Here is a 70,358-nt window from a genome sequence, read left to right as displayed (position 1 = left end):
TTCCAGGTCCAAGAGTATTAATCTGGACTGTTTTGAACTGGCCAAGGTTATCTCAGAGGCCTCCTCTGACCATGATCCATTGAGACATGAGGATGTGGCATTTGTTACAGACCTGGATGCAGGCGGTTCTCAGGTAAGGGCTATGGTCTGTGGTGCTGTGTTAAGAGTCGAGCTGAGCCCAAGAGTATGAGTGCTGAGGGCAGAATGATAAAGGCTTTTTTCTGCACTGATCATCCCATGCCAGGAAGAAACCACGGCGATTTTGCCCCTATTAAATGGAGTGGCTGAGCTAGGTAGGTCAGACGGAGCTGGAGCTGGAATCCAGAGCCATTTCTCACTTGGACACTCATGGTTCAAAGCAACTGGGATCAATAGAGAGGGATAATTTTTGCTATCTGATGAAAGCTGAGTAACTTCAATCCAGTTCCCTTTGGGCAAGTGTCTGACACCACAGCTAACATCTGCAGGTGATCCAGCTGGCTCTCAGCACAGGCTGATTACTTGTAAAGGCTTGCAGGTTGTAGCTCAAGCTTACCTGGGACCCCCTCAGGGCTGGAGCATTTTAGCAAGGACTTACTCTGGTTCACATATCTAAATCTGTCAACAAAGGATGTTTTAGAAGCAGCACAGTGAGATTGCATAAAGGTCATGTGGCATCTCTTGCTCTGCTGAAAGGTTATCTCAGCTGGAAAGCTCTGACTTGGTGCTTTTCCAATGGATATACTTCTGTGCAATAGATATAACATTCCACTAGATATAGGCTTATTTTCAACACGTTGGTGCCTTTTCAAGGAAGTTTGAATGTGGTACTAAGAGAGATCGCTGTCCATCTTTATTGCCACTGCCTTCTGACTATTCAGGCCTGTTAAGTTGACAGAGCACCAAAGAGACATTATGCCCAAATGACCGTGCCAGGGAAAACAAGCCAATCATAATTTAAGGCTATATCAGCTGAATCAAGCAACCTATACAAAACCTGCTCAGCATGTTATCGCTTCTTATCAGACTGGGATTTGCTTTGATGCAACGACTCAGTTCATCACAATAGTCAACGGTGAAGAAAGGTGGGGGAACGTGGGGACCATCACATTAGCCTAGAAAGGTCTTAAAATGAACCAGTGAATCCCGAAAAGGAGAATGAAGAACTAGGGAAGTGCAACGTGGAACATGAACTGTTTGCATAGTCTTTAGGAGAATTATATTTACTGAGTAGTCTTGGTTATCTAATGCATGTGGACAGGGCACGTCTCTTATTATGTGTCTGAACAGCAGCTGGCAAAATGACACATAAATATCATTGATTATAAATTTCTATTAATAACCACAAGTATAAAAGCAATGGAAGATGACGTCTTCATGCAAGAAATCCTTCATAACAGCAACTGGCAAAGTTTTAAGCTTGTTGTCCACAAGGATGTAGACAGCGTTCAGAAGAATATATGGAAACTGTGCAACATTGGTGTTAACTTGCAGCATAACTGCAAAAACCTTAAAATGTGTACCACAAGCTTTCAACTTAAAAAAGAATAGGACCCACCTCTATAATGGAAAGGAAAGGAATCTTTTTCACTGATTTTTGAAAAAGAAAGATTTCTTCTTTTCTAATAAATGGAAGTTTGGTAGTTGTGGATTGTGAATGTTAACACAGAATAATTTAAGCCCAGTAAAGCACTTTGATGACTACAGAAATGCCAGCTATTTTTTATCACATTAGGGTAAAGACAGAAAGTATCAGAAATATTACTGGTTTTGATTATTTTCTTAGTTTTGTACAAGTAATGTCATTTAAAGACAATGGCTATCAGAGGATGTTTCAGAAACATCACAAGGACAATACGTAAACTCATCTGTTGATCTGTAGCAGTGAACAAGTGTGGTTACATTTTTATTATGTAGCTTTCTGAAACTGGGAAAAGCTTTCCTGGGTTTTCAGCAGGTGAAGAATTGTACTTGGTATGCATAGATTTGTCCAATCTCACTGTTTACGACTGAGTTTTCAAGCTTCCAAAGTCATCCTTGCCTAAAAACTTATGGTTGGTACCAAAATGAGGCAAAAACACAATTGAGGGGTTTGAGTCTTTAGGAGTAACTAAGGTGAAAAATAAGAAACTTAACATTTAACATCCCCCTCCTTCCAAAATATGATGTATCCGTCTAACAGTCTGCATCATTCTCAGATCTGCTGCTTTAAAGAGAAAAGCACCAATATGAATGAAAGCAGAGGCATAAAAGCCCTTCTAAACACAGGACTGTGTTTATTAATTTTCCTGTGTGAGAGAAGGAATAAAGTAGTGCTTGGGTGATCCTCTGAAGACAGTCTAGGAAGATGCTTCGTAAGAGAGGGAGCTAGATGATGGAACACCAGGCTATTTGTGTAAGCTTGCTACCAAGCAGATATAGATATGCTGTTTACAGCTAGAAAGAGCCTGCTTTCTCTCTTTTATACAAGAGCTTAAAAAATGTAGGCGCTGGATATTGCCATCTGGACAGTGAATGAGACGGTGGCAGCCTGCAGTGATTGATCGGTGCTGAGAGGCAGTGAAAAAACAGACCAGTGCTCCTGTACTAATGGCATTGATTTCCCTCCACGGAGATCCATTAGACACCCTGGAATCAAACACAGTGCCTTCCCGTACCATTTAAAAATCCAGCTCAGATGATACGCTAGGCATTTAGCAGCATCTGTGTACCTATTCCCAGGCACATGGCAGTCTGTCTGTCCACGGGAGCTGTAGGGAAAGCCCTCCCTCCAGCCCTGCGTGCCCCGCAGAGCAGAGGAGTGTTCATCTGGTGGCACAAGCTCAGGCCATGCGCTGCATGTGGGGCTGAGCAAGTCGCATTGCAGGCACAGCCACCAACGTGCAGCGTGACTTCCCTCCCTGCTTGCACGCCTGGGTTCCTTCGAGAGCAAATCGGAGTGTGCTGGGAACCCACCTTTTGTCCTGACAGCTGGGACATCCCCAGTGTAAAACCAACCCGCAACATGGGAAAGGGAGCTTTGACACAAGGTGGGTAACAGTCAAAGCCTGCCCCAAAGCATGAAAAGGATGTCGTACACTGTGTGATTTTCACAGGAGACACCCTCAGCTTCAGGTCAAGGATAATCCCCAGACTCACAGGGAAGAACCATGGGTGACCGGGGTGGGAGGCAGGAGGAGGGAAGGAAAAAGTCTTTTCATTCAAATATATATATTGCATTAGCTGGAAGGATGATAAAGGCAGGCTGTCACCCTGGGAAGACGTGGCACCAGAAGGGCTTGCACAGGCATCACTCTCCAGCGGCAATCGCTGCATGCACAAGGTATGAGAGGAGAACAAGGCAAAGCAGACCACAGTACCAAGGACCGACATTGAGCATTACAGCATGGGCACCTCAGCTCATCTGAGCTACTTTGGCAGCCCATCGGCAACACAGAGAGAATGGGGCACTTCAGTGAGGCCACTGGTTTCAGGCTCATCACATGGACACAAGGTAAATCAGATGCTGCTTTCACCATCTACAGGGATTGTAGGGGTAGGTCTCCATGCGGCTGATGTTTCAGATCCTGCATCCTTCCACATATCCATGCCTTAGTCACCATGAACAGTTCCATGGCTGATGGCTTTTCCCTGGTAGGTATAGATGACAACCAGGGGCAATGCAGAGAAAGGACTACGCTGCACGGGAGGTGCTGGAGAGAACAACACTCCTTTCCTGGACTGAGGACTGTTACAGTCTCATTTGCACGCCATATAAAGACCCACACAGATCACTGAGTTAACTGGAGCTGAAAAGATAGAAAAGATTCCTTTTTCCTCATCCTGGCTTTGCTTGTGATTCAAAACACTTCAAATATCTCTTTACTCTTCTCGTATTTTTCTTATTCTAGTTTTTCTCATTTTTACTTGAGTGCTGGAAGTGATATGCTCAGGTTTTTCAAATCTTTCCCGGCTAGTTAAGTACATGTCAGCCCAAACACTTAAGTTTGAAATCAAGCTCTTACTTCTAGATACTGCAGAAATGGGACCTCCTTACACGGTCCAAGTGTCTTTCACAGAGCATCAAAGAGCTTCTCTGGGAAGTGAAGGCACATGGCAGCCCAAGGAGCTGGGTCCATGGTGAGTTTTGCCTCTGAAATGCAATGGCTTTGTTCCCTGTCTGCTGTGTCAGGTGCTTGATCCATTGGGGGATCATAAAAGAGATTAGTCACTTGCCCAAGGCACATGAGGCTCTGAAAGGCAACATGTCTTTCATGCAATTCATTTGTTTTCAGACAACTAATAAACACTGGTAAATATTGGCTCAAAGAGAGCAATAAATGAGACATTGTGAATTAAACTTTAAATTTTGGCTACTGTAAGACTGCAGGAAGATCACGGCCTAAACCATTCACCAGCTAACATGCCACGGACAATTTGGGAAGTGCCATATGATTCAGTGTGGAACAGTCTCTTGAAATGTATTGATCCTTCCTTTTTCTTCCTCTCAAATGCATTTTTGTAGCAACTCCAAAAGCAGCTCATCATGTATCATGCAAAGAAGAAAATAAGCACAGCCTGCCCAATTCACTGCTCCTTTTCACTGCAGTATTGCTTTCGCTGTGTAACACCAGCATCACTCTGGGGTAATGTAGTGAGTGAATCAAACCCACAGGGATAACACAGATACACTTCATTTGAAGACTGCAGTGGTAAGTTATGTGAGCTCTGCTCTTTCGTGCATGCCGAGTCTCCCGGTTGAACACAATACAGCCAACAGCTTTGTGGTTTGCTCCGTCCCTCCTGCACACCCACCTCCTGGCTGCAAGCAGAGGCTCTACCACTGCAGGAACCTGGGTCCTATCCCGCAGCCCTGGAAATTAGTTCCCAAAAGTTTCCTGGGTTGCAGCAATACAGGGTGAAGCCTTTTTACTGCAAGGCAATTGTGCTGACGGGCCTAGGATAAACACCTTTACTGTAGCCTGATCTCTCCTATTGACCTCAACAGATGCAGAGTCAAGCCCGTTCATTTTCTGTGCTGGGATACAGCATGGCATCTCTGCTGTCTCACGGTGTCCAGCCCACCACTAGCTTTGTCCCAGCCAAACTGCCCTAGCTCTCACCAGTCTTGGCTATAAGGACTCTAAACATAAAGCTATTATCTTCCAATACAGTAACTGAAACAACTCAGCAGTAAATTCAGCAAACATCTGCAATGTCAGACTTCTGGAGACTTAAGCAGAGCCCAGAAAAACCCCGTCCACATGGAGCGGACCGTGCAGACACATGTCGTTACCCTGGAACAGGTTACAGCAGCATAGGGGTAAATACAGTTGCCTCAAAGAAGCACCCAGCCCTTCTCAATTAGTTTTCATATTAGCCCCAAACCTTGCAAAGCCATTCAAGCCAAAAGACCAGCAGTGTTTCAGACTGGAATGGGACACTTGGGTTGTATTGTGGGACACTTGGTGTATATTTTGTGACACTCAGAGTGTATTGATCTGCCTAGTGAGGCAGGATAAAATGGAGACTTATTGAAGCTGGACAATGTGGCAGATGCCTTCTCCTCACAATACATGGTAGATGCAGTTAAGTGTTTAAAAGTAAGATAGCTGAAAAATAGGAGTCAAGTCTGAAAACACTTACGTTGAGAAGCTGCTCAGGAACCAAGCTGTGTAAACAGGATTTTTATTAGCTCCGATTGCAAATACAAGGAAGAAACTGTTATTTTGATGGAAGTGTGTGTACAGATACAACCAGAAATGCCAAATAAGCTAGAAAAGCATGAACCCGTGAGAAAAGTGTAGATTGAAGGCTAGAGATAGCATAAGGAACACCAACACAGCTGTTGTTCCCTCTGGCACCCCAGTGCCTGTGTTGGTCATAGGTTTTCTTTTTTTTTTCCTCCTTTTTTTTAATTAGTCAAGAGAATTGTATTGCAGAACTGCCTGACTCTTCCCTGTTCTGGTGACTGTGGGAGCATCAGCTGCTCAGGTCAGAAGCGGCAGCCTGTTTCGGGCTGCATTTGACATGCTCATCTGCAAGGTCATGGACAAGCAAAATCCTCTAAGTGATGTACACTGAGGGACATCACTTTATTAGGGACCATGAAGCTTTTGAGCCGATATATTTTAGTTTGGTATGTTGATTAAATAACACCCAATCACTTATATCTCCATTCATACTGGTCTGGATGGGTCCCCATTTCAGCCAGAGCATCACCCTTACCGCTCCCCACTCCCCCCAGTAATGGTGCTCCTGTTTTCATTATCAGGACTCCAAAAATATTCAAAAGCTGGAGGTTGCTGTGGGGTACATCAAATCAACTTGGCCCCACCAAGCCACTTTTTAAGCTGCTCTGGCCTTTCCTTAGGAGAAGTCACAGCTGCCTTTCACAGACTTTCCCACCCAGGGCAACACCTTAGAAAACAGGTTTCCTCTGATACAGACCACTATAGAAAATAAAGTCATTACTGTACATAAAAAGAGGCACATATAAACCACATAGAACTAGGATGAAGGAAATACTCCTATGCATCCAACTTTTTTTTATTTATTTAATTCTTTTCAGACGAGAAAGTCAGTTGGATGAGCTTGCCCAGAGCAACCATCAAGCAAACAGCCCTTGAGTTGCTCCAGCAGACCTCGTCCTGGTCAGCAGCTTCACCGTCAGCCCTGCCAGCCTACCTGCTGCAGCTGCGTGCTGCTTGAGTGCCTGGGCTGATTAAGACCTGGAGGGTAAATAGTTGTCCACAGCTGCTGGAAATGGAGTCCTCACTTAATGATGCTTGAAGCTACTGTCACCTAGAGTGGCCGAAACATGAGTTTTGGGGTTTGGGGTTTTTTTTGTTTGCACTTAGTGTTTGCCAGTTTACAGGTTTATACTGTTCTGGCAGATTGAGCTGTTTGCAAGGGGATTGAGGATGTTGCTTGTGATCTGTGGGGTGCACTGTGGGTCCTTTCCCCTCCCATGCTCCCCGCTGCCTCCTCTGAGCACAGCATGGTTGGAGTTACGGTCCCACACACCTTGGGGAAGGTGGCAAAGGAGCAATGCCAGGAATCGGGCACCACCATGCTGAACACAGCGACATCTGAAGGTTAAACGTTCCTCTTCCTTTGCAGAGGGAAGTCATGCACCATGGTCTCACCCCTCTGGCTGAATTTAGGCCACTCTGCAGAAAAAAACAAAAAGACATTTCAGGAGGCCAAGCAGGGCACCTGGGTAGGAGCCTGTCGTTGTAGCCCAAGGGTGAAGTAATTTCCCCAAGAGAAATGAAGAGTTTCTCATATGACTTGTGTGGATTCGTAATCCTCTGAATATGGTCTGCAGGACCGGGGAAAAAGGAACAGGGACTGGGCCTGCAAGCAGTTACTTTAATATAACTTTTTACTTTAATATAACTTTTTGATCTACAGTTAAAAAAATGAGAGGATACAGCATGTCACCCCAGAAGAGGGCAGATGTTCTGAGCAGCCTTTGCAAGGCTGGAGGCAGCCCTGACGGAGGTCTTGACAAACACTGAGAAGGCTCCTGTTCCACTTTCAGACACTCGTGCACTTGCACAAAACCATGGGACTGAAGCTGAAACTAAGGCTAAGAGGCTCTGGCTGTGCCGCACAGGCCAGGCTGGGTGGTCTGCATCATTTGTCTGGCCTTCAGACTCTGTGAGTGCATCTAAGGAGGAAGGTGGAATTAGGGTTTGTCCAATTCATTGCACAAAAGCAATGATGATGATAATTGTAACACCCCAGTTTGCATTTAGTGAGTGATGCTCGGAGCCGCTCAGCGTTGTTCATTATGAGAACCTGCCTCGGGAGCCAGTTAATGCCGAATTGACGCTCAGCCGGCTTACGTGATGGCAGAGAGTCTGCGAATGGCCTCGTGCCCTGGGTTTCTTCATGACATCTTTCCTTGTATCCACCGGATCAATTTTATCTGAACTGTTTGCTGCCCCTAAGCAGTGGTGAGGAGGCAGGAATGCTAAAGATAACTCTGTAAACAGAGAAGGCGTGGAGGGGTCAGAGCCCAGGGGAGGGATCAATATGTTGGCTTAGCCCAGGAGATGAACAAATTGTATCTGAGGGCCACATAGGCATCCTCAAGAGAAAAAGCAAGGTGTTTTCTGTCTAAGAGAAACCACAGATTATTTTTTTGCCTGTATGAGACAAAGGTCCAGATTCCTGGGAAAATCAGGAAATAATAATAATAGCAGTACTACTAACACAACTAGTAATAATAATAACGTTAATAAAAGTAATGCAGACTGTGCACCTACAGAAGAGGTGAGCGTGGCAAGGACTCGGGCTGCCTATTGCCTTTGGAGGTGAAATGCAGCACCGGGGATATCCCCTACAGCCTGCAAAGGGCTTAGACAGGCATAACCAGCCCAGGCGTAAATGCTGACTTTCTGCAGTACCCAAAGTCCTCATTCCTTCATCTGTTACCTTCTCATCAGAGGCATCATTGGTGAGAAAACAGTCTTTCTCTTCTGCTGTTTTGAGCTTTTCTTTCTCCTCCTTTCAGGCCCCCCTTTGCCCTGTTCCCTGGTGTCTGTAGCTCCCTCCCCTTTATCCCCTTTGCCGCCTTTCCTTCCCCTGGCAGCTCGCAGCTCCCTGCCCTGGGTGGGTCCCAGGCCCTCCCCCAACAGCCACTAGAACCATCTGTGATTAAATGGTCAATGCCAATATCATTTCAGGTGGGAGAGGCTGCAGGAGCCAGGGAAGGTACCCCTAATGACACTCAGTTTGGGGCACAGGGTTGTCCCTGCAGGGAGAGAAGGGGGCAGAAAGAAGAGCGGAGCAGCAGGGTGGGAGGGTCCTGGTTTCACCAATCAACTCCTGGGACTGGGAAACAAAACATCCATCACCTGGGAGAGCAACACATGAATTTCAGGTTCCCCTCTTGGTCAGCCAGCTGTCAAGCGGCTCTGCTCTCTGGTGCTCAGAAATATTAGGTCTACCTGGGCTAGTCTTCATTGCAGGGGTCTCTGCCTTGTGCAGGGTCTGCTCCCCAGGATGGTCTGCTTGGCCCAACAACCCTTCCCAAACATCATTTCAAGCTTCCTTAGAGCTTTTCATCATAGCGTCTCCCCTTCCTGCAGCCAGTCCATCGCTCCCCAGGAGCTAGCCTCCTGCCTGGCACTGGTGGCTCTCCCGGAAAGCCCCAGCCCTGACGGCAAGGGGAGCACAAGTGCCCTTGGAGACTGACAACAGCCACTTCCCAGCTCATTTAGCCACCACCATAATGAAATCGCCATGCTGAAATCATTGGTTTAATGCCAATAGAGTCTGTTTTTCACATTTTGTATTTAAGAACTTGATGGAATATCAAGGCAACAGGTGGCTGATCCCCTCCCTGTCTGGTTGGGGCACGGACTCAGTTATAAAGCCATCACCACTGTCCTTGCTGCCAGATTTCCAGCTGCTTCTTCATTTTCTCCCCCATCCCACCACCCAATGCAATAAGAAATGAGATTTTCCATCAGGGATTTCTCCTGCCTGTCCATTGGGTCCTCCCGCCCCTGCCCCATTTGTTTAATATCTTTGTCAATGATCTGGATGAGGGGATCGAGTTGCACCCTCAGGAAGTTTGTAGACAACACCAAGTTGGGCAGGAGTATTGATCTGCTGGAGGGTAGAAAGGCTGTGCAGAGTGATCTGGACAGGCTGGATCGATGGGCCGAGGCCAGCTGTATGAGACTGAACAAGGCCAAGTGCTGGTCCTACACTTGGGTCACAACAACCCCATGCAACGCTACAGGCTTGGGGAAGAGTGGCTGGAGAGCTGCCTGGCGGAAAAGGACCTGGGGGTGTTGGTTGACAGCCACCTGAACATGAGCCAGCAGTGTGCTCAGGTGGCCAAGAAGGCCAATGGCATCCTGGCTTGCATCAGAAATAGTGTGGCCAGCAGGACCAGAGAGGTGATAGTGCCCCTGTACTGGGCACTGGTGAGGCCGCACCTCGAGTACTGTGTTCAGTTTTGGGCCCCTCACTACAAGAAGGACATCGAGGTGCCAGAGTGTGTCCAGAGAAGGGCAATGAAGCTGGTGAAGGGTCTGGAGCACAAGTCTTATGAGGAGCGGCTGAGGGAGCTGGGGTTGTTTAGTCTGGAGAAAAGGAGGCCGAGGGGAAGCCTTATTGCTCTCTGCAACTACCTGAAAGGAGGTTGTAGCGAGGTGGGGGTTGGTCTCTTCTCCCAAGTAACAAGCGATAGGTCGAGAGGAAATGGTCTCAAGTTGTGCCAGGGGAGGTTTGGGTTGGATATTAGGAAAAACTTCTTCACCGAAAGGGTAGTCAGGCACTGGACCAGGCTGCTGAAGGAAGTGGTTGAGTCCCCATCCCTGGAGGTATTTAAAAGACGTGTGGATGTGGTGCTTAGGGAGATGGTTTAGTGGTGGACTTGGCAGCGCTAGGTTAACAGTTGGACTTGATGATCTTAAAGGTCTTTTCTAACCTAAACGATTCTATGATTCTATGATTAATTGGCGAGGCACCAGTGCGTGCAGCGGCAGACACCCCATCTACTGACGCAAGTGCTTTGTTTTTCCATCCTCAGCACTGTAGTATGACACTGATTAAACAGCCATGGATAGAAAACTGAGTTAAGGCTTCTTTCAGATAACAAGGCGCTGCTTTCCCTTCCAACATTAAACCCTGTGGGAGGGGGCCCACTAAAACAGCTCTGGGAGGTTCACAGCGATGGGTGGTGGGAGGAGGGATGGTCTTGCTCTCAAGGTGCTGGAGAAGTGCTTGGAAAGGCTGTGTCACCTCTCCAGTGCTGGCTTGGAGGTTCACCCTGAGCACACGGTGCTGCCTCTCCAGGCTTTGATTCCCCCAAAGGGAAAAGTTTTTCCCCAAACACGTCTTGCCTGGTTGAACTGGAAGCTCCCTGGTTTGGGTACTGCCTGCCCCGGGCTCTCAGCTGGCTGGAGAGCCTCAGCATTGCACAGCAGCATCCTGCGCACAGCACTGTGTGTGTGGGCTGGTGCACACGTTGGTGCCTACGCTTCAGTGAGCGTCTGGTCAGGAGCACCTCTCCTCCTGCACCCCCTTCCCTTGCCCCATCTCCACCAAATGTGGGAGAAGGGAGTGGGCAGAGGGGACCTTAGCCCTTGGGAAACACCTCTGCATCGTGACTCACAGCATGGCAAGGCTCTGCACCCTGACTAGAGGATGAAATCCTACCATGGGGACTGTCAGAGGCCACGTAGAGATTGCTTGGGTAATCCTTAGCTCCCAGCTTGGGGGGTGCTTTGGACTCCCCGAGTAAGAAAAGCGTGCCACGGCTGCATGGCTGGGATCTGTGCATCATCCTCGCACAGCTGGAGAGCGTAAGACTTCATTCAGGGAGGAGGCGCCTTCAAGCATCTGACATTGCCTCTCTGGGGGAGAATGATTAAACACAGGGGTATTTTAGATTAGGCGCTTGTTTCATCTGTTAAAAATTGTGGGTCTTCCTCTGTTGGAAAAGGATCACATGCAGGGGATTAAAAACATTCCCACTGCTTTTAAAGTCATCTGGAGGCAAGTAAACCTCTCCGTCAGGAAGGATTCAAGGTTGCCTGTGCAGAAACCAAGAGAACATGGCAGGCAAAGAGCCATAAGGAAAACCAGCCCTCAGTAAAAACAAGCAAGATGCGGGACTGTTTGCTTCTACGAGAGCAGCGCCTCTGGGAGAGCATCCAGGTGATTCCAGCCCTGGGAAAATGGGGACGTTACAAGCTGCTGTGTAAAAGTAGCGTCTATCTTTGCTTCCCTTTTAACAAGATTAGTCTTGCTTTTCTCTCCCTCTTTCTTTTGCTGTCTGCCGGCCACCTCCGTGCTCTCCCACTAATGTGATTAGCGGTGCATGGGGACCATACTGGCAGCAACTGTCACAAAGATCTCTGCTTACTTGAGTGCACCTCTTTCCTCAATGAAACATCTTGTGTTTATGGTCACAGGGGGTATTGTTAACTCCTGGATTCGAATAGAAAGGGATATTTACGACCCTCCCATAAAAGTTGATTCAGGGAGACATTTAGGAAAGAAAGGGACAGAAGACAGATGTGTTTCCTACCAGATGCTGAGGAGGTTCAATTGTTCTGCATATGTAATGACTTTTTATGGTTCCTTACAAACACTCTCCACACTGCTAGAAAGGTGCCAAAGTCAAATACGCATAGTCGCTTACAGAAGACAATTTAGTGACCATACAGGACACTACAACTTTATATCTTGTTAAATATGTTGGAGATGGACATTGCTAAATGTACAACATGAAGGGGATTCTCTGCCTGCACCGTCACAGCTGCCTTGCTGCCTTCCCCCCTCTGCAGCTCTGCTTTCATTTAGCGGTCCCTGAGTCTTTCAGAGCATGTTTACTGTCATGCCCATATGCTTAACACTTAAAGCACCTATGGATTTTTTTCCAAGTGAGGCATGTTATCAGTGTTACATTGCCAGCTAAATTGCTTGCAGTTTGTGTCTTCCCAAAATAGCAGAAAAAGAAGTTTAAGTCTTCCTAACTGTGCAAACAAATAAGCACTTGTAGGTGACAGGACTGGAAAGGTTGCTGGATTATAGGTCTGAAGAGAACAGATGACCAGTGACTGAAGCATAATTACAGGCGAGAGAAGAGAAGGAAGATGGCAAATTGCTATGTTATCCTAACAGCAGCCAGAGGATGCTTGGTTACGTGTCGCTTCTGCCCGGGGCTGGCTGGTTATATTCTCTGATGTGAGCTCCTGCAGTATGAGAAGAGGTTTAAGGTGAGTGTACAGGAGGAAATATGTATCTCAGGTGGTGAAATGAGCTTGTGACTATTTACAGCAGTGGAAGATCTGGCCGAAGCCACCAACTGTGGTCCCTCCATGCTCCTGTGACAGAAGCAAAGCCATTTCCCAAGAGTTCTTATGCCAAAAACATTGTGCAAAAAGCTGCTGTGCACTGAGATGCCTGCAGAGAAATGCAGCTCATCCCAGCTGCACCCACCGTCCTCCCACAGTCGTCCAAGAGATCAAAACTCACACTGACCAAGGACAAAGTCCTCCTGTCTTGATGCATACAGAAGAAAGGGAAAAGATGAGGAGCATGAGATCAGCAACGATCTTGTGCAGCTCCCTTTGTGCTCAGACACAAATATTTCCAGCTGGCCTGGGTTTTTGCAGTGTAACAGAGCTAAGGAGGGTTTCATCACGACTGGCTCATGCTTTTACCAAGTTATCTATGAACTTAAAACTCAGGCAGGGCAGACTCAAGTTGGGAGTAGATGGATAATTTTCAAATGTCCAGATTGAGTCAAGCTTGTTATACCAAAGGGCTGAACTACTATTACTTGGGCAGTGCCATCAGGGTGGTTGTAGCTGCCAGGCTGTCTTCCTGCAGTCTGTAATTCTGCACAGGAACAGCACAAAAAGGGTTGTGACTGGGTTCCCTGCATGGACAAGTGATTTCTAATGATTTTGTATCAATGAATGCATCTTTGTCTAACCATCGGGGATACCAGCATCACTCCCACATTCTCATGTCATGAGAATCACCCTGTCTACAAAGAAAAGAAAATGTTCCCAGATGGGGAAGTTTTCTTTCTCTGGTAAATAATTAATAATTAAACTACAAGCTGACGCTTGTCTCGTATGCTCATACAACAAATGGTACTTTCTTTGCCCACGAATGAGCAAGCTAAAAACCTCATGGGATAGACAGCATGTCTGCAAAAGCCAAACTTCACTTGCTAGAAAAATCTGGGCTAAAATAACTGGGGAACGGACAAGTTTAGTAAAGGCTGGAGTCAAAAAGATGTTATGACTCACAGAAATCCCTGCTTGGGGGAAGGTGAGCTCAGCTACAGCAATCTCTGCTCTCAGGAGAGCTCAGGTGTGCTCTGCCCAGATTTCAGCTGGCCTGGGATTTACCCAACCACCCCAACTATTGAGGGCAAGAGCAGAGGTTTGCAGCCTACCTGCCACGTCAAGCTGAAATGACACAGCAGTGAAGCCTGGAAGAAGGGGAAGACCCATTGCAATGAGCGTCAGACCTCCTCCTTCCTGTGACACAGCACTGCTGCTAACGTAGGCTTAGTTAATGTTCAGCCACGTTGGGAGAAAATATGCTCTGATGCGTGTTTCTGGTTTCCGAGGTTCTTGCACTATTCCCAGAACCATAAGGTCTTACGTCATCCTCCAAAATGCTTCATTTTCATTACCAATCGCTCTCACGGCATGCTTTGCAGGCCAGATCCTGCCCTTAGGTCCTGTACCAATCTCACTGACTTTTTAGGAACGAATCCCTTTCTTTGAGAATGTATTTCTGTAATTCCTTTCTTCTGATGTGAGCAGGAGCATTACATTATAAAGTACCTGCTGATAAGGAAAAAATCCCTGGCTACAGTCCCAGGAAACCTGACATTAGTGATAGCAGTGACAGCAGCTTTTCATGTATCTGCAGATTGTGACTTTTGCAATGGCCCCAAGGACAGGACCGCACAGGGCAGTGCTGGGCAGAGATGATCAAGCTGCTCCTGAGCACGTTAGCTCAAGCACTGGAAGCTGTAAGGGCCTGGTTTTTGTCCATGTGTTTGTCCATGGTCCCAGCCCCACACTGACGGAGCCCTTCCCACCAACAACTCACAGTCACTGGTGCCTTGCCCAGGCAATGGGAATGTGCCTCAATGGTGCTGGCTGCAAGAGCAAGCTAGCAGTTGTTACTAGCCCATATTATCCTTGTTTTAATTCAAGTAGGTTTTCAAATCCCAGCTCTCCACTGCCCCAGTCATTTGCTTCGCCACATCTGAGCCCACGATGCTGCCCTGCGCGTCGGGGGGGCACAGCCCTGCCATAAAGGGGGACTGCTGCGAGCGGTGAGGAAATGGAGCCAGGAACGCTGCGAGTTCTTGGCCATAAAAAACATGCTGCAGGCTGTGTCTTGCTGGGCAATGTTAGTTCCCAAAGTTGTTTTCCCTAGTTGTTGTCATAAAACTTCAGTGAAACCACCTACAAGCTTCAGAAGTTGCATGGGGGAGGGGGTATATGTTTAGAGTCCATTGTTAGAGCCTATAGAGTTTCTTCTGCTTAAACTGGCTTGTACTGGTACAGCTTTGCTGGGCTCAGTGGGACGGTCAGCGAGTCAGATCCCAGGAATCAATTAATCATCATTTTCTTCCTTGAAAACAGACGACTCTGCTACGAGAATTTTTGAATATAAGAGTTTGTGCTGGGCTCCGAAACCTTGCTCTTTCGTCCCTCTAATTAGGGACTGGGTGTCTATTTAGCAGGACTGTTTCAAGTGCGAGGCAGAGCTGCAAGCTGCTGGCCAGCCAGCGTACCGAAATGCAGAAAAGGAATAAATGAACTCAACTGACAGGCCGTTTTACAAGGGCGATTGCGAACAGTTGCAACACATCTCTGTGAACATGTACAGCGGCACGGCGCTTTCAGAGTATGGCAAATATGTGAATGTGCCTCTAAATGAATGCTTAATGATTCAACTGACCCTGCTGGATATCATTAGCTAATTGATGCAATCTCTCCTTCTGCCTGCAAACCATCCCCAAGCCGATCGCAGCTCCCCACGCTAACATCCCTGTCCGGATGCCATCCCTCCCTGCCACTCCTGGGCAGCACGTGGCTTGACGAGGGTTTGACACTTTACATGGGAGCTGCAGAGAGCGTTGGTCCATTCTGATGGGCACCCAAGTGGCACAGAGATGTGTGTTTTCGGACGGCACAAGCAACGGCAGTAGGCAGGACTGAGGGGCAGCATGGCCAACAGGAGAGATGCAAGAGAGAAAGGATGTGGTCCAGATGCACTAATTACAATTAAGAGCTATAAAGAGAGTTAGTTTTCTTAATGAGGAAAGAAGACTTCTCCTCAGAGCCTGAGTTGAATGACTCAACCCTATACCCCTCCAAAATTACAGCAGGGAAAAGCAGCGTCCTCTGAGGCAGACAGTGTGTATTTAAGAGAGTTGGCACAACACCCCTGCGGGGCAGAGCAACAGCTTGCAGGTGGGCAGGGAAGATGGAGCAGAGAGGAGAGAGCCAGAGAGCCCGACGAGTAAATCTGGTTGATGACTTATCATCCAAGTCAGTTGTAGTCGTGGATTTCTTAATAGATATGAGGTAGAATTGTGAAAAACATTTGGTTTTGTTAGCTTGATGCAGAGTTGAGGAAGGGCTTCATTTTTTCTCTTTACTGTGCTGGAGAGATGGAAACTTTTCAAATTAAACAGAATGTGGTTTTGCTTGGAGTCCTTTGCAGAAAGCACAGCGTATGTTTGTCCGGCTTCCAGCACTTGGAGGGTCTGGTGGACTAGGTCTTCACAGAGAGCCTTCTGTTTAAATACATTCAGAATTAGGCCTTTAAACTAAAGGTTGACCCTGGCTATGTGTCACAGCCAGCACTGTGAGCCAGCTACAGGCTTTGGACCCGACTCTAAAGTGGTTAAAGCTACTTGAGTGAACTAACTTGTCGCTCCCAGGTTCATGCTCAATTAACCGTGACTGGCGTAACACCTTCAGATGAGAGGGTAAGGGAGAACCATGCGTCATTAAGGCACTTGCACTGTATTTATAACAGCCCAGTGAAAGACTGGAAACCCTACTGTGCCAAGTGCTGGAGGAGCATGTAGCACAGCCTCTTGCCCCAGATTTTAGTATGCAGATTTATGAATAGGCACAAAATGCAGGTGAATTTTTCGCCCGCAAATGGCCAAAGGGAGCCTAGAGGATCTGGGAAGAGGAATGCGTAACAAAATGAACAAAGCTAAGTGTGGTAGAGATCGACCATAATCAGGTAATAGTTGCAGAGAATCCCTGTTTTAAATTATAAGCCTACGCAAAAGCATTTTTGTTCCTTTGATGACTGCATTGTCCTTGTTCTCCTTCCATGCCATTCACTCTGGTAGCTCATTACATCCACTGATTTCACCTTGGCTTAATTAGGGATGTGCGAAACAACCAGGATGCTAGCCCTGAGTTCCTGTCTGGGGCTGCAAGTATGAGCAAATCACTAAGTAGAAAAAGTCTCAAAGAACTATGTCATCTGATAGAAAGAAAACCCTTCTGTGGGAATAACAAAAGGAAAATTTTGGCCTTTATTTTCAAAAGAAAAGCAGAAGGCAGAGGCTAATCCAAACATGTAGGTTGACCCCAAACAGATTGTTTTGCTTTGGGGTGTTTTGTGGTGCAGACAGTGTTGGGTTTGTTTCCATTCTGAGTCAAACCAAACTTTGCAGCTGGGATTTCTCCACAAAACTGAGGTTCAAGTCCTTCCCGCTCCCAGCACAGCTCGGTACGGTTTAGTCTGTCCCTGCTTATGCCGAGCTAGGGTGATGCTGGCAGCAATCAGCCTGCTCGCTGCAGACCTGAGGTGGTGGTCCCAGCCCCATATCTTCAGACAGCCTCATCCCACACTCCCACAGGTACCTTCACCCTTGTGCTATGAAAGCACCACTCCGATGGGCTACCATGCAGCCCGTATCCATTTCAGCTGCTTTGAAGTGGTTTCTGCTCCTGGCACAAGGTAACAAACCTGTCTTTTGCCCACGGGGAAACCTCATGGGGTAAGGAGAAGACCTGGGCTTGACGGCTCTGTAGTGGGGACACAACCGTTTTGCCCTGGGGGTCCATCCCTGAGCAGTGTGGATACAGCCTAAGGCACCCGAATGGTCTGTGTCTCAGCTTTGCTTGCAGCACAGGTAGGGCCAGAGCTGGCTTTGGTCTCTCTCTACCCTGGGGCAAATGGTCTCACCTCTGGGCCTCCAGCAGGAGAATCCCTTCCTTCCCAGAAGTGCTAGGAGACCTGGACGATGCTTGGGAAGGCTAACATAAAAGCTATGGCAGCTACCTTATCTCCCGCTTTATGAACTAAGAAGTGTATGGAAATTACCTGAGGAACAAAACCTGCTAAGTAACCTCATTATCCCTTTCTTTGGGGAGTTTACTGTAAAACGGCAGGCTTTGGATCTTAATTTGCTGGGAAGTGCAGTAATGTAATTAGCTAGGCTGATAACAAGCTGAGCGGTGTGAATTCTTCAGAGGAGAAGAGGAATGTGCTAGACAAAGAAAGAAGGAAAAGGGAGAAGAAAAAATAATGTCTCCCCTGCCAAGAAATCAAAATTTTTTAATATGCTAGTGATAAAAAATTATGAAAGAGTTTTGTTTTGGTCAGAGGGAATGCCACACTCAAATATTTCCTTATTTGAAGAGGACATCATTTCTAGAACCCTTTAATTATTTATTTAAAATAAAATTCATGCATATTTTGAAACAAAGTATTTTGATTTTTTTCTTTTCTAAGAAGCATCTCTCCTGTCCTGAATTTTACCTCCTTTGGCTAAAGCAGCTCAAAAACAGCTTGGGGGAACTCTGTCTCCCAAGAAACACGAGAGCCCAGTCCACCCCATCCACCTGCTGTGTGGCTGGGGCCAAGCTCTGCCTGTGCCTGCCCCCCAACGCTGCCCGCAAGGCCCCACAGGCTCTTCCCAAACCCAAACCTTGTCGATGAGCCAAGCAGCCTTTTTGCTTGGCGCTGCCGTCCCTGCTCCCAAAAGCTTTGCTGAGGACCATGTGAAGCTGCGGCAGTGTGAACTTCATGAGGCTCAGCCATGCGCACCCCTCAAGAGGGGCTGCCCATGCCTTGTGGGCCCACCTGTCCTGGTGGCCAGCACAGGATTTTGGGGGCTCATGAAGATCTTTCACAGCATAAAATGAAGAATGCATTTCTCTTGTCACTAGATGGCTCTATCTGCTTTCACTAAACGTACACGTTTTCCTTTTTACAGTCCCAAATGAGCAGCAGCCCTATAGCTCTGCACTTGTGGGGTCACCAGCCACAGCCGGGAAGGTAAATCTCCTTTTTAGGTGGAAAAATCAACCTGGGTTTTGATGATGATTTTCATTATGTTCTTTCTAACATCCCTGAATAAAATGAACACTGTTGTGAGAAACCTCATGGTTTGAGATTTGTGTGAAACGGTCCCCTCGGGCACAAGTGTTGGGTTTTCCTTATCTCAGACTCCTCCAGCAGCCATTGCACTCCAGCCTCTGTGCAGATTTGAACCAAAAAGGGAGGAATTTGCGTGGCTGCCAGGTGTTTAACTCGGGTGCAGGCTGATGGAGAGCAAGGAATTTCCTTTTCTTTGTCCTTCATTAGGTGGGAGGCAAAGAGGGGCTGGCTCCCAGAACACCCCTGAGACGACTCAAATTGGTGGGATGATGCTTTCTGGGCTACTTGTGCACCACCAGCCACCCCAAGGTCACCTGGCCCCTGCCCAAGGGACGCTGCACCCATGCCAGCAGCTGCCATGCTGTCCCACGTGTGCCTCATGAGACCTGCTTCTGTGCCGCATCTTCTTGGGGGCTGCAGCTTCGAGGCACAAATTTACTTTCTGAAGATGCTCTTCTTCAGGGACGGGGAGCTCGCTGCCACAGCCCATGCACAGCAGCCCGGGGGAAGGTCTGGGGCGATGGGGGCAGCAGGGAACAGGGGGTTTGCAGGCAAGCCATCCCATTGTTTGGCCTACAATGGCAGGGGACACACTCTCCTGGGATTTTGGCTTGCGTGAGGTGGAGCAGGCAGGCAGCCCTGCCCACTGGAGCAGGGTCCGTGGCTCTGTGAGCACTGGTGTTTAAAGGAGGGGATGTTGGTACATGGAAAGGCACAGGGGGAGCGCAGGGGAGGTGGACGGGAGGGCAAACCCTGGCTGTGCAGCGGGCAGAGGGCAGGCGCTGAAGCCCCGTGGAAGTCTGCAGCCTCAAACTCTTACGCTGAAAGCCACATTTTCAGGTTTTGGATGTCTCCGAGTAACTAAAAAGCTACTGCAGGTCTGACTCTGGACAAGAAAGCCTATCAGATTGTTGCTTTCCCCAGGAGAAAAACGGTAAGTTGAAAAAAAATACAATATATTCAGGGTCTCCACTGGCTGTATTGGCTTATGGCTAAGTATTTTATCAGCTGCCAGATCTCTCAAGTGTATTTGAGAGACGTTTGAAGCAAAATTCCTGCCTGGAAAAAGTTACTATCTGAGGATATAATCCAAAACCACGAAAGACTGGGAGCATCTCTCTACTGATTTCAAAAGGATTTGAATCAGGCCCTGGGGAACTAGTCCGGCTTCTCTTCTTCGCATCGGCAGCCTCTGCGCTTTGACGAGACAACCCTTGTAATAACAACTACTTGCAGGGGTATTTGCAAGATCACAGCTTCAGCTGCACAAATGATACAAGAGACTAGTGACCACGGTGAGAAAGGAAGCAAATTTGCTTATTTAGATAATTAACAGGCATTTGAGACAAGTGTTGCTGTCTAACGCATTACTGACAGACTAATAATTCTGTCTGATGAAGCAGCAATTATTACAATAATGTTATGGTCCACTAAAATAACCATCCCTCCTAGCCACTGCTGTCAGGAGAGGATGGGTGAAATTGCATTTCTCCTTCTTCCAAGTGAACAGACTACGTGCCGGAGAAGCGCCCCGCGGGGCTCGGCCAGGAGAGGAAGGACTCGTACAGCTACTGTGCGGCAGCTTCTGTTGCAACCCGCCTTCAGAAGATGCCTTGTTTTTATGGCCCCAGATAGCTGCAGGCATAATTTTGCACCTGCAATTTTGGTCAGCTAGATAACTGCCGTCCTTATTGACCCATGTAATGTGATGCCTTGAGAGGCCAGTGCTGCGAGCACAAATAGTTGTGACTGATTAGGAAAGGCACCATTTGCAGGGCAGACATAATGCTGGGTGTTATGTCCCTTCTGAAAATTGGCTGTGCCGTGAGCCAGGGAGGACCAATAATCCCATCAACATCCTTTGGGCAGGCAGCTCCTTCCTGGCGTTGTGCCGGGGGACTGTGGAGTAACTTTGCTCACTTCAGCGGACTACAATGGTGAAATGGAGAATCGGGGCCATTTTGTTTTAACCCGATCTTGTCTGATCCTCTCTAACCCTCTCTAACAGCTGGGTGAGCTGAATGGTCCAGTAGGTAAAGCCTTCAGGGCGAACATAGCGAGTCAGCGGCAGGAACGAGGGGAGGAGGTGTTTTCCAGGAGAGGGGTCCTCCATCACCCCACAACCCGCGGAGGGGCTGCGCCCAAGCCTTCCTTTCCCCCATTCCGTCCAGAGAGAGCTCACGGGGAGCCAGCTCACACGGGTGCTCACACGGTCAGCTTTCCCTTCTTGCCAGGCAAGCCATGGGAGATAGGTAGAGATACAAGACCCAGGCAGCGATATTAACTGACTGGCCTCAAACTGTGTAAGGAACACCTGGGACCTGGCTCTAATTTGATTTGTATGACATGAAGGAAATTTTATTCAAAACAGGCAGGTGAGGATAGCTGATGGGACGGGTGATGGGGAGCAGAGGGCTCCGGGCGCTGCTCCACACAGCTCTGTTGTGTAATTTCGCCATTGCTTACAGCCCATGCCTCCCGCAGGCAGGAGAGAAAATCGGGTAATGCAGATTTCCTCTATTTCTTCTCTTGGGGGATCAGTCTATTGAGAGATTCATTAAAATCTGCTATGCCAGAGAGAGAAAAACATCACCTGACAAGAAAATGCTCTTATGGAAAACAAGTCTTTGATAGCTTTACATGTTTCTTCAACACAGGGAAAGCCAGTCAGTAAAGTTCCTTGTGGCCTAAAAGCAGAAACATCTGTCAGAGGCGGCTTGCTAGGCTGAATATAGCAGCAGGAAAGCCCAACTGATTAACTCTGTCCTCTTCCTAACATGTTTTTGTGGTTCCCAGAAATCCCTAGAAAGGGCTCCTGAGGACACTGGCACCATTACAAGCCAGCTATAATTCTGTAAACAGAGAGATCAAGGAAACATTATCCTAACTGCAGTTTACCTCTGGCGTTCAGTTTGCATAATTCACACGTGTTTCATCTGCTCTCCCTTAGACGTGGGACAAGCTTGAGATTGACGAAAAGAGGAAGAGCTCATGCTCTGATGAAGGAGAGAATAAAGCCATCGTTGTTGTGACGAGGAAAAAGAGAGCTGGGGGGTTGGGGTCCGCATAACCTTTCAAGTAGGCTGGAGCTGGGGAAAATGGCAGGGAAGATTAGAGCAGCCATACAGCAGACAGTGTGGCTGGGCTGATCCTCCTTGATGTGAACAACCACCATGGCCTTTCTCCCACCCCCTGCTCTTCTCATCCACATTCATCCTAACAAGGAAAGCAGCCAGCTTTCCGGGCCTTTCTCTTGATTGCTTTTCACATTTTGGTCTTCTTTTCTTTCTGTTTATAGCAATCCCAAGGGATGCAAACGCTTAGGAGGAACAGCCTTTTCTATCCCCTCCTCTGCTTCGACTTTTGTCAAAACGCGACTGGACAAGCCGGTAGATAATCTCATCTAGGCTCCGTTTTCCACAACCGGTTGGACCAGATGACCTTTGGAGGTCCCTTCCAACCTGGGCTGTTCTGTGCGCTACAACTCAAGTCTGGCATCGAGTAATAACTCTGTCCCTGGCACGCAGAACAGTGTGAGGGAGACGCCTTCTTGGTGGGAATAAGGGGTGACTACTTGGCAAACAAATGCAATGTGTCATTTTAAGGATCGTGTTAGGGAAATACGCATTTTCCATCATGTATGTAGCGTGCTTTTTTCCCCCTTAGTGGTACATCTCTGCAGTACACAAATGCATAATTCAGTTAGAACGATTTAAAATTTACTATTTAAAAAGGTACTGAGCAATTTGGATGCCTTGTATTGCATTTTAATCAAATAATATGTTTTTTATTTGTAAAATTGAACATAACTTCAGTTTAGAGTTCAGGTTAACATAACATATAATAAGTTTCTTCACTCTTCCCAAAGCTGTTTACCCAAACAAATGTTATTTTCACTGCTGCATTTTGGACAGACAAAAGTACTTAATTCCACAGTTTTTAAGAAATTTCAGGGACTAGAATTTAAGTTGGGCTGTAGATAATTTCCTCATGCCAGGCTCCTGAAGCGTGACCTTTACTGACCACTTACTATACAGTATTCTTCCTTCTAATTACCCATCATAGACGGGTAGATAGATAGTCTATTCCCTTTTCAACTGTGTAAAAATGAACAACTACCAAAAAACCTTTGTTGTTTTCATGCTTTGAGGTATCTCTTGCTGAAAGGGGAAAAAGCCTTTTTCAGTTATGTTTGCTTTCTCTGTGAGAGAGGATCTAATATATTGCTGGCATACACAGACAAATTATCTTACCTGTAGGTGGAAAACTGTGCTATTGCTTTCATAATCACGTCATCCATTGGAGTGATTATGGATCATATTACCATAGGTTTCCAGCATATATCTGCCACAGCGATATTTTCACATGTCTACTAATAAAAAGCTCAAAGTCTCACCTTTATAAGAAATGCTAGAATTACTTCTTTTCTTTATTCCACTTCCATCCTACCTTACATGACAGTTCACCACGCAATGCATAACCGAGGAACTTCTCCACAAACTGCAGGAAGTTTCCTGACAACTATTGCCAACTTTATGGTGCTACTCAACACCATTTCTCCACTTACTCTGGAAAGCCGAAAGCCTTTTTTTTTTTTTTTAAGACATGTGTCTGGACTTGTTGCGGGATTGTTGACACTGCAATTGCAGTTGTGGTCTCAAAACTTGTAGGAACCAGCTAAAAACAGATAATTAGTGCCATTCTTAAGTCACAGTCACTCTGCATCCCACCTCCACTGGACCAGGCCAAGCGATCTTAGATATGGTGCCTCAAATAGCCAATATTTAGCTTGCAATAAATCTACAGGAAAAAAATTATCTTTCAGTTTGCAAACTTTCTCATGCGGGGGAATCATTCCTGCAATTCCACAGCTACTCTGTAAGTACATTTAAAACATATTTATCTGCATTTTAATACACATTGAAATAATTTCTGTGTAATGTTCATAAACATAAGATCTTCAGATGCAATGGTGCTGCATAAAGAGAAATGACTGTTCTTGGAGACGAAGTAAATACAACTTTGCCTACAGCAGAACAATGGGGTGGGAAAATGAAACAGCCTTTGGCAGACAAAGATACGTGACCCATTCACTCAGCAGTTCCTTGGAGGGAAATGAGCATCCACGGCACTATGTGCAGTCTTTCCTGGATTGATATTTAATTCTGGGTAGATCCTGCCAGCTTAAAGGAGTAGTTTTAATCAGAATTGGAGGGATTTACTACCCTCTGGGGTTTTTATGTGTGTGTGAAGGAGTCATGTGTTGTAGTTTTTTCTTGAGGGAATGAACTACCTCAGTTTTCTGTTTTTTTTACTCCTTTTCAGCTTACAGATTATCAAAATTATCAGTAGAAGTGCAGACCTTGTGTTGGAAATGTACACATTCAGACTTATTCTTCTCCATTGCATATGTTTACCTCTCAGAAGGTTTACCTTCCACCTCCCACAGTGGAAAATAATAAGATCAAATCTGAAATGGAACCCACTGCTCTTTCCAGCTCTCCTAGAGGACTCTTCAAAATCCTCCCTCTGTAGTCACCCACAGTACAACACAATGAGAATCCCTCAGTCCTCCTCTATTTACATATTTCCAAAATTGGATTAAAATTGCCAGAGGACTCTGCTGAAATCTCCAACTAGCATTGCATAGAGCAAAAACTTCTGTGATGAATATTTGTTCTCTGTGTAGCCAGTAGCAACATTTCCCAAAGTTTTCTCCCTTGCATGCTATTTTCTCACCTGTATTAGAAAGGCCTGAGGCGATATCATGTTTTCACAGGCAAAGTCTCAAAAAGGAAGATCTAAAACTTCTTTTTTTAAATTTCAGGTTTGTTTTTTATTGCAATTCTGAGACAAAAAAAGTAGCAACTTTTTCTTCTAACTGTTTTGGTTAGTATTTGTTAAAAGCTGAGATTTTTTCAGAGTGACTTCCCTTCCAAAAATAAGGTGATTTCTTGCCATCACTTTGTGAGGGTCTGACTGATTGGTTCAGCCCTCCCCTTAATCCTGCTACAGGTGAGCGAGATAAGAGACATCCCCCAGGGCCATGGGGATCTGCCTCTGGCCCGGCATGAACTCGCTCTGCCGTTAGGTACCCCATGCTCCGGTGCTCCTGCCATCTCACTTCATGTGTCCCTTCTCCCGTCAGGCCCCCATAGGCTTGATTCCTGCTCCTTATTCCCCCCCATCTTTCCTCTCCCATTTCCCTAGCCTGTTCCAAGCACTATGATCTGCTTAGGCTTTCCCAGCTTTCAGGACACATATGGAGAAGAAGGAATGGGATTTTTTCTCCCTGGGATGGTTCCCGTGTCACTGTCCTGTTCCAGCGTTCTCCCTCTGTCCCTCACACTCACTCTGTGGGGAGAATTGCAGCAGATGGGGAATATCTCCTGAAATAAAGCTCAGGTGACAACTCAGACAGTGCAGAGCAGGGCAGATGATGTGATCACGTGATGATCAATGATCTGGATGAGGGGATCGCGTGCACCCTCAGGAAGTTTGCAGACAACACCAGGTTGGCCGGGAGTGTTGATCTGCTGGAGGGTAGGGAAGCCCTGCAGAGGAATCTGGACAGGGTGGATTGATGGGCCAGGGCCAACTGTGTGAGGTTCAACAAGGCCAAGTGCCGGGTCCTGCACTTGGGTCACAACAACCCCATGCAACGCTACAGGCCTGGGGAGGAGTGGCTGGAGAGCTGCCTGGCGGAAAAGGACCTGGGGGTGTTGGTCGACAGCCACCTGAACATGAGCCAGCAGTGTGCCCAGGTGGCCAAGAAGGCCAATGGCATCCTGGCTTGTATCAGAAATAGTGTGGCCAGCAGGACCAGAGAGGTGATAGTGCCCCTGTACTGGGCGCTGGTGAGGCCGCACCTCGAGTACTGTGTTCAGTTTTGGGCCCCTCACTACAAGAAGGACATGGAGGTGCTGGAGCGTGTCCAGAGGAGGGCAACGAAGCTGGTGAAGGGTCTGGAGCACAAGTCTTATGAGGAGCGGCTGAGGGAGCTGGGGTTGTTTAGTCTGCAGAAGAGGAGGCTGAGGGGAGAACTTATTGCTCTCTACAACTGCCTGAAAGGAGGTTGTAGCCAGGTGGGGGTCGGTCTCTTCTCCCTAGTAACAAGCGATAGGACAAGAGAAAACGGCCTCAAGTTGCGCCAGGGGAGGTTTGGGTTGGATATTAGGAAAAACTTCTCCACCAAAAGGCCTGTCAAGCACTGGACCAGGCTGCTGAAGGAAGTGGTTGAGTCCCCATCCCTGGAGGTATTTAAAAGACGTGTGGATGTGGTGCTTAGGGAGATGGTTTAGTGGTGGACTTGGCAGCGCTAGGTTAATGGTTGGACCCGATGATCTTAAAGGTCCTTTCCAACCTAAATGATTCTGTGATACCTCAGCATGGCAAGTCAGGTACCAGGGAGGTGCTGCGCAAGGTACTAGAGCCCCTCAGCTCAGTGCAGTCCCGTGTCCTCTTCCCCTAGCTGTGACCTCAGGCAGCCTGGGGAGACAGCATGACCACAGGCCAGGGTAACAGACCCCCTCTGCCGTGGGATCCTGGGCAGCAGAGACACCCGCTCTGGGCTGCAAATGCCTGAATTTTGGGGCAGGTGGTAGGGAGTGTGCAGCAGAAGCTGATGTCTGGGTCTAACCAGCATGATGCAGACCCATCCTCTCCCCTGGCAGGGCAGGGACTCAAACCAAAACGGCTTGGAAAGACCTTGCCCTGGGATGTGACCTGGCACCTGCAGAACTCATGCAGCGCTTCTCGGGGAAGGTCCTGGTTTCAGCTGGGATAGCGTTCATTTTCTTCCCAGTAGCGGGTACAGTGCTGTGTTTTGGATTTAGGATGAGAATAATGTAGATAACACACTGATGTTGTAGTTGTTGCTAAGCAGTGCTTACACTGCTCAAGGACTTCTCAGCTTCCCATGCTCTGCCCGGTGCACCAGAAGCTGGGAGGGGGCACAGCCAGGACAGCTGACCCAGACTGGCCCCAGGGCTATTCCATACCATATGCCGTCATGCCCAGTATATAAACTGGGGGGAGATGGCTGGGGAGCAGTGATCGCTGCTCAGGGATGGGCTGGGCATCGGTTGGCATGTGGTGAGCAACTGCATAGTGTATCACTTGATTTGTAGATTATTATTGTATTATTATTATTTTATTACTATCATTACGACTACTATTACTAGTATTCTGTTTTATTTTGCGTCAATTATTAAACTGTCTTCATCCCACCCCACGAGTTTTGTCACTTTTACCTTCCGATGCTCCCGCATCCCACCGCGGGGGTGAGCGGGCGGCTGTGCGGGGCTCGGCTGCCGGCTGGGGTTACACCACGACGGGGAGGCAGCAGAGCCCCTGAGTCCCTACAACCCGCAACTCGGTATTTTTGACCTCCTCGTCCTCCGACCTGCCCTGGTGCGCGGGAGGGCTCCGTACCAGGCGGCAGCAGGGGGTCTGCGTCTGGCGCATGAGGTAACGCAGACGGGACCACGGCCCCGGGCCGCTTTCGGGACCCAGCTGCCGGGTGAGGAGGTCGTGGCCCCGTGCGCCGCTCACAGCCCCTCACCCTCGCGCTGAGGCACGGCAGCCGGGCCGCGGCGGGGCAGGCAGGGGCAGGCAGCAGCAGGCAGCAGCAGGCCGCCAGCTGCTGCTGCTGCCGCTGCCGCCGCCGCCGCCGCCGCCCCCGCCCCCGCGCCCGCCGGGCCGCGCATGCGCCCGTTCGGCGCCCCGCCCGCTACGGCCGGCGCGGGGACGGGGGGCGGGAGGGGGCTGGCGGGTCACGTGCCCTCCCGCATGGCGGCGGGGAGCGCGGCGGAGGGCGGGGGGGCGGCGCGCGCGCCCTCGCCCGGTGGCGGCGGCGGGAGCGGCGGCGGCGGCGGCGGGAGCGGGAGGGCGCTCCCCGCCCGCCCTTTCATCTGCTCCTTCCCCGACTGCGACGCCGCCTTCAACAAGGCCTGGAGGCTGGACGCCCACCTCTGCCGGCACACGGGCGAGGTGAGGCGGGCCGGCCGCTGCTGGGCCGCCGGCAGCGCGGCGACGGCCTGACGGAGCGGCGACGCGGGGTCCCCGCTCGGGCCTCCCCGCGGGCGGGGGAGGGAGGTTCTGTGTCACGGAGGCGAGGGGCGGCGTGGCGGGGCCCGGCAGGCGGGTGGCGGCCTGGGCCCGGCAGGCGGGTGGCGGGCTGGGCCCCGGCGGCGTCGCCCCCGCGGGGGTGGGGGCAGCCTGCCTGGGATGCCCCGGGTGCGGCGGGGGCCGCGCCTGACGCGCCGCCGCCGGGGCCGCCTGCGGCGGGCGGCCCGCTGGGAACAGCCGAGCCCCCGAGGTGAGGTTTGTCATCTCTGAGCCACCCCCTCTCCCGGTCTCCCTCTCCCTCGCAGAGGCCGTACGTCTGCGATTACGAAGGCTGCGGTAAAGGTTTCACCAGAGACTTCCACCGCGCTCGACACCTTCTTACGCACACTGGGGAAAAGCCGTTCGAGTAAGGCCGCGCTTTTCACCTCTTAAAATGGATTACGCTTGTCCTTACGGAACCGAAGGGGGGTTAAAACTGATGCGTGGGTGGTACCGAGCGTGATTTGGTACCGTGGGTGCTGCCAGAACAATGTGCGCGCAGGGTGAGATGGGGGGGGAGTCTCCTTAGCCTAAGCCCTCCTATCTGGCAGTGATCCATAACCGATACTTAAAGGAATGGACAGATCTCTCCTAGAATACGGAATTAAAAGAAGGAAGGGCAGTTATCTTCTGTTACTCACGCTTTGATAGATGCATGTCATGGATTAGGAGCTAGGAATTCCTATGTGTTTTATTAAAAATCTCTTCTGATATGTTTTCCTGTGGCTTTTGATTGTAACGTAGCCTCTGGCTTTTTGTGTCTAAAGCAAATTTTTGTATTTGGGTTGTGAGTTTCAGTTATTCTTCATGTATTCCTTTTGTCCAATGATTTCTGTATCTGCCTAGGAAACAAATTGCTGTTTGAGAGTGATATTAAAAAATGCAGTTCGTTTGCAGGTGCACAGCTGATGGATGCAATCAGAAATTTGGAACAAAATCAAATTTAAAGAAGCACATCGAGCGCAAGCATGAAAATCAGCAAAAGCAATATGTGGTGAGTAATTACCTTTGATACTGTAAAGTGGAGGCTAAATAAGCTCTTTTTTGTGCATCTAGTGAAATACTTAAACTTGTTATTATGTGGTACTTGTATGAGTTCAGGTACTGTGACTGGGATTTCAGCAAACACATGTAGACTCGGCTGTCATTATTTGGTTTCTAATGATAACTTAATTTCCTAAATAGTGCGACTTTGAAGGCTGTAACAAGTCTTTCAGGAAACATCAACAACTTAAAGTTCATCAATGTCACCACACCAATGAACCTCCCTTCAAGTAGGTGGATAATTTTAATAATGAACTTTAACAATTCCATTTAAACACTGTGGATGAAAACAGTGCCTTTTTCTCAACCTTTTCATTGATGTGGCATTTAAAAAAAACTGGCTTGAATTTGTAGTCGTGGCTGCAAGTACCTTTCTTGTACTAGTCCTTTGCTCAGTAGTCTGTTTAGAGAAACAGTCTTGGTGCTCTGTAACTTTAGCATTCTAGACATTTTCTTAGGATTTATTACAGGTTCACAGGAAAAATAAACAAAAAAACCCAGTTTTTTGTTCACACAGTCCGAAATACAAGCATAAGAGCTTGCGCGGTAATGAAAAATGCAGCTACCTCTGTTTTCCGGTAAAAAGCAGTGGCTTGGCTAACACTGAAGTGAGTAGTAGCTTAAAAAAGGTGAGAGGCTTGGACACCAGTCTGAGAAGCTGCGCGTTGCAACTCCATTATTTACGTGACACATCAGTATAGATCTGATGAAAGCGAAGTTTGGTCTTCTATTTCTGACAGGTGGGACACACTTTACAGGAATGTTCCACTTAAGTGAAGTGCACTGGTATGGCTGGGTGACAGGCACAAAAATGTTGTCAGTGCTCTGCTACTGCTCTGACTGCTAGATCTGTACAAGCACTTAAACCCTCCACTTTCTCTCTCTCTCTCTCTCTTTTATGTTTGAAGAGCCTGCTGTGTAGGGAGGATATAAGGCTTGATTCTTTTAGCTGAAGCTTAACCTGCTATATACGTGGAAATCATACTATAGTTTTAACTCTCGAGGGGATCAGAGTCCTCTATGAGAAACATATTACGGAATTTACTTTTACAAGGGGTGGGGGGACACAGAACAGATCTCTAAGCAAGGGGAAACTTGGATTATTTTGTCCACTTTAATTGTTCTTCACTTGAAGAAAAAATATGCGGATGCAGTGAAAGAAATTAAACCAGTGTACTTTATACCTAGATGTAATAACGAAGGATGTGGAAAGTACTTTGCTACTCCAAGTCGACTAAAGCGGCACGAGAAGATACATGAAGGTAATACAATTTTTCTTCTTGCCTCAGTTGTGTTTTAGCAAAGGAAAAAGGACTTCTTCCAGTGCAGAGAGTATGCAGGGGTGTATGACAGATATGAAAGTATTCTGGGCCTAGTGATCTGGAGACAAAACAAGAACACCCGTTTTGAATAGTCAAACGGGATACAATTGCAAGGCATTGCAGTGTTCAGTTACAGTGTACCTGTGGCAGGCTGAACAGGGCTCAGGATTCCTTCTGTCATTTCTTCTCCTAATGTGCTTCCCTGTCAATAATCCACCTTCTGGAGATGGGCTAATGGTTCAGGCACTAGCCTAGACCTCCAGAGGTTAGGATCAGTTGCCAGTTCTGCCACAGATTTCCTATGGAGCCTTGGAAAAACCATGTAGGCTTGCATTTTTAAAGTTGGTGGTCATGTATGTTTGAGCTAATCCTGCTATACTCCTATCCATTCTTTCAGTACTGTTGACAGCTAACCCGCTTTCCAGTGCTAGGAAAAAAAAAAAACAACCCAAGGGACTAGGAAGAGTATTCAAAATCGGCAATTCGTACTGCGTTCCTTTCTTAAGACAAGGACTTGTTCATAGTTGTTTGACCTTCCCCGTCCTGGGACTTAAATAGTGCTGACTTCCTGTGGTTTGTTTAAAAACCATCCCGTCTGCTTGATAGAATGGTAGAGTCTCTTTAGACTCAGGAATATTACTGTATGGTCAAGATCTTACGTTTTTAATGTGTAGTACAAATATTTACATAGAAATAATATATATTATTACAGTTATTTTCATCTATTTGAGTGAAAGTGTATGGCTGGTGAGGAAGTAGTTTTACTGAAGCAAGGAGAGACAGAGTTTCATAAAATCCTTCAGGCTGGAAAGGACCTCTGGAGGTCATCTGGCCCAGCTCCCTGCTCAAGGCGGGGTCAGTTAGACCAGGATGCCGAGGGCTGCGTCCAGTTGTTCTCAGTGTTTCCAGGGGAGGGGATTCCACAGCTTCTCTGGACGCCTTGCGTCAGTGATATAAGTTTTCTTCCTTAAATCTGTTAGGATTTTCTCATGTTCTAATTTGTGTTCGTTGCCTCTTGTCCCATACTGTGTAGCATGGGAGGAGAGGAGGAATACCAGCCTTTAATTTTCAAATGCTGAAAGTGGAGTTCCCCCTTGTAAAACTGGACTGTGTTTGCCAGGACCTTTGTGATTGCAAACGTTTGCCTTGTCTAACAGGCTATGCATGCAAGAAAGAAGACTGCTCATATACTGCAAAAACTTGGACAGAGCTTCTGAAACATAACAAAGAAAGTCATACAGGTAAACTCCAAATGCTTTAGTAAATAGAATTTAACTTTTGATGCAAACAGGAAACAAACTGCTGATTTGAAGAGGAGTCCTTGCTGAACTCCTTTCATCAACTTGTCATTGTGTCAATACAAACTTGTTTACTAACACTTTATTGGTAAAATGGTTGTCGCTCTGGCCGGACCTTTAACTGATGAAAATGCTGCTCAGTATACTAACTTTGCTTTGTGATCCAGTTAATGAGAAACTGTATAATGTAGGATTTTGGATCTGGATAATTCATACTGCATTATTCTCTTCCAGTCTCTGAGTTCCTTGCATTTCATGTGGATTTTAGCATTGTTCTAGAGGACTACCAGGGTTTGATTCTGAGCTCCTTGTAAGAAGCTGTTAATTTATACTCTTCCTGTCTCTCTCCCACTCAGAGCCAATAGTTTGCAATGAGTGTTACAAAACTTTTAAACGGAAAGATTACCTCAAGCAGCATCAAAAAACGCATGCTGTGGAGAGGGAAGTCTGCCGATGCCCGAGAGAAGGATGTGGGAGAACTTATACAACTGTATTTAACCTTCAAAGTCATATCCTCTCTTTCCATGAGGAGAAAAAACCATTCTCTTGTGATTACCCAGGCTGTGGAAGAGTGTTTGCAATGAAGGTATGTATTTTTACACTGTCCTAATTTGAATCACATAATCTGAAATGATAAACCTAATACTTTTTTTTCCCCCCTGCTCTTTGTAACTGTAGCAGAGCCTAGCAAGGCACACAGTTGTACATGATCCTGAAAAGAGAAAGCTGAACTTGAAAGTAAGTTACGCTTTTGAAAAAGTCCTCTAAACCATACCCTGTCACTTTAGAGGAGGGTAAATATGATGTGTTTTAGAATGTGACTTCGAGCAGGAAAACAGGCCAGCTATCTACTTCATTTGGGAGAGTCTTAATTTCTGAAGGTCCTTTAAATAAAGCAGTGCTAGCCTAGTAATTAATTTCTTCTTCCTCCCCGCCCCACCCCCACCCCCCTGTAGCAGTCTTTGCTCCACAGATACGTTAAATTGCTAATTCTGGATTTATTTCTGCCAGGCAAAGCGTTCTCGTCCTAAGAGGAGCTTAGCCTCTCGTCTGAGCGGCTACATTCCTCCTAAAACACAGCCAGGAAAGGATGTGGTTGTGACAGAAAGCAAGGCAATGGATAAGCCCATGGAAAATGAAATACCAACTGTTGAAATTCTGACTTTGCAGTAAAGGTTAACTGAGACAACTTTCTTCATGGAATGAGCACTGTAAAGCTCAACAATAACTTTATTAAGTTTATATTCTTTTTTTTTTTTTTTAATAAGAGATTAATACTGTTTACACGTCTTCATAAAGTCACTGATGCAACTCACTTGGCTTCAGCTCTTCATTTTCATCTTTCCTTACTGTACTGTTTTTCTGGTTTTCCATCTTCTGGTATGCTTTCAACTCTTTGTCAGACATGTGTCTCAAAATACAGGTGCTCACTCCTTCTCTAGTAACTTTTGGCTTGGAAAGATAAGTGGCTTTCTCAGAGACAGTCTCCAAAATCTGCTCAAAAAGCACGAGCTGAAAAGAAGCAGCAAAATAGGGACTAAATGTACAAACATAGGTAGAAAAATATTTCGGGCTGTTTTGTAATGACACTGTCTCCTGTTTGTGGTTTATCTATTAGCTGTAACAAGCTAGTTGCTAGTCCTGGTTTGAGCAGTTCAGTTTGTCCTTTCCTAATCATTTGTTCTTTACTCATAAGCAGGTTGAGGAAAGTCACCAGAGGGATTAAGCCATTTCCTAACACTTAGGTTGAATTCCTTAGGTTTAAAGGTGTCTGTGAAAGTGATTACAACTGTGTCTGACTCCTCCCCACCCTCCTCTTCCACTAGATTTGGGCATATTATTTTGGGGTTCTCCTCTTAAGGGGCAGTATTGTTCTAAGGTTAGCAGAAAGTGGTAGTATTGCACTGAGTGATACAGTGCATTCATATAACAAGCTGAACTCTTAAACTCATAATTAAGCTTTTAAATCTGGACTGTGTCATGAAATGTTCTGCTCCCTTGCATATCCAGTTCTTCCTCTTGCTACCTCCTCCCTGTGAATTCAACTTCCTATAAAAAGTTTTGTTCCTTTTAGATGAAGTGCTACCACATTTTTTTCCAGCAATTTAGTAGAGAGACTCATCAAGGAAACCTAATGCACTATACACATTAAAAGAAAAAAAAAAATCTACATGGAATCTTTATAAAAAAAGCCATTTGTGCAAATGACAGTGAAGACAAGTCTCAAGGCCCTACAATTATACCAGTAAGTTGCCGCCAGCTCGCTAACATCTTTAGAGATGTTTACTTTGCCGGTCTCGGAACATCATTCCAGTAGTTTTCCACACAGCAGTGGAAGACTAACTTTGGCCACAAGTTGCACAAATGGATCTTCAGAAGAGCGGTTAGGTTATTGAAATAATCCAGCTAAAATACAGCAGAGTTTTTTTTAAACCTTAGTGTTAAACTTTTCAGTGAGTGGGCTGGCTTAAAGGATAGACAGGAAAATTTCACCAGCCCAGTTAATAAGGTGATGCTGCAAAGGAGTAGGAACTGCTTAGACTCTGCTGTTAAAGCCAGCATTATAACGGCATTCTTAAGAAAGCATGGTATTTGAATTGTCTCCATGGGACTATTTTTCTAGAACTGCAATGTTTGAACAGATGCAGCTTGAGGTGGGGCAACCATTATGTTCGTGGGACCTAGACCTTTGCTTATTTTATCGGTGCATGATATATTAAGTAAAAATGGTAGTACTGAACAGTGGAAGTTAATACAAGTACACCTGCTTCATGAAATTGATTGGTCCAGTTTTCAGGAGCCCACTTACCATGTCTGTATTGCTGTCTTTTGCTTGCCGGATGGTAACTTTAACATGGTATTTCTTTTCAATCCACTGTGCTATCTGTTTAGTCTTGGTCTCTAAGTCGTTCTTGGCAATAGCTGAAGAAAAGGATAACTCCTTCTGAACCACCCCTGTTTAAAACAGAACTAAAACTGTGTTGGCTTAAGATCTGACAAACCTGCGTTAGTTGCTCTTTGTCAACAGCCTGTGGTGCTTTGTCTGCTTAACTCCCTTTCCCCGTGCTGCTTTCCCATACACCGAGCATCCCAATTGCACTGTCTCAGGATGCACCACTCTCACCTTAGGAGGTGGCTACTTGGTATCTCACACTCACTGCCACATTGGGAGACAGAGTGCATGTTTGAGACAGACGGGGAAGTCTCTTCAGGGTCAGAAGGCTTAAAGTATTTTTATTTTAATTAAAATTTTGTTCATACCACCCACAATGCAAGTCTAACAAAGATAAACCGGTAAGCATTGATACACAGTATAGTTGAATGTAAAACTTTGAAGTTAGTCATCTCTTCATCTCAAGCCCATTTTCTTGAATGGTGAAGTGCAATGTTCAACTGGAAGTATGATGTCCTGTAATATATTTGAACAATCTATGGTCTCTTTCTCCTTAAAGATTCTCTAAAGTAGTTAGCATTTGAATAATCTTTGTAGTTTCTTGAACAGAAAAACTCACTACCACAATAGTGCTCTTCTGTAAAATCAGAACTCTACCCAAAGCACACATACCTTCATTAGCCTGAGGGTAAGAAAAGAGGACACAAGGTCAGATACCTTTTCCAACACCTCTTTGCCAAACTCAGTTTGTTAAACTGCCGGAGCAGGCTGACTTAAGAAAAAAGCACTGAAAAGTGTTCAATATTGAAAAAGTTGTTCTCCTTCTCGTTGTACAAGAAAGGGCTCCAGACTTCGTCTTCCTAGCAGCAAGCTAGGAATGACTACTGGTGACAAAATTATATTGGTGTTTCTGGTGCTCTTTTTGTAAAAACTGCCTGTTACTTCACGCCTTAGTAAAAGAACAGAAATTCAGTGAGTCTCATGGAACCAGAGTCTAGTTATATTCACTTAAATAAAAATAGATTAAAAAAAAAAAAAAAGCTAGCAGATGCCAAAATAGTAAATCCTGAGAAGGCAATAGAAGGCTTCTCTGTGGAAGACTAGACTAATCCGAAATTTTATTTTCACCACTGCAAATCCTTAATAGCGTGGACTGCAGTGACATTGCTTTGGATTTACACAAATGCAAGTAAGAGGATTTCATCTCCTGAAACCAATTTTAACGCAGCATTTTGCAAAGTGCTCGGTGTTGTAGTGTCAACAATGTACATACCCGGTTTTGGACTTGCTTTTTTCTTCTCTGCACGTTTAAGCTGTTCTTCATGAATCTGCTGCCCACTCATCAGTCTGTATACAGGAGGTTCTGCATTCTCTTGAAGGAGAACTAGTTTCAGGTCATGCTGATCCATAAGTTTGAGTGCCTCTGCTCGGTGCATATTTCCTAAGCTCTCTCCATCCTGGTTGATTAAGTGCAAAATCCGATAGGGGATTCTTCGCCCAACGCTTCCAAATGCTGCTTTCTTTTTTGGTTGTGTTTGAGATTTTTCAGCTGTACAAAATGGTTGAGTAAGTCCAAACACAGTTGACTTTCTAGGGTCAGGTACCACCATCCAGAATGGAGGAAAGGCCCTCTTTTGTGGCGTTTGTGTCAGAAGAGTACCAAAGAATCTTTCTGCATATCTATTCTCATTTCTGGTTGCTTGACACAAAAGTTTCATCACACAAAAGGTAGTCATTCTGAGGAAACAAGGAAGAAGAAAAAACAAGTTAGCCCCATCAGTCAGATTCTTCCAGTTATATTAGAAAGACTTGACTCCAGTTCAGCAAACCCTAGTCCTCAAAACTACTCTTTCAAAAAGATGCATGGCGTTGCTATACAGAATGAACAATCAACAGTAATTTTACAGTAACAGAGGGCTTTAATCCAGAGAGAAAATCTGGCAAAGGAACAAAATTTATGAAGAGTTAATGTTATCTTCAGTCTTTTAAAATTTGAGCCTAAACTCCTTTAAAGAATCCAAACCTTCTAGTTCATTTCTCCTCACAAGAGTATCCACTCTTACACAGCTTTTTTGTGCATAGAGAGATTAGCCAGTGGTTAAGAGGGAGAATTTGCTGTCAAATAAAAAGGCATGTCACACTTAATATTTTCAGTCCAGATTTTTTTAATGAAGTATCTAGCACTAGGACTTTCTTCCTGGTTCAATACTCTTCTTTGGAAATCGTTTCATTTAAGCCACGTTAATTCAGAACCACCCTAATCACATAGTGAAGAAAGTGGTGATTTGTGCAACGCCCGTCAGCAGCCATCCCAACATCTACAGCCTGGCTTTTTTATGCTTTGTAAGGTTTTGGAATTTAAAAGCCTTGACCGTACAGAGTAGGACTGCCATGCAAAATCTTCACCTTGGCATTAAAACATGACAAAGTGACCATTACTGTACTTGAAAATATGGTTCATCTGAGGGTTGAAAACTCTTCCATAGGTAGCATGCAACTTGCTTCTCACAGCACTGACCCCCACTTGTGTATTTTTCTCAGTTTTCCAAGCATCATTTTGTGGAAGTAATCCAGCTAGTTATTTGGTCTTGTATGGATTAAGCACTAATATCATTTCGGTAACCTTAGGAAAAAAAGAAAGTGTCCTCACTGTCTTTTTTAAGCTCAAGTTCCACAGATTCAGCCATGCTTCAAGTGAAAACAGTGCCTTAATTTTAAACCTATTATATCAGACATTTAAAGTATCGATTGACTTTCCCAGTTTTTCACAAACATTAAATTTAGGGTGGCACATTCCTATTTATAGGGAGCTGATTTTTTCCAGTTATCAAAACTATTTAGATTTCTTACATACAGAAAGCATGCACCTAAGTAGCATTAATTGTTTGGAAAGTGCAATTTACTGTAGACATTCCACCCCAACCACCTAATAAAACCACCGATAATGATCTTCTTGAATGGTGAAAAAAGCTTGTGGGGAAAAAAAGAGAAAAATAGAGACACGGATAAGACTTGCCTGCAATACATGGACTGGAAAATAAGCAACACATTCATATGCCTAAGATCCCCACTTGCAAATTAAAATTTAAATAAATTGTTACAGACATCTATCCTGCCATGGTACTCATGAAGCTACAGACTTTCAAAACAAGCCTTGAAATACACCAGTGCTTGGAATACGAAGACTAGTGAAACCGATCTTTGGGACATTCCTTCCATTAGAATTTTTTCCCCATTCTTCCCTGGTTCATGGAATCCCCCTGGCAGTTTTGGTGCACCTGACCATTATTTGCATTTTGTTCAACACTTCAGAAATCGGCCATTTTGTAACAGCTGCAAAAACTTTAGAAATAAAGAAACTTTAGAAATAAAGAGCAAACTGTGGAGTATTATCTGCAGTTTTGGTATTCCATGTTCAAAAGGCAGCAAATACAGGAAAAGGCAAAGATGACAGAGGAAACCAAAAACGGGTCATAGCAGAGGAGTTGGCAAGAGTGTGACTTGTTTTGCCTAGGAAGGAATGTGACTCCACTCTATAAATATATACATGCATACATATATGTGTGCATGACATTGTGTAAACGTGTCGCATGTCCATATGTATACAGAGGGAGGATAGAAACAATCAGCAAGGATAAGGAACTATTTACAATTCTATATAAGCAGTCTTAGCCCAGGAACAAGTAAAATGACCGGCCTGTGAATAAATTTAGCCTGAAAATGGGTAAATTTCAAAGCCTAGGACAGATTTCAAATTTTAGCAGTAGGGACAAAGCCGACAGAGACTGCTTGAAGAGGTACCGGACCTGTTGGTAAAGAGGGCAGTCTGACCCGGCTGTGTGCTACAGCAGGACCCTGCGCTCAGCTAGCCACAGGGCACAGCAGAGTCCAAAATCCGCCAGGAGAGCCACCCTGCCTTCTCGGCACGCTGAGTCCGGACCAGAGCCACGGCCCCGGGAAACACAGCTTCTTCGCGGCGGGGGCGATGGCCCTACAACTAAACCCCCGCTGCCAACACGCAAGCGTCTTTGCGCGGCATCAGTGTGGCCACACAAAAGCCCCGAAGTCCTTATTTTTAAAATGGTTTCGTAAACCAGCTGCAGAGTGTGCACTGCAGACTTACAGACTGTAATCTGGGTGTCACTGGCGCATTATAAAATACTGTAATTAAATTTATCTTGCATTCAGAGGAGCCTGGCTCACCTTTGTCAGTTACTGACTTCTGAAACTAAGTAATAGTATCACAGCAACGGAGTAATAGTTTATTTTAAAGAAACGTTAGCCTTGATCTGCTAAATACATGGGTTTGCTTTTCTTCTCCTTCGTTCTCTGTTGCCATTTAAATGTAATAAATCCTGCCTCAGCTGTCTGAGGAAGAAAATGACCTTTTACAGAAGGGCTTTTCTCCATACAACGGCGCGGGAGCGCACTTTGCTTCGTGCGTTCCCGCCCGTGCCGCAGCCGGTGCCCCAGCCGGGCCGGCCGACTTCGCTGGGAGTTCCGCTGCGCAGGCCGGCTGCCCGCAGGCCGGGATCTGCGGGGGAAGCAGCGGCTGCACCGGCAGGACGCGCTCTGCTGCTCCCGTGAGCGCTGCGGCGCCGGCAGCTGCCGCCGGCCGGCCCGGGAGAGGGTCCGCATCTGCGGCAGCTGCTGGCGTGTGCTGTCCTCTGCGTGCCGGGGCGGCCACCGCCTGTCTGTGCGGGGTGGCCGTGACCCGCAGGCGGGGCGCTGTGGCGGTGCGGGCGGGCCCTGCGGCGGCGGCTGCGGGCTCGCTGCACGGGGCTCGCTGCACGGAGCCCGCCGCCGGGCCTCCCGCCGCCGCCCCGCCCGCGGCGCCCTCCCCCCGCGCCGGGCGGCCCTCACCTACCTGCCGGCCACAGCAGCAGCCGAGGGACCGGCCTGGGCCGCCGGGAGGGCGGGGACTGACCCGCCTCTTCCTCTTCCTCTTCCTCCTCCTCCTCCTCCTCTTCCTCTTCCTCTTGCCGCTCCTCCGCGCGTGCGCGTGCCCGCGTGCGCCCGTGCCTCGCGCCGGCGTGGGCCGCGCGCCCTCTGTGCACCCGCGCGCGCGCAGCCCTCCGCAGCCGTACGCCTGCGCTCACCTGCTTGCGCGTGCGACTGCTACACGGGGGCGGCCGGCGGGGTGCGCGTGCGCGTGTCCCTGCGTGTGCGCGCAGCCTGCGTGCGGGCCTGCCTGTCTGCCCACGCGCCTGTTTCTGCAGCCGTCGGCACGTTGTGCACGCCGTGGGCACGCCCAGGCGGGTTTTGCACGTACAGAGGGTGTGTGTGTCTCTCTGTGGATGCATGCGCTGGTCTGTATCTGCGTTCCTCTTGTTGCGTTCACGCGTTTCCATGCCGCTGTGGGTGTGGTGCGTCTGGTTCTGCGTGGGCCCTTGCGGGGTTGGTTTCCTGGGCGTGCCACCACCCAGCTGTGCCCTTCGGTTGATTCTCTGTGCGCTGGGGGAGCTGCGTGGGGGCGTGAGGACAGCTGCCAGGGGATGGCTGAGCTCCTAGGGAGGTGGTTTGTGGCTGTGAGAATCACAGAAGGTCCCGAGTTGGAAGGGGCCCACGGGGGTCGTCGAGGCCAGCTCCTGTCCCTGCATAGGACAGCCCCAAAATTCACACCGTGTGCCTGGGGGCGGCGTCCAAATGCTTCTTGAACGCTGTCAGGCTTGGCGCCGTGGCTGCCTCCCACGGGAGCCTGCAAGCGGGGAGGATGCGCATGCCGCGCGCTTTGCGCCTGTTTTGTGTCACGGCTGCGCGCCCGAGTCGCCGTCGCGCCTGCCTGGGGACCGTAACGCGTCACACCGTGCGGCTGCGCGCCTGCCGCTGCCACCGGCCGTGCCGTGGGCTTGGGTCGCCCGCTGGGCTGGCTCGGAGCCGGCGGCCTGCCGCGGGTGGTGCCGCGGGTCGTGCCGTGGGTCGTGCCGGCCGTGCGTGTGCCTGCGGGGTGCGGGCGGTGCGTGCAGAGACGCGTCTGCAGGGGTCAGCAGCGTGTGCGTTTGCGGCGGCGTGCGGGCCCGTCCGAACGGCTGTCGGGTGTCTGCGTTTGTTGCCGCCTTTGGTAGGCGGCTCTGCCTTCCCTTGCAGGCTCCGTCTTCCCATCTGGAAGTAGAAAACGCTGCCTTTGAACCAGGGAAGCTGAAATCCGCGTACAGACCCTAGGTCCCCAGCTCTAAGCAAACCGCTAAGCGAGTAAAGCACTGAGCAGCGTGAGAGTTTGCTGTTCCTCTCTTGTTCTGGTGGGGCAGCGGCTTTTCAGGAGCTGAGGTGTTTGTGTCTATCGAGGGATGCTGTTTGGCCCGCCGGGCTGGAGCCCAGAACAACGCGGGCTGAAACTCTGCTTGTGTTTAGAATTTGGCACAAAATGGAGCCATAGGAGGCAGCTGGAAGGGAGGCCTTGCCCATTGTCCTTCCTGCTTAAAAAAATCAGGACTTTTTAACTTACTTGCTTTGGGCCGTAACTTAAGTGACCCCTCTTTCCTCTCTCCCCTTCCTGCCTAGGAAAAAGAAATGCAATCAAAATCTGAGCTTCATTTTTTTTTTTTTTTTGTTTGAAAGCTTCCTATTCTTAACTGTGGTCTTAGAATGGTTTAATTGCACGTGCTGGTTGTTTTGGTACAGTCATTTTGGTACGCACTTGCAAAAAAGTCCGTCGGTGCTGTGTGCTCTCCACCTCCACAGAAGACGTCGTGTGGTAATTCTGTGCGAAACCAGAAAACTACTAAATCAATTCACAATCTCAGCTTCATGCATAGCACCTTATTCTCATTAAAACTCCTTGCCTGCCGTAATGAATATGGAAAAATGCCATTAACAGAATTAGCTAAGTAGATGGTGAGCTGTGTTAACAGCCTAGCTGACAACTGTAGCTTCACCTATTCTATGCAAATAGTGCCTGTTTTTCCCATCCGTCTCTTTTGTTCATTTCTCAATTTCGCTCAGGCTTTATGTCTTTACAGTTATAAGCTCTTTGGGAACAGGGATTGCCATCTCTTCTATCAGTAGAGTGCCTAAGAAAACCAGATCTCAGTTTGATGCTCTTGAAACGTAAATTATTGAAATTCTACAGTATCCAGTTGTGGAGAGAAAAATATTCCACAATAAGAAAAGGCGAGACAAAAATGGTTTTTACTGCTCTTTTCAAGGTCTGGAAGTCAAGTGTGGAATTTGAATAACCATGAAGGGAAGTTTTGGCAGAGCTGAAGCCTAGAGAGAGATTTTTTCTTCATCCTCAGCTCTGCAGTATGCATAAGAGGAGAGCTTGTCAGCGGCCCAGCTTGCAGTTAGCTACTGTTGCCTCTCTGAGAACCATCCCCATAAGACAGATGATTTTCAGCAATGTTAGTAGGAGCAATAATAATGCTAATAATCCTCTTCACTGTCATAAAAACTACCTGCATGAAAGAAGGCACTTTGGAGCATACAACTTGCATTCCTTCTATCTTCCCTTTATTTAATTCCGTTAAGTTTAAACCTGATGTTTGTTTTACTTCATGCCTTTCTAATTGAATTTAGTGTGCCAAGAAATAGTGCAGCCTTCTCATGCTGTTTGTCCTCGATGAACTTGATCTTTCTGGGGGTTCATTGTACTCTTTCTCCTTGTCCTTTGTCTCGTGTCTGTTTACACTGTAATTGTCCAGGGGCTGTGTTTTTATATGTGCTTGTCACAGTGGGACTGCAGTCTTAATTATTTGAAAGACACTATCGTAATAAATGCAGTTAATAATAACTTTCTCCCTTCTATTTTGACTGATGCACATCATCCTCTGCCCACCCCTGACAATACTTTCAGTAATTTATTTGTTTTTCAGTTCCTAAATCTGCATCATTTTTTGCACTTGACATTTAGTTTCCCAAGCTGGTTAGCAAAATTGCTTTCACTTTATTATTTTTTGCACCAATGAAGGCCTGTTCTGCTAGACCTCATGCCAAACCGTAGATAATTCATGCCACAAAGAATTTAAAATGCAAATATATGAGAAGGAGAAAGGATGGTGGATGGAGGGATTTCTCGCCCTCATACACGAACCGTGTAGTGATCTGCCAGTGTGGATGTTATTAATATTATTAATTAATGTGAGACTCAAGATGCTACTGGGAAGCTTCCTCCACATTCACAACTGATCTGTGGGGGACGGTTTGATTGATTGTCCCCCGAGGATGATGGAATCTGGTTCCAGTCCTTCTGTGTTTTGGCGTTGATCTCTCCCTAAAGCTATTCGTTCTGGGTACAGTAAGCTGCTTGTCATGCCCAGCAGAGAGCGAGAACGCCCGTAGCTGGATGACGAAGTGCTCACCGAGAGACGCAAGGCCCTAGTTTACTTTCATTCAAACTCCCATCATTCATTTTGTGGGAGGAGGAAGCAAGCTGCTGAAGTGCCTTACACCTGCGAGGAGCTCATACCTGCTGGCTCTGGGTGGAGGACAGGTCTTAACTTTGGTCCACAGTAAACATCTTGCTGCTTTCTAAACTGGAGCTGTAGTTCTCAATATCTGGTCAAAAAAAATTCAATTGCCAAACAAGATCACCAGTAATTTATTATTTATATTGTTGGGTTTATGCAATGCCTGGGGCTCTTGGTCATAGACCAGTGGCAGCGGGTGGGACAGCATTTTTTTTCAGTCTTCTTACTAAGTCTGTGATTAGTCTCCTGCACACTTGTGCTTGCAAAAGTATGAGCATCTGGAGGGCCACTTACCCTGTGCATCTCCTTTTTCCTGTTTTTCTGTATAATTCCCTCCTTCGGAGGGCGTTTTGGCGGGGAAGCTTTGGGGAAGACTTGGAGAGAGGCTCTTTCTCCTCCCCACCCCTGCTCTTTAGCAGCAGCTGGCATGGCTCACCTCCACCTTCTTTGAGTTGTAACCATGGCCGTGTGGTTCTGCAGTCCCCGGGTTCAGAGAGGGGCCGCAGCCTCCCCTGTGCACGCCTTAGTATTCCTTTTCCCGTTAGTGTTTATAAAAGACTGTCGTACATAACTCAGATGAAAAACTCCCTTGTGCTGAGCATTGCCATATGGCAGAGACCATGTCAGGGTAAACACGTATTTAAAGGATGCAGAAATTCTGGGGCTGTAGTAAGTCCAGATTCCTGGATTCTGCAGTAGCTCATTTACTCCCCTTCCATCCCCAGCTTTTGAAAGTTGCTTCCTACACACACTTCTCTATTTTATTCTACCAAGAGACAGCAAAAAATTAAAGCAAACCCAAAAATTCTGTTGAGTGGTAAACGGTCACTGCTAACTGATGCCCTGTGCAGAATATACGAATGAAGTTGAAACAGCTGAAGTTTTGTTTGGTTTCTGAGATCTGCCCCTGTTACAGGAATTAAACCAAATCTTTTGAAGATGCATGCTCTGCCGTTAAATTGCTTGGGCTGATTTACTGAATCCCAGCAAAGAAGTGATTTTGCTCCCTGAAAAGCAGGGCTGACTGAATTTATTAAAATGTTAATCGTAAAGCAAGCCCGTGGGTCCCTGGCGCGAGACACAATTAAAGTTAAAACTTCCCAGTGTAGAAAGTTTTTTAACTGTCTAGTTTTACATCTTGACTGTAGGGAGAGGAGTTTCCACTGTACATCTAAGACATTGTTCTGCAGCCTTTGCAAGTTGCTGGGTTCAGCTGCGAAGACTTTAAAAGCTGCTTTTGTTGGCAGCCTAGGACACATCCATGACCTTATTAAAGTGGAAGTGAAAGCTCCCCCCCCCCCCCCTTTTTTTTTTTTTGCAACAGTAAATCTACTAATTTTACAGTCAGTTGAACAGCAATAGATTAATTTGTTTAAAGTCTGCATTCACAAAGAAAACGTGAACTTCGCTGCCTTGAATACCCGAAACTACAGTGTGATATTTAAAGGGTAGAAACTATTACAACTTGCCCTAGAATGGTCCAAGCAGTTCCCTGTCACCTGCTTCTCAGCACAGGTGCTGACCTCCCCGTCTATTCTATCCCTCCTGACAGACTAGCAGCGAGGCTGGGGCTTTGTGTGCAACAGAGAGCGCTTTTCCAATGACTGGGCCAGTTTTCTTCAGCAACCACAGGAAGCAGAATAAAGAAAAGGTTAAGGGCCACCTCAAGGGTCAGAATGGGTTAAATTTAGTTAACATCAGAGGTTATAGCTTTTAACAAGAGCATGAAGGAAACTTATTCGAAGATGCAATTTGTTTCTTCTTTGTCAACCATTATTTTTTTTTACTCTATTGATAGTGACAGCTTAACAAAGTTTTTATATGGCAGGGTTTTCATCCTTTAGAGGATAAAGAACTGTGATGCAAAAAAGAGATGCAGGTGGAAGACTTTATAAAGCCTCCATGATTTTCAAATTGAGGGTTGAAAGTAGGCTCCCTGCGTGGCTAAGTCAAAAATAATTTGTAAATGTTAAAAAAAATACACATTACGGACAGAGGAGCTGCTTTTTCCCGCCCCCCCCCCCCCCCCGTGTAACTTGCCAAGAGTAGTGTTTTATTGGAGGCTTTACAATCTGACTGGTTTTGTATGTATTTTTTCCCAAGGTAATCTTATTTTCTTTTTTATCTCCCTCTAAAGATGATGAAAGGCAAATGCCCTTAACAACGGTCTTCGCCGTCTCCCTTCAAGATTTTTTAGCGTATAATGCATGATGCTAGTTCTTGGGGGTTTTTTTTCTGCCAATTTAGTGAAGAAGCACAAACTACAAAATGCACTTGGTGGGTAGCTCCACCACGAAGTTCTCATTCAGCTTCTTGGAATGCAAAGATGAAGAATAAATCTTTCTGAAAACTACTGAAGAAAAATAATATTAAGAAAAAAGTTGAGTAGGATTTTTCACATGTTTATACACAATAGCACATCTTCTGCCAATCAGTCTTTTCTTCAAAATGAATTGATAAAATTACTGCTTTTTTTTGTTTTGTTTTATCATGATGCAAAGTAAAGAACTCAGATCTGAAAATAGAATTTAATTACATCTGATAATAATTCGTCAGTACAGACTATGCATTTTGGAAGGTTTGGGTTTTTTTTCTTTTTAGGGTGTTTTCCTAAAGAAAAAAAAGCTTATGTGATCATCCTGTCTTCCTACCCATCTGTCTGTCTTCAAGTTCTCTCAGCACAGTTTTAACGTCTTGGACACTTCAGCCCAATTTGGTAAAAGAGGAGCCTCAAAGATACTGTACATTTATAATAACTATTAATATTTATATATTTCTAACAGGTTTTGTGAAAATTGATGATTAAACAGAGGAGAGACCCTCAAATTACTGTCTTGTTCTGGCACAAGAGTTCATCCAGTTGACCAGACAGCGCGCGTGTGTGCGGACTGCCCCGTTAACACACAGGTACCATCAGATCAGCTATGGTACGTGGGGCTTTGTGCCTCACCAGCCACCCAGGGAGCTGCGTAGGGGATGTGAAAGGATGAGGGAGTGCTGCAGTGGGGGATTTAGAGATGGGAGAACTAGGACATTTTGAGGGGGCATGCTGGGGGAATATTGATATCTTTAGTTTTGGTATTTGATGTTGTAGGGCTGTTGTAGGCGATAGGAAGAATGGCAGAAATTATTACAGTGGGAACTGAGAGACAACACAAACCTTGACCATTCAAGTAGCAGTTATTTCACTGTTCTTGGGACAACTTTTGTTCACTGAGAGGAGAAATTTAATCTGATTTGTGGTGTCTTTGCAGTCTGCATGACCAAGTCTTGAAACTTCAAACAAACTTGCTGTTGTGTTAACTCAGACTTGCACTGGATTCCCGGCTGTGTGACTGAGAGCTGATTTTGCTCTCCAGAGAGCTAAATTAGTCCTTTGAGATGCATGTCACCACTTTGACAGTTCTGGGAGGATTCTTTCTGAAATCAGTTAGTATGAACTTTTTTTGTTGTTGTAGACTAAATTCTTCCCTATGAGATGGCTAGCAGATCTGGAGAAAGTCTGTTCAGCTCACAGATAGAAGTATTTGTACTGGCATGTTGTATAGACATGTATATAGACACTTGACTGGCAAAGGACTAGAGAAGGGGAGTAGGGAGCTGGAGAAATATGGGGCCTTCTCTGTCCCTAAAGATGGGGAAAATGGCACGATCCGGCTCAAATTGCTGAGGGCTGTGTATCCTCTCTGGTCCACACACGCACAGGGGCAGCCTCTGCTCAGCAGGTGACTTCCTATGGCCTGACTGCAGCAAAAAACAAATGAAAAAAAAGTATGGCTGTCCACAGCCCAGACAAACTGGCCTGGGAAAACACAACAAAAACTCCCACTTACTATTCTGCTCATGAGCTGCCACCAAACTCAGCTGTGAGGAGAATAAGAGCATCTTTTTAAAAATGTAAAACTGACATTTTTTTTTCCTTCTGAGCTGCTCTCACAGGCTTTAAAGCATTAATTTCAAAAGCTTCACAAAGGCAGCAGGCATCAAACGGTCCAGGCGGAGTGGAAGCTTGGGGAGGAGAATTGCAAAGTAAGTTGTGCGGGTGATGGCTGCAGACACACCAAAGCAAGGTTATTTGATTGTTACAAGTCACTGATCATGGCTTGCTTTTAATGATAGAGCAGCAGAGAAGAGTTACAGCAGCCCAAGGAGCCCTGGATTCATATAGCCTAAATTTCAGGTACATCTTTTGCCCCGTGCTTGTGTTGGGTGGGTGATTCTTGGCTTGGGAGTCAGGAGATGTGAGTTTTGACTGCAGTGCTGCCACTGACATGCCCTGTGACCTTGGATAAGTCACTTCATCTCTGTGCTTCTCCTCTCATCTTTTTGCCCACTTAGACAGAATCTCTCTCGCTTTTTCTTTGCAGGGTCTTTCCCTAACTATATGTGTGGAGTATGCCAGCACAATGGAGCTGTGCTCTCGGGTTAGGCACTACTATAATCTGAATGAACAATAAAGAAATACCGCACTGACCACTTCACCAGGACTCTCCTGTTATCTCAGGGCTTCACCCGTAACCTTAATAAAATAAAGGTCCTTCAAAAGACTGAGCGTTCCTGCTTACTGCCCAAGTGCTTGCTTTTTGTGTAGCATCTTGAACATGAAAAAACATTAATTATGATCCCTGGGTTGTCAGAAAATTTATAGTATTTCATGCTTCCTGAATTATTGGTAACATATTTTTTCTTCCTGAAATCTCAGCGGTAGCTTCAGTACTTCACTGTGCCTTTTTTTTGTCAAACTGAATTGCAAAACATGCCACTATATATCTTCGTCATTTTTATATTTTTTCCTTAACTTTGCTCCATTGTTCATGTGTCCAAGATTAGGGACAAAGCCTGCTCCAGAGCTGATTAGAGAGTACCGTACCCCTGAAATCTACTCTGTTTTATCCCCATAAGGATGGGGACCACTGTCAGCATTACTGGCTCTGCTCTATGATCTCAGCAAAACTGAGTATGTTCTCTAAGATCAGCTTTCCCTATAGATTCTCCTCTATCCGGTCCAAGATGTCAACATCTTAAAAAAAAAAAAATTACTGTATCGAAAAAAAAAATCTACATCCTTCAGCAACAAAACATTAACACCAATCCATACTTGCCCTTGCAGCTCCTTCTGTTCCAACCAGAATTCAGGCTGGGTTTTCCAGGAGACACATGGAAAACTCATCATCCACAGTTTTGCATTTCACCCTTTCCTACAATGCTCTGTCTTTTGTCTTTATATCAGATATGCTCTCAGAGAGAATCAGAACAAACCTCTCACAGCAAGGCCAGCTTTCAGGGTCCCATGTAAATTGTCTGATCCCAGACTTCGTACATTGGTGATGTTCAGACCCCACAGTGTGTTATCAGCCTCATGTTTAATTCCAATAGCCTCCCTCCCCCTTCCCTTTTGCCCTCCCTGCACATGCTATAGGGTTATACGAACAAGTTTTTGGCTTCAGGAGGAACAGCTCTCAAAGACAATTTACTACTTTGTGATAGAAGTGTAGAATCGGAGAATAATTCACGTCGGAAGGGACCTCAAAGGGTCGTCTACCCCAATGGCATACCCAGAATTTTGGATTATGAACTCAAATTGGGTGAAAAAAAAAGCTTTATTTAGCTGTGAATCACTTCAGGAATCAGCAAGACCTACGTGATTTTCAGGTTCTGCTCTTTTACATGCTAATGAAGGATTGGGGCCTTACGTATACATTTTCTTAGAAGCAATTACAGTTCTACAAGCTCAGTCCATTTGAGACATAATAAACTAATCTGTATTTGGGTAGCAGGTTGAGAATTTATTTGTTAATAATTGTAAACCACTTTCATTATGCTGAGACATCTTTACATTTCAAGCAATTTATGTATTTATTTAGATTCATATGCCAGTGATACTTAGATGGTATCAGACCATAAGTTATTTACATAAATTAAACATGGATGATGGAGCCACAAGAAACGAGTCATATTTTTTTCTATAAAGAGCAGCAGGAGGTAATTGTTTTGATAAGAAATTCAGAAACCAGCTCTGCATTAACACATAGAATTGTACTCAGAAATCAAATTAATTATTCCCATATTCAGCTAAGATCAAGTAACTCGCAGACATAGATGGTGTTAGAAGGGCTGGGCAGATTTTATTCATGCTGTAATGCCTCATGTGCATTCATTCTATTTAAATTTGTCAAAGGAAAATAATTCTGCAAAACGTACTAACAAGAATTTCTGCAAGTATTATTGACCATAACAGGATCTTAAAAAAACCTTAATTTACTAATCTGCAGCTTTATAGTGTTTCCCCGTGTTCAAGGTAGTAGAAAATTTGTGCCTGATCCTAACAAGTAAGGGAATTAGCATACGCAGAGGAACTGAAGTTTCTTGTTTGTCTACTTCTTTACAAGGAAATAGAGGAACAGAGCTGGAATTATTTTTTTAACACCCAAATCTCAAACTTCTTCATCTGAACCAACATGTTTCAACATGCCACTGAAAGAGTTATTAGCTATTTCATGTCTGGGTAAAAATAAAGTGGGGAAAATCGCAGTATCTTTTCTTAAATGGCCAAAAAAGGGAAAAAGTTAAAAGCAAGCCTAGAAACTGGGCCAGTTGGTGCTTTATTTAGTGGTTCTTTTTCCATTAGCTCACCCTGCTTTTGTAAACTTTGGAGAGGAATGCCATGTTATAACAGTAACATTTGCTTTCCTTTTACAGTTACATATGTGGGTAATGAAAAACAACTGTACTTTGTGAGCTTGAAATATAATTAACTGATGCTCTAAAAGGTAAATGGTTTCTTCTAATTATGTCTAAAAACCAGTCATGAGCCAAGCGAAGTGATTTATATAGAGTAACTGTAAAAAATGTCTCAGTAAATATATAGAGGTTATCCCTCTGTTTCCTTCTGTTATTTTAAAAGTATTAATTGTAGATTCTTCAGAATATTTTCAATAAAATTAAATTTTGGAAAAAATGTAGCATTTCATTGAAGCCAAAGTCTTTGCCCTGGGATCCTGGCTCAAGAGGAAGGAAAGGCAGGTTCAAGTTTTCACTACATCAGCTTCATATCAAAATTTGTCCTCTCACATCACTCCAGGCTAGATATGGGAACGTAGTTTTCCACATTCCCATCCAATCCTCCCCAGCCATTTACAAACTGACTGCAGGACAAACAGAAAAAACATACGACATTTCCAAATTTGGATATTTTCAATGAAATTCAATTATTAGCTTTTCATTGGCAATCAAGATATTTTTGCACAGTGGACAAAGCTACTGATATTTTCCTTGGCTTTTAGAAAAGATTTTGTCAAATTATAAACCTGAATGCTTTGATATGGAAATGCCTTGAGGTGCTTCGTACCTTCATTGCCCTCTCCAGGCTGGGTTTTCTAGCCAGGCTAAATTTCATAAAAAGTACACCAATGTGCTTTGTCTGGGACAGAAGGGCCAGAATATTCCACAGGCAGAAGACATCCTTTCAGTAAAAATGAAAAGCTGTTCAGTTTTAAATTTAAATTTTCCATGGAAACAGTTTCAGTGGAAAGGTTTTGGACAAGCCCTGAATAATAACCGCTCCCAAAGTTTGCCAGGAAACAGGGCAGAACAACATTGTTTATTGGCCATATAAGCACTTGTCTTTGTTGAAGCCTATATGGGTCGGAAATGTCTGCTGTAGACTGAACAAATGCAGAGGCTTAGGGTAGCGTTAGCTCAGGCGCTCAAGTTGCGTATTGTCCTTTGCGTAATCACTCCTGTACCAGTAACTACTCGATACCGTCGCAGTTGCGGTGGTAGTTTTGTTGCATGCATAAAAGAGGAATTGGAGAACCTGCTTCTCCGCCCTTCTCGGTTCCCTGTCGATAGGGAAAGGGCCCATTATCTGGGGCAGGCACCCAGGGACGCGCACTTCAGCAAAGGGTTATGGTCCGCGTTCATTATATGCAAATTTGCTAGAGCATTAATCTGCAAGGCATTAACATAATATCAATTGGTGCGCTGGGGTAATTCTCATCTGATCCAAACCATTCCTCATGTAAGCAAAACAGTTTAGCTGCATAGAGAAACGGTGAACTAATTGATTTTGGATCTAACCGTATCAAAATCGGGGAATATGAACCAGAGTTGAATATGACCTGATTACATCTGCAAAACCCACTGCCTTACAGGCAGTTTGTTCATTTAAATAATCAAATTAAACAAGACAGTCCTAAATGCATCTTGCTTAACTTGATTACTTAAATAAGCAGGCATCTGGCATGAATGACACAGATGAAGTTCTTCCTTAAATTTTTCTTATTTTCATTTTTCAACACCAGAACAGTTTTGCATCTTGTGCCTGTTTCATGTTATTTCTCTGCTGGAGTATCTTTACATAGAGATTGGGGGCAGAAGTTAATAGAAATTATAATACAAGTACAAGCTGAACTCAGTGTCTCTACAACTTGATACTAATCAGCTGAAGGGAGTACATTAGCATCCCTATTTATACAATTATTTTAGCCACAGGAGAATCCATTTGTTGCTAGAGAAATACAGTTGAAATCTATGAGGATTAGAAGGCAAGGGAGGATATCATAAAAGGGCTGAGTAAAAACCCTAGCAAGTTGAAATAATCCAGTTCTCTATTTGAGGTCACAGTGCTCATTTCATTAAAAATATTCTTGCCTTTTTGCAAAAGAAACCCTTTTTGCTATTCTTTATTAAAAAAAAAAATGCTTTTGGGGTTACAAAGCATTACTTCAGGTCTGATACTGAAGGGGGAGGTGTGTGTGTAAGAGGTGCTTTACACATGGGAACTGTCCTACTGACTTTGAAGGGATAAAAGGCTCGAGAAAAGTTTTATATGCAGGAGAGTGCTTAAGAACTGGGACTGCTGATGGGCTCATTGGTAAGTACCTGCGTGTATCTTTGCTTCGAGCTTTAGATAATTATAGTTACGAGAATTGTACTACAGTAAAATTAGTAAGAGCAAATCATGTTTAATTGGGGTGGAACGTTTTTTACAATGACCTTATGTAGAGTCTCTTGCTTACAAATGTGTCCTGTGTTCTGTAGTATCTTGAGAACAGAGGATGCTTAATTTTGATACTTGTGTAATATATGTAGGAGCAGAATGACCAGAAGTTGATTCCTGTCCGTTGAGGATGCACACCTGTGGAGCGTGATCTAGTTTGCAGCTATTAAAAAGATCAACCCATGTCATGCCTGATTGATAGTTGGGTCTCGAAGATATTCCCAATATTGACTTTCACCACACGCCCTCCGATTCCACCCTCTTTGCTATGTGACTCTGGAAAGCCCACGTGTATGGGTGTTGCGGTGGTATTCGCACGATACGCGCCCTGGCGTTGTCAGCTGGATGATGCGCTCATCTGCCAGCTGTACTGCGCTGCGCATGATCTGACTATTGCTGTTCCCCTCCCTCACTGCTCCCATTTTGCTGGTGGAGGACTGCCCATGTAGAAAGGTATAGTAGCTTATGTGGGAAGTATTGGCTGTAATGACTATATTTGCATTTACGCTACAAGTGTGCGATGAAGGAGGAGAGTTGTTAAAACAATACTTTTTCCTTTGTATCAATGTGCAACATGTGGCAAACTTGTAAGATGCTCGGTGTGGGCAGCTGTGTGTGCTGGCAAGGTGACTCAAGGAGGAGTTAAGATTCTGGATTTAGTATTTGCCTCCTTCTACCCTAAGCCTTTAAAAGTCATTTCATTTCTCTATGCTGCCATTTTCCCTCCCACCTGTTATCTTGTCAGGTTAGTCAGCAGGCTCCCCGAGGTGTTTTTTGCTGCGTTTCACTTGATGTTCGTACAGTGATGTTCATACAGCGATGATGTTCATCATGGGGATACGGTTACTATGACATAAAAAAGGACTGTCCAGCATTTGAGCCATAGTCTCTTGACTGCACAGCCGTTCCTAACCCGTGGGACACATGAGGAAAATGTTTTAACATAAACCTGAGTGAAAAAGATTCAAGTTAACACAGTTGATCGGTTTTGGCTTGCCAAAAGCTTGCCACGTTCACCCTAGCTTACCTCACTGAAGAACCCAGGCAAGTCAGGATAACTCTGTGGTGCATCTGAGTCCTCCTGTCCAGCCAGGGTTTTTAGGTGCTGCTGTCACACAAGCAAGTATGAAACTATTCTGAACAAGAAGAGCTGTAGAAAAGGAGCTGAGTAGTATTGCTACACAAATGCAGTTTCCTTTTCCTAGGTTAAAATACACTGAAGATCAGAGTTATGTAGGAATGGGTAACTAGAAGAATGTCTTGTTCCTTCTGGCTTATCAGCTTCAGAAGATTTCATCATGTTCTGAATATATTTTTCCTCCTGCAGCAAAGATTCCAATATGGAAGGAAAATAAAATGGCAGGTTTATCTCATTCCAAAGTTATTCTGACTTTGTCAATTTGATTTTAATGTAAATGCAAGAATGAGGTATCCTTTCCGTTATTAAGTTAGAATAACCTTCCCTCCTCCCCACCCTGCCCGTACACACACACCCTGGTGCTGCTGGTTGTAGTAATTAGCTCAGTGTGCTAATGAGAGTTTCCAGGAAAAACGCTGACAGCATTAATTAATGGATGAATTTAACTTTAATAAATGTATAGGCAATTTTCTAAATGCAGATGGCACTGTCCACCCTGATAGGGGCTCAGCCCACAGCTACTTAATACAGTAAGTGTCTGGGGAAAGTGGTTAATTTGTAAAATGCTTCATGATACTGATTAGAAAAGAAATAATGCTTATGTTTGCTTCCCAATGCATTATTCATTTCTCAACAATTTGGAAATGTGGCGTCCTTTTATATGTTCAGCGTTTCCAGACCTGTCCATTGAATCGCGAGAAAGGAATGAACGTGCGGTGTCATTAGAGCAGAGCCTCATGTGTTTTTCCTGCAAGGCTGTGCCTCCCCTCAGTCATATAACGTTTATTTTATACCATAAAAGCAAAGCGTAAGCATCAGGACCCTCGCTTTGGTTATAACATGGGCTGAGGAGTGTGACATAGATTAAAACATTTGATTGCAAGCACCAACCCTGCCCTGGCACGTATGCTTGGCAGTGCCTTTCCAAGCAGCGCAGCTGGGTCAGAGAGGGAGGGCTGTGCTGTGCCCACCCGCTCTGGGGCAGTCAGGATCTAGCAGTCCTGGAAAAGAGAGGGAAGTTCCCGCCTGGCACATCCCAGTGGACTTCACTATTTTGCCATTTAATTTCCTTCTGACACAGTCATCAGCAATGTAAACTGTTGATTACCTCTTTTACTGTGCCTTTCTTAGTTACACACAGATGCTGCTCTTTGAACAGAGATGTCACAAACGAATGCACCTTCTCTTTCGGAAAGCTCAAGCCAGATGCCAGCGTCCCAGTGCCAGGTACCGGCTGCATGTGAAGTATCACCTCCAGGCAGAGACCTGAGGGCAGAGAACAGCGCTTGGCATCTGCGACAGTGGTCCTAAAAGGAAAGGAGGGACACGTGCATGGGTCTTGGGAGAGACTGGCAGCTGACAGTGGCTGGTGATGGATGCCTACAGAAGGATGTACAAACAGCAAGTAGAGAGATTCTTCCTTGGTGTACCCTTCTGGCTTGGGAATAGTTGCGTTTGTGTGCATTCATGTACATGTTTATACTTACATATCCGTTCCTGCCTATAAACTTGTGGAAAAATATATTTCCATTTTCTTGAGCTAGAGGTTGCATTGCCATCTTTGTTTGTAATAGCACTTGATTTTTTTTTTTCATGCTATTTGTATCTAATCCCTTTTACAACTCATCCGTGCCTGTGTCTCATATCTTCTGACAACGATTTCCACAATTTAAGTAAAACAGTACTTTTCTGTTTCTTTTAAAACTTACTATTCTTTGAGAAATAGCAAATAGCCATTCTTCTTAGAGAAACAGCAGAGCTGTTCTCTTTTGTTTTCTCGATGTCATTCATAATTTAAAACATCTCACTGTCTTACCCCCGTTCATTCATTCTTTTTGTAAACTTCAGTGTCCTCGTATTTGCGGTCACTTCCCATAAAAGCCATTCTGTACCTTTAGTAGCCTTATCTTGTTGTTTGGGAGCTCTAGCACATGCTTTTAAGGTAGGGAGACCAGAACTGTATACAATATTCAAGGTCTGAGTACATCCATACTGTGGCATAATGGTGTCTTCTATTTTGTTCTCTCTTCTTCTCCTAATAACTCCTGACATCATATTTACCTTCTTGACCACCACTGAGCAATGAGGTGGTATTTCAGAGAGCTATTCAAAGATCTCTTCCCCGGTGATAACAGCTCATTTAGAGCCCATCACTGAGCGTACATAGTTAGGATTGTTTTCCCCCATGCACATTACTTAGCATTTATCAATGTTGAATTTCATCTTCCATTTTATCCTCAAAGTCACTCCACAGCATAAAATCCATCTGCAGCTCTTCATAGCCAGTTGTCATTGTTACTCCCTGACAATTTTGCAACATCAGCGAACTTTTTCACCTCACTATTCACACCTTGTCCAAACCACTTATGAAAATGCTGGCCAGCACAGCTCCCCAGTGGTTATCATCTCCTTCATTGTGAAAAACTGCATCATCTTTTTCCACCTTTTGTTTCACATCTTTTAACCACTTTAGTTATTAATCCTCATAGGAGGATTTTTCATGACAGCTCCATTTCTGTAAGAGCCTTCGTGAGGGACCTGAGTCAGAGCTTTTTGGAAAAAAGAAGGGAAAAGAAAAAAAAAAAAAAGTAACAGCACAAAGTTCCTTGTGCACAGAGGAGAAAGTACTTATGAAGGTGGGTGAAGCAGAGCTCCTACTGACCTCATCATCCCTGAAGGTAAGGTGCAGGCAAATGGGAAGCAAAATATCTGAGACAACTCTTTGGATGAAAAGACACTCCACGGAGCCAGGGTGTTCTTCCAGGCAGCCAGGGAATCTCAGTCCTTGCAGAGCTTCAGACCCTGACTGGAGAAGGCCCTAAGAAACGTGACCCAGGTTTTAAATAGTGCTTTCCAGCAGTCAGTGCAAAGTCGCAAACCTCCATCCACAGCAGCTGCAACTCTGGATATTTTATTTGTCAAGTTCTTCTGTAACTGTCCTGGCCAAAGGTAGTGTTGCTCTAACCTTCTGTGATGGTCCCCGTGTGCAACCCAAATCATGTCTTTGAGCAGCACCTGCATATGAAATAATTCCGTGTCCCTCATTTTAGATAGCAAATTATCTTTCTCCCAGACAAATCTGATATTAATTGTCATTTATTACCACAAATTATTGTAATTAGAGATGGTTTGCAATTAATGGGTTGTAAAAAAGTGAATTATCATTTAATTCAAGCTGCCATTTCATGATTTAGTCATGACTTGCCTGTGTCCTCAGGCCAGCAGCAATGGTAAGGTATGAACTGCTTCATCTGGAGAGTGCAGTGAGCTCCCCAGGTGGAACTGGGGCTCTGGGGCGCAGTTCATCACCCTGGTGCACCCGCTAATGGAGAAAGCGATTTATGTCTCAGCTGAAAGGGCACAGCAATGTGAGCAGATAGGCCCACTGAGGAAAGAGCTTCAGCTCTTCTCTGATTCTCTCACTGCTCCATGTGCACCCCCCTCGGCAATAACTGCCCTGGGCTCAGTGCAAGACCCTGAACCAAACCTGAGCAGCTGTACGCTGTGTTCGCCCTATCTTACTCTTCCCTGGGGACCCACCACTTTCCTCCTGTTGTGGTTTAACCCCAGTTGTCAACTAAGCATCACACAGCTGCTTGCCCACCCTCCCCCCCAGTGGGATGGGGGAGAGAATCAGAAAAAAAAAAGTAAACCCCATAGGCTGAGATAAAGACAGCTTAATAGGACAGCAGAGGAAGAGGAAAAAATGATAATAATGATAAAAGAACATACAAAACAAGCAATGCACAATGCAATTGCTCACCACCCACTGACTGATGCTCAGCCCATCCCCCAGCAGCAATCGCTGCTCCCCAGCCATCTCCCCCCAGTTTATATACTGGGCATGACGGCATACGGTATGGAATAGCCCTGGGGCCAGTCTGGGTCAGCTGTCCTGGCTGTGTCCCCTCCCAGCTTCTGGTGCACCAGGCTGAGCATGGGAAGCTGAGAAGTCCTTGACCAGTGTAAGCACTGCTTAGCAACAACTAAAGCATCAGTGTGTTATCTACATTATTCTCATCCTAAATCCAAAACACAGCACTGTACCAGCTACTAGGAAGAAAATTAACTCTATCCCAGCCAAAAGCAGGATACCTCTGAACTCAAAGCTCAGACTTCGAAGACCTGTAGTTTCAGGGCTTAAAAATATACCTGTGTTCTTTGTTCTTCAAATAACTGAAGTGATCATTTTCAGAATTTCATTTACAGCATATTTTTTATTATTTATTTATAGAGCTTAATTTACTTGGAGATAAAGGTCATAGACCAGAACTTCGCAAAACAGTTTATATTCCATGGTTACCTCTTCAGTTTTCATCACAAAGTGTGACGATGTACATTGCATACTTCTTTTGTCTTTATCATACCAATCTTAAAAGAAACCCAGTTCCTATAAGAAGTCTTACATCATTAGCAGCTCAACACAAATTGCACTAGCTAAGCTCGAAGGGGAGGGTTGAAAAATGTTGTAGTTAAGGCTGAGAAGTCTTGTGTGGGCGCACACATCTCACTTTGGTCCTGACTTACACTGCTCAATGGCGTTACTGTCTGAGGCAGTCTCAGCAGCTGCTGTAAATTGCATTTCTCTTGTTCCAGCCCATGCTATGTCGTACCACTCATTGAATTGTGCAGAAAGCACATCTGTACTGTGAGTAATGACGGAAAACATGATCTGGTTTAAAAATAAATGTTTTGCAGCTTTTTTTAGAGGTGAGGCCAAGAGCCCTGATTCTGTTCACAGTGTGGCTGCAAAATGGTTGCTGCAGAGCCAAGACATGACACGGTACCAGGTGAGCAAAGGAATGCAGAGATGCATTGCTGCCCACCACAAAGCCACAGCCTCAGGTGGAGACATTCTCCATCAGCCACTGCTTTCATCTTCTTTCCCTGCCCTTTCGTTCCCACCCACCATGCTACCACCCGTGCTGTACTGGCACGAGTGGTTTTGTGACTGTGCTGAGCCAGAGAGCTGATACAGCTGAAAAATGACTTTGCAAAAATGTGGGTTATTTTTCATCCAAGCAAGTACAGTCGTCCTGGTCCCCCTATGCTGCACAAATGATTGTGCTGACACAGTTGGTGGGCAGAGTAGAGCAGAAGCAAATGCTGAAGATGGGGTTGGGAGGAAATAAGGGTTGACTGTCTTGTTACTGGCAATGTAGAAATGTACATGCTACAAGTACATTTGAAACGTATACAGCCCAAGAACCAGCCTCCATGTCCCCCACAGTCCCACCACATACCCCACATCCAGACACCAGGATCTCTCACGCAGCACTACCCCACGATCACTCAGCTAACGCCCACGTGTTCATGATCAGCTGGCTGGTGGTAACACCCTCAGCGGTGGTGTTGGCTTTGCACTGGTGGGATAGATGACACTCCGGCAGACTCCAGCAATACCAAGAAACATGCCTCAGTACCACGCAGTGCCACCAAGGTATTGCAGAAGTGTTTGAGGTGGCCGTGAGTGGGGGCAGAGGGCTTGCTTTGCCTCCTGACTAACCTAGCGCCTAATGGTGGAGGCGGCAGCACAAAGCAGAGCCTGTCTCCTGAGAGGAACACATGTGTCCTGGGTAGGTGTTGCTGAGACTGCCACAGTCTGAGGGCCTGGTTGTTTGGTATCATGAACGCTTGGACTCATGATACTGCTATGGGGTAGGCAGATGGACAGGGTACCTCTTGAGACTCCTGCAAGACCTGTTTTTCTCAGTTTTCAGAAAAAAATCTGTTTACTGAACAGGTTGATGGTATGTCATGTGAGCATTGATTGCTTATAGAACGCTTGCAATACTGTTAATTTGGTAGAAACTCATCATTTCACATCAGTGGAAAGTTTTGGTGCAGCTTTTGTGAGTGATTTTTTGTCAGAGAGATACATTCCTGTATTACCTGCACCTAAATGTTTAGGACCTTATGTTGAACTGTTAATAATATTATCGTTCTTCTGCTTTATGCCATCCTACCCTAAATATTTAAATATTGAAAGGAGGCCATGATAGAAAGAGGGAAATAAGATTATTGTAAGGTTGGACCAGATGATCCTTGTGGTCCCTGCCAACCTGGTATTCTATGACTCTGTGATACTGCTAGGGCATCGGTGTGCTCCCATCACCACCCTGGAGCCTGGGGAAGAGCCCACACACAGGCAGAAGATTCAGTGGCTGCTCCTGACATCTGAGATTCTCCATGTACGTGTAGTTGTGTCCCTCATATAGGCTCCACGGCTGTTGTGTGTAATAAAATGCACAGTTCAAACACCACAGTGGCACACTAATGTATTCATATGAACACCTTTCCCTCTGGTCTCCAGCGAAAAGCCATTTCCAAGATATGAGACTGTGGTTTCGCCTGGGATAGGGTTAATGTTCTTCCTAGTAGCTGCTGTAGTGCTGTGTTTTGGAGTTAGTATGAGAATAATGCAGATAACACACTGATGTTTTAGTTGTTGCTAAGTAGTGCTTACACTGGTCAAGGACTCTTCAGCTTCCCATGCTCTGCCCGGTGCACCAGAAGCTGGGAGGGGGCACAGCCAGGACAGCTGACCCAGACTGGCCCCAGGGCTATTCCATACCGTATGCCGTCATGCCCAGTATATAAACTGGGGGGAGATGGCTGGGGGGCAGCGATCACTGCTCAGGGATGGGCTGGGCATTGGTCAGCGGGTGGTGAAGCTATTGCATTGTGCATCACTTGTTTTGTATATACTTTTGTTATCATTTTTTCCTCTTCCTCTGCTGTCCTATTAAACTGTCTTTATCTCAGCCCATGGGTTTTACTTTTTTTTCCCCTGATACTCTTCCCCCATCCCACCAAGGGGGGGGGGGGGCAGGGAGGGGGAGCAAGCGGCTGTGTGGTGCTTAGTTGCCGACACGAGTTAAACCACGACAAAGACACAGGGCAAAGTCAATGTTGCTGAGCAGGTTCCCATGTCAGTTGTCCATGTGTGTGCGCCTTTCCTCTCCTCACTGTGGGCCAAAATAAGCCGATGCTCCAGCCCTCCCCATGAGCGCAGGGCACACATGACAGGTAAGCTGTGGAAGTTGACAGCCCACGACTGCCTCTGAGCCCTCTGTCCTGGTATGGTGACTGTCCCCTGTGTGCGTGCCAGGGGTAGGGGCTCTGCAGGGGTAGGGGCCAGCAGGTCCCTCCTGCACCCCTGGAGCAGGCGGGTCGGGGTCCCCTCTGGCGTGGCAGGAGCTGCTTATCTCCCCAGATGCAGGTAAATCAGAAATCTGGATCTCTAGACAACTTTTGCTCCAGTTCCCTTCCTTAACCTGTTGAAGCAAGTCCTACCATCCCCACATCACCCAGCAACTGCCCTGAGACTCTCTTTGACCAAATAATTTCTCAGTTTAAAGTCGTTTGTTCCAAGCTGGCTGTAAATCGTGTAGATTGAGTGTGTCCTGCCCCAGATCTCTCTCTCAGGCCAAGAACACCCAGGTGGACAAAGCATGAAAAAGGCAACCCTCTGTCATCCATCAGGCATGAAATACTCCCCATGGCAAAGCCTTTCCAAGGACACCTTCTCACAGGGGCAGCAAACATGGACTGCAGCCTCTGGACCCACCTCTGCAGCCTTCTCAGGAGGCTTCTCTGGAGAAGGCTGTGCAGAGAGCAGGGAGCATGGCTGGGATTAAAAAGCTCCATCAGTGCAGGGGCCGTCATTACTGGCAGATAATCCATTCATCTGGTCACATCACTGATCTAGGGGGACAAGTGTGTTTGCTAGTTGTTATTTTTAGTTGCTGTTGCGGAAGGGAACACACTTTTGTCCATCTTCAGAAGGGAATGGTGCTGGATTTCTCCTGGGGGAAGGAGAGATGCTTAGAGAGAATTACGGAGGCTTCAGCTCCTCTATTAGTACCACCTGGCACACCATGTGCTGTGGAACATTTTCCTGGGAAAGAGGCTGTGTCTCTGCATCCAGCCTGGAGAAAGCTGTAATAAGGAGCTGTTAGCATTGTGTCTGCAGGTTGCTGTGCACTGCAGCGAGCTGGTTGTCAGCTCTGCACCAGGTTCCTGCCGTCTGCGCTCTTCAAGTGGAAAAGTCCTTGAAAATCCATCCATTTCTTAAAATGGAGAGATTTGATGGAATTCATCTGGCAATAACTGTGTAATCGGATCAGTTTGGTCTTGTTTGGTTTGCTAGTACACTAATGTGTTTGTCATTGTGCTCACAAACTTCCATTTTCAGTAAGCTGCACATTGATCGCTTTGGATTTGGGTTTGCTGCTGCTTAAATTAGTGTGCTAGCCCATGTCTCGGAGTGGCTCGTGCTAGGCTGCTTGCAGACTTTTAAGACAGTCTCATTGCCCTGATCTTAACACGCTCACATCAGGGCTTAACGCTCTCTCTGTAAGCAGGGGGGAAGGAAAAATACTCATGGGGGTGGGAGGAGGGGATTTCTTCATCATTACCCAGGTTGTGCTTCTGGAAGGTAGAGGGGAAACTTAAACCCAAACTCTGAAAAGTCCAGAACAACCTAAACCAGTGACCACATGGTTTTCTGGGCTGTTCAGGCTGGGATCTGTTGCAAAGCACCAGCTTGATTGACAGGAAATCTGACCATGGTTTTCTGTGCTGTACGCCATGCCAGAGGGACCCACCAGGTGAACTGCGTCTTTTTGGGGGTTGCACAGGTAAAGGCAGGGGCAGGAGGGAAGAGCCAGCCATGGCAACGTTGCTGCCCTGTGTCTGCTGCTAAAGCACAAAGAAATGGGAAAAGGCTCTGTTCTTTCTCTGTACCCTCACCAGTGTGCCTGCAGCTTTCCTGCTGTCTGTCTGTCTGCCTCTTTCCTTAACACACAGACACAGCTAAAAGCAGTTTTGGCAAGAGGCAGGATGAAGGATCTAAAAAGCACGTTCCTTTCCCTACTTGGGTCTCTTCTTGCAAAAATAACATTTATTTTTATTACTGTTACATAAAGTAAAGACTAAACAGCATCTATTGAGGAAAAAGCAGAAGCCAAGGCCGGTGGCAGAACAGCTGAGGTGCTAGACGTGGGGCTGGCTGCCTGGCGAGCGGCTGACGCTTTCTGGCTGGGTCTGCTGTTGTGCACCCGGGGCGGCTGCCACGTCCGTCACCACCAACGGTGGAGCTAACCTCAAGCTGTCTTTATCAGAGACAAAGACGAGTGTGGATATCTGTGGGGTTTCTTCTGTTTATAGTGGAATGAGAAGAGTTGGTACTTAAGGATGCAGCTGGCTCCCGTGATAAAGCTCTCCCTTCCTGCCTCCACCACGCTTCCGTGCATGCCGAGGACCTCACAAAAATTCTCAGAAATTTCACAGGGTATATTTTGTTTACAGAGCTAAAAGTCTGGAAAAATCAGCAAACGTGCTACAGTTGTGCTATTTAAGCATTTTCTCCATCACAGTCCTTTCTGACGCCCAGGTCGCTCCCCACTGACCTAGCTCTTCAGCCTGCAGAGCCCTCTCATAAATTCGCAGTATTTAAGGGCAGAAGGGAACCTCAAATCGCCTGGGCAGACTGTCTGTCTATCACAGGCTATTACATTGTGTTTGCTTACCTCTGTCTGGAGCCCAGTTACTTGTGTGGGAATACAGGCATCCGGCCTTGAGCTGGCAATGGCTATTGCCTTTGGTGCTGAGAGTTAATGGTTAAGCACCCTGGCTGGTGGAGATCTGCACTCCACTTCCAAGCTGAATTTGTGTGGCTGCAGCTTCATTCCTCAGTTCTTGCTATGACTTTCTCCTCTATACCATACAGTCCCTTTACAACCTCTATTTTCTCTCTGAACAAGTTCATACAAATTGTAGCAAGGTCAGCTCTCAATATCCTTTATAGGCTCTTCAGGTTTTTGACAGCAGCATTTTCTCCAAGTCTTGAAATGTTTCTTTTTTTTGGAACTTCTTAAATATTGAACACCTTCCAAAACTGCAGAGGCCAGAAGTGGATACAGTGTTAGTATGCATGGTTAAAATAGCCCTTTCAGCCCCAGTTGGATATGCAGGGGTCACAAGAGCCCTTTAGGCACACAAGGGACATGTTTTCCCACTTTTCTCCTGAATTCCTCATCCTTCCTTGGACACAGCCCCACCATCCTGCTTCCTTCCCTACTGCTCTGCATCTGGCTCCGGGATTCAAAAGCCTTTTCTTCGTAAGGCTCAGCAGACTGAGAAGTCCAGCTTATGGTGCACAGCTGTCCTGTGACTTCCACCAGTCCCTGGGCCACCTGCTGATCTCCTGGCCACCGAGGGGACCCCCACACCCTGCCGACTCCCGGCGAAGCCACAGGACCCTGCATGCACTCGCCGAGTGCTCCAGCGCTGCTGGCAGCTGCTTGCTGAGGGGTCAGCAGCCGGCTCATCACTCCTTTCAGGTGCAACATTTTAAAAATAATTTCTAAGAAATTCCTTTTAGCATCTTTTAGTGATGCAAGAATCTAGCCATGTAATGGAAAATGCAGGACAAAGCACAGGGACCAAAGACAGTAACAAGGCAGAAACCAAAGTGAAGGTCCCAGGGGCTCGGGCACACATCCGAGTGACTGAGCTCCCCAAGCCCTTGCCGTGTGCTGGCTGCTGGGCTCCAGCTGCTCCTGCGGGAGCTTTTAGGCAGTGGCAAGGCGAGGCAATGGATGTCAGCCTCCCTGGCAGGGACAGAGTCCCAGCTCAACCACGATACCTTGCCTTTAATGAGTGGTGGGAAAACAGGATCAGGAAACTGCTGCAGCCCAGACGGGATGGTGTAACCTGGCCTGGCACACTCAGCTGGCTGGTTTTTACATCTGTCTTGGGGGCCTGAATAATTGCTGTGATTTGCAGAGGTCCCCCAGTAGCTGCTCCAGCATTTCATAAATCTTCACTTAGGAGGTTGCTGTAGAAACTCATTTAAAGATCATCCTGGTGCAAGAGCTCACAGGACCTTTGCTCTTCCCTGTGCATCCCCACACAACCTGAGCATCTCCAGCCTTTGGCAGCAGCTGTGAGCAGGGTGGATGGTTCAGCCTTCCCTAAATTGATGGATGCTTAGTCCGTTGTGAGGACATTGAGCGAAATTTGCAGTGGTGCAAACAGATGCAGCTCCTGTTAAATTCAGTGCAAAACCAGGCATATAAACCAAAGCTGAATTTCAGCTGGAGTCTCTTTATTCTGTAATAAATTCCTAAATGGATTGTCAGATTTGATATTCTCTCATAAATGTCTAATTAAGGAAAAAGCAAACTTCTGCTTCGTAAAATCCCTGACTGATAGTACTAATAAAATGTCATAAATGCAATGAATGTTGTGATAATGCTTTTAGAGACTAATTGCCTTTCATTATCATTAGCACAGAACTGATCAGCACCCAGACTAAGATACCACAGTGCCGTGGCGGTGTCGCTGAATGCAGGACAGGGACTGGCCAGGAGGAAGAGGAGAAAGGAGGGGTCTTTGTGTCAGCGGCTGGGTTTGGTACCTTCCTCATCTGTGTCTGGGCTGGAGACCACCTTGCGGCCCTGGAAGCGGGGAGCCCTGTCCCCAGGCCCTTGGGAGTTCACCAACACGGTCCCCATGCATGGTCTGCCCTCTGCCCTGCAGTGCATTACCCTTGTGGCAGGGAGCTGAGCATGAGGATCGTGGCTTGCACCACGGCAATTTGGGGATCACCCAGTGCAGCCCCTTGTCTGTGTTCAAGGCAAGGAGAAGGCTCTCGGCCCGACTCACATACCCCCGGGCAGGGACGCAGGGCAGAGCTTTGCTTTGCTGCTCCCCTGGCATCACACCAGTGAGCTCTCCCTGCATCCTGCGCTCACCCCCGCCCCAGCCGTACAGGGGTTTTAAAGTTGGAGACGGTTGTGTGGAAATTATGTGCAAATACACAAATTATTTCATTATGTCGCTGGCATGAAATGCCACACACAGAGCGGATAAAAGCTTGGCAGCTACAGAAATGGGGAAAGCGACAAGGAGTTCAAAGAGGGATGCTAAGCTCACTCATCCTCCTCTTGCCCTCTGCATGAGCAAGCTGCCAGGGGAAAAAAAGCCTCCAGGCTGGCCTGGGAAAGCGTGACATCTCCACCTAGCTTTCCATGACTACCTCTGTCATGTTTGGTTAATGCAGCTGAACATCGACGCTTTGGCTGGAATTTATTCACATACTGAGCTGCATCCATGCTGTGTTTGCAATACATGTGTATTCTGCCCAGCCTCGTCTAGTAAATCGTGAGGGGTACGGAGAAGGAGGGACCAGGAGCTGCTGTTTTCTTTATTCTCCAATGCAAAAAGTCAGGACTGGCAGTAAGAAAAGATTTTTTTTGCGTAATTTGTTGTCTAACACAGCAGTGCCAAGGGTCAGGAAGGTCCCGCAGAGGGTGGGACATGGACATGTGGAACACCTGGAGTTAAAACACCGAGGAAGTTTTGAGAAAAAAACCTTCCAAGCACACATATTTTCCCACCCCTCCCACAACAACTCGTTGTTGTTAGGCGGCTGTACCGATCCGAGGCCGGAGGCTGCCAGCACTGACCCGGCATCGCTCTCGCCCCGAGCGCCGCAGCCAACCCAGGAGCCTGCCTGCTCCAAAATCCCAACCCTGGCTGGCTTCTGCCGGCCGTGTCCAGCCTCATGCTCGGAGCCTCAGCAATTAGATCATTTAATAAACCATCTCATTTCGGGCTGTTTTGTGTAAAGCATTTTACCTGGCTTTATTTTTCGCATTGCTTTGTATTCCTTCAAACTCCAACCCCGCAAATCGATGCGGTGCCACTATTGTTGCCTCTAAAATGTTTACTCCTGGCTCTCTTTAGGACCTAAAAGGCTGAAAACTGCATCGTAATTGCCCAATTAGTCCTAATGCTGCGTGGTGTGACTGTTTAGTTACCATATATTGTGTACAGAACTAATTGTGGTGAAAGTAAATGAATGTGAAGGAAACAAACAAGCTACTAGAAAATAATTACTTGGAGTGTTTCTTTTTAGTACCTGTACAGCGGATTTCATTATAGTCAACAGCTTCTAAAGCTGCTTGAAATAGCGGTATTTGTCATTTTCATAGAAACTTGATAATGACATTAATTTATCTTAATGGTCTGTTCTATTGTTATAAATAGTAAAATTAGCTTAAATTGTCTTGCTTTTGCTGGTTTTGGATGGCTCCAAAGGGCCCCACAACAGCAGATGAGTAGATAATTTGGTGTGCTTGACAGATTTCCAATAATTTGTTATGTGGAACATGAGGTAATGCTAGTACCATTAATGTTCATTTTCCTCTAAATTCATTACTGCCCTTTTCCCTTTTATCTTTTTTAATGTCTGGGCCATTTTTCTATATTTCAAGTGGAGCTACAAAGCCTATTCATATTCAGCTATAGTAGCTATTAACATTCTGCACATAGAGAACATCATGTAGAAAAACAGCTCTCTATGAAATGATGAGGCTGGTGGCTATTTATGCTGCAAAGTAGGCAAAATGGGTTGTTTGCTGGTATTAGGGATTGGCTGTAATTAAGACAAATGTAATTTTAAAGAAATTTAAATGTTTTCATTTTTATAGCCAAGGTAAAACACAATTCAGGGAAATTCTAAAAAGGTGTAAATGCATTAATAAAAACTATTTTCCCTGTTTTCTACCACTCCTGTTTAAATTTCACCGAGGATTTTATGCACGGCTAGTTATTTGCACAATATTTTCTACCCAATTTAAACCTAATTAGTCTTGCAAAAGTATTAAAATTAACAGTACTTTTATGTGGGTTTGCTGATATGGTAATGAGCTGAACAAACAGGAGAGCTTTCCATCAGGGAATAATTGTTTTGCCTTCTTCTCCTTTTCTTTCTTTTTACTTTTGTATCTAGCCGACATCAGCATCCTCTTCCCCTCCAGGTGCAGAGATGCAGAGCAATGGAAGAGGAGGAAGGGGAAGAGGTTTCACCATCCATATCTCACCAGCGTGTACGTAGTGTATATGAAAACCCAAGCAGAAGCAGTGAGATACGAGGCCAGCTGGCATGGGGTGACTATGGAGGGATGCTTGGCACCATGGCCACATCCCCATCATGTGGCAGGGGAGCAGGGGCAGGCCAGGAGGGGAGAGGGGCTTTGCTCTGGGAGAGGGTGATGCCTCTTTGGTGAATGGTGGTGGTGGTGAGCCCCCGTTCAGCCAGGCAGGAGAGGGACGACCCTGCGGGCACCCCGTTTCTGCTGGGAATCACTCGGTGACCTGTAGATCTTGGGAGGCCAACCTGGATGCTTCCACCAAAGCATGTCATTTTGATGAAACTTCAAAGAGAAAGCGCTCCTGAGTGATGAAAGTATATTTGAAAACTGCCATTTCATAAAATCTCGGTCATCTTTCAGGAAAGGCTTCATTGAGAACATTCTTAATTTCTGTATTATTTTTACATTATTTTTAGATTTCACAGAATCGCAGAGGGGTTGAGGTGGGAAGGGACCTCTGGAGGTCATTTGGTCCAACCCCCTCCGCAAACAGAGCCACCTACAGCCGGTTGCCCAGGACCATGTCCAGGCGGCTTTTGGATATCTCCAAGGTGGAAGCTGATACTTCTTCAGTTTAGGTGTATCAGGCAACATGTGCCTCTGAGAGGCCACAGATTCACACGATAGTCAAAACAGTGTGTTATTTTAAATTCCTCTTTAAAATGAACTGCTGCTTACCACCAATGTAAATGTTCTACTTTGAAGTCCACCTTCCAGCATTGCTGCTTGGTTGTGACAGCGTGGTGATGGGACCCCCCCACCCAGGTTTAGCCATGCAGGGGGGCCCTCAGTGAGCCTCCTCCTCGGTCAGGGGGCATGAAAGGCTCCAGGGCTGGCCCAGCCCTTGCTTGGACAAACACCTAAGTATGTGGAGGGATCACCTTCCCGGCCTCCTTGCTGCTCATGGAGGCATGATTAGAGGAGATGCTCAGCCTCCGGGTTGGTGAAGTTGGCTGAGACAGACCCTCCCCACAGCTGCCTACAAAGTGGATGGGCATTTTCCCTCTGCAAAACTGGGGACCCCAAAGGTGGGTGCCCTAATGCCAGCTGGCATTGCCACCTGGCTCCCTGCAGCTGACAGCAGCAGCCAGCGAGGGTGCAGGCGCTTGCAGGGGGTGGCTTTACCCAGTGTTACCCCTAAAGAGGTCATGTTTCCCTGACAGCCCCCAGACCACAAGCTTTGAGCTGGGTTTTATCTGAGATACATAATTTCCAACCCAGGAGCACCTTACAGGAGGTGGCTTGCAGCAATGGCCCCCCAGCATGGACCTCCCTGAGTACCCCACCCCTTGTGACTCCCTTGGGCACCCCATTTTTATGTCTTACCATGTGTGCTTAATGTTGTCCAATGCTGCCTGCATCCCAGGAGGGGAGCTGAAATATTCTTCATTGCTTAAATTTTCTTGACTGCTCTCAAAACCAGTCTCTCTTGGGAACTGTACATCTGACTTATTTGGAGAACTCCTGAAAAGCACTAGCTATCTGTGGTAGGATTCATCTCACCCACCTCGAGACGGTATTGTGCGAAAGTCAGTACCTCAGCTGCTCATCCGCGCTCGCTTTCAAGACAGGGGAAAAAAAAAGCTATGCCCACAGTGTGAGTCATCTGATTTATTTTAGACAACTACATTAGGATGAGATGAATGGCACCTAAAAGTGCCAATTTCGCTCCATTAAGGAGACAGGGAGCCCAAGCTCCCTGGTATAAACATCAGGTATCAACATGATGGATATCTGTGCCTGGGCAGAGCATCTCTATCCTCATGCCTCGCATCCAGACCGTCGGCAGGAGAGATGCCCGTCTGGTGAAATTCTCCTCCATCGTCAAGCTCCTGGGTAGCTCAAAGGCTGCACAGTTACAGCCGTGTTTTACTTCAAGGTATGGAAGCACAACGTAATTATGCATTGCAAAGTCTTTCTGGACTTCCAAAGCTTGTGTTTCTTTCCAAGTTTGGGCTGAAGCTTACCTGTAGTCTCCCCAAAGGTCTATTTTGCTGTTCCTGTTTCATATATATAAGTTTTAAATCCTTTTTTAAAGATGTCCTTGTCTTATTTCTAAGTTCCAGAGATGTTGCTGTGCACGCTGAATTTTAAGAAAATCCTTTTTGTCTGTTGCTGCTCCTATACTGAGAAATACATTGACTTGACTGAGCATTTATAATTAAAATATCTGATATTCAAAGCTTCCAAAGACTCACAAAATGACAGTCAGACACACCTGGCTGAAGCTGGAAATGGCACATTTTATCTGTTGTTTGCAAGTGTCTGTCACAACATGCCAGGTTTGCTCCTCGCTCCCTGGTTAGCTTCTATCTGTTTGACAATGAAAAATCATGCTAAACGACAGGGAAATTTGCATCGCAAAGATGCATCTCTGTGCTCAGCTTTCCTTCCTCATGATAAAGTCAATAGGTTTTTCATTTCAGCATCACAACCCATACGATGATTGGTAAAAAACCACTCAAGCTCCGGTGAGCAGCTCCTTATTCTTTGCTGTGAATGGGAGACAGTGGGAGAGCAACGCAGCGTCAGAAGGATACGGCTGATAAAATATTTACCCTAAACCAAGGAAGATGTCCATCTGGCTGCTCATTTGTAAAATAGTAACAGAAAAATGAGCTGCAGGCCTCTCATCTTACTCACTTTGGTTGACTTTACCTGGAATCCCTTAGGGGAAGCTGTGGCCGGGGCCCGGGAAGGCCCTGCCCGCCCCCGGCAGCTGATGGCCCCCACCGGGCCACCGGCGCCAGGCAGCGGCTTGATGGCTGGGCCAGCCGTCAGAGTGGCTCTCAGCAGGGGGCTGGCAGTGTTGCCACTAAAACCTCCTCTTTCAGGGCTTTACTACACGCGTGTAAATGTTGGTTTGCACTGGGGCTCTGCACAGAGGACTTTGTTTAGGGAGCAAGGTTTTGGTTTAGTTGTATTTCAAAGAACAGGTACTTGAATGTTCCAGCCATGAGAAACAGCAATAGCTGAGGAGCTGTGGCTTCTTGTGCTAACAGAGCATGAATTAAGGCAAAGTCAAGCTATTACAGACACCTCTTGTTGACAATCCACACGCAGAATAGTCACCTAGCCCATGAGCCCATAATACATGCAAAGACCTGGAGGTAGTTGATCTATTTGCTAACAGAATTAACCAATTCTAGCCATAAATGAAGTATTTTCTCAAAGCAGACAAACACATGAGACTTCATTAGACTGGGGCAAGTTTTCCCCTGCCTCGTGCAGGATGGGTGAGCCGCCGTACCCATCTGCCAGAAGATGTTTCTGCTGCGCTTCTTGACTGTCTCCACTCCTGATAAAAATAACCCTTCC

General features: G+C 46.2%; 2 protein-coding genes and 1 long non-coding RNA gene across 13 annotated transcripts; 2 read left to right on the top strand and 1 right to left on the bottom strand.

The window, feature by feature from the left end:
• Window positions 1-27,675: 27,675 nt before the first annotated feature.
• GTF3A (general transcription factor IIIA) lies at window positions 27,676-32,972 on the top strand. The gene is made up of 9 exons (XM_087758762.1): window positions 27,676-27,876; window positions 28,260-28,360; window positions 28,891-28,987; window positions 29,179-29,267; window positions 30,226-30,299; window positions 31,517-31,600; window positions 32,014-32,243; window positions 32,336-32,395; window positions 32,669-32,972. Exons 1-9 carry the CDS (start codon window positions 27,676-27,678, stop codon window positions 32,828-32,830), a joined length of 1,098 nt encoding a protein of 365 aa, XP_087614888.1. The 3' UTR covers window positions 32,831-32,972.
• MTIF3 (mitochondrial translational initiation factor 3) lies at window positions 32,957-39,578 on the bottom strand. Of its 2 annotated transcripts, none has more exons than XM_087756291.1 (4): window positions 39,418-39,578; window positions 35,824-36,287; window positions 34,467-34,612; window positions 32,957-33,169 (listed from the first exon to the last, which is right to left on the bottom strand). In XM_087756291.1, the coding sequence occupies exons 2-4, from the start codon at window positions 36,284-36,286 to the stop codon at window positions 32,957-32,959; spliced, it is 822 nt and encodes a 273-aa protein (XP_087612417.1). In that variant the 5' UTR covers window position 36,287; window positions 39,418-39,578. The 2 variants fall into 2 exon arrangements, with proteins under 2 accessions (XP_087612417.1, XP_087612418.1); XM_087756292.1 differs by lacking the exon at window positions 39,418-39,578 and adding an exon at window positions 38,936-39,374.
• Window positions 39,579-39,692: 114 nt separating this feature from the next.
• LOC148055915 (uncharacterized) lies at window positions 39,693-69,136 on the top strand. 10 transcript variants are annotated; one of them, XR_015704556.1, is made up of 10 exons: window positions 39,704-39,827; window positions 41,696-41,890; window positions 45,739-45,862; window positions 46,210-46,384; window positions 46,895-46,984; window positions 47,075-47,135; window positions 49,655-49,725; window positions 52,049-54,499; window positions 66,927-66,995; window positions 67,457-69,136. It is a non-coding gene; the product is annotated as an uncharacterized LOC148055915 (long non-coding RNA). The 10 variants fall into 10 exon arrangements; XR_015704550.1 differs by lacking the exon at window positions 46,210-46,384 and adding an exon at window positions 45,093-45,335; XR_015704552.1 differs by lacking the exon at window positions 41,696-41,890 and adding an exon at window positions 45,093-45,335 and having other exon boundaries at window positions 39,730-39,859.
• The last annotated feature ends 1,222 nt before the right edge of the window (window positions 69,137-70,358 follow it).

Source organism: Nipponia nippon, unplaced genomic scaffold, assembly GCF_047370975.1.
Source record: "Nipponia nippon isolate SJK-2023a ecotype South Korea unplaced genomic scaffold, ASM4737097v1 scaffold_2, whole genome shotgun sequence".
Lineage (NCBI taxonomy): Eukaryota > Metazoa > Chordata > Aves > Pelecaniformes > Threskiornithidae > Nipponia > Nipponia nippon.
The sequence above is the reverse complement of the archived record's forward strand: the minus strand, read 5'-3'. Positions and strand labels throughout refer to the sequence as shown.

Coding starts and splice junctions, on each gene's coding strand:
- GTF3A (XM_087758762.1), top strand. CDS start 27,676: ATGGCGGCGGGGAGCGCGGCGGAGGGCGGGGGGGCGGCGCGCGCGCCC. Junction 30,300..31,516: donor GCACGAGAAGATACATGAAG/GTAATACAATTT, acceptor CTTGTCTAACAG/GCTATGCATGCAAGAAAGAA. Junction 31,601..32,013: donor TAACAAAGAAAGTCATACAG/GTAAACTCCAAA, acceptor TCTCCCACTCAG/AGCCAATAGTTTGCAATGAG.
- MTIF3 (XM_087756291.1), bottom strand. CDS start 36,286: ATGACTACCTTTTGTGTGATGAAACTTTTGTGTCAAGCAACCAGAAAT. Junction 34,613..35,823: donor AAAAGCAAGTCCAAAACCGG/GTATGTACATTG, acceptor TGTTTTAAACAG/GGGTGGTTCAGAAGGAGTTA. Junction 33,170..34,466: donor AAGACAGCAATACAGACATG/GTAAGTGGGCTC, acceptor GCTTCTTTTCAG/CTCGTGCTTTTTGAGCAGAT.